This window comes from Perca flavescens, chromosome 12, assembly GCF_004354835.1.
Source record: "Perca flavescens isolate YP-PL-M2 chromosome 12, PFLA_1.0, whole genome shotgun sequence".
NCBI lineage: Eukaryota > Metazoa > Chordata > Actinopteri > Perciformes > Percidae > Perca > Perca flavescens.
In genome coordinates, this window is record NC_041342.1 from 12,614,732 (window position 1) to 12,686,820 (window position 72,089).

The 72,089-nt window shown below is 42.8% G+C and overlaps 2 protein-coding genes and 2 pseudogenes across 2 annotated transcripts; all 4 read right to left on the reverse strand.

Annotated features, from left to right (window-relative positions):
- Nucleotides 1-14,401: 14,401 nt before the first annotated feature.
- LOC114565932 (trace amine-associated receptor 13c-like) lies at nt 14,402-21,723 on the reverse strand (annotated as a pseudogene).
- Nucleotides 21,724-34,868: 13,145 nt separating this feature from the next.
- LOC114565933 (uncharacterized) lies at nt 34,869-37,759 on the reverse strand (annotated as a pseudogene).
- Nucleotides 37,760-50,187: 12,428 nt separating this feature from the next.
- Nucleotides 50,188-53,023, reverse strand: LOC114565768 (uncharacterized). Its single transcript, XM_028594002.1, has 4 exons — nt 52,825-53,023; nt 51,640-52,720; nt 51,369-51,529; nt 50,188-50,749 (listed from the first exon to the last, which is right to left on the reverse strand). The coding sequence occupies exons 2-4, from the start codon at nt 52,424-52,426 to the stop codon at nt 50,702-50,704; spliced, it is 996 nt and encodes a 331-aa protein (XP_028449803.1). The 5' UTR covers nt 52,427-52,720; nt 52,825-53,023; the 3' UTR covers nt 50,188-50,701.
- A 4,992-nt stretch (nt 53,024-58,015) lies between these two features.
- Nucleotides 58,016-59,293, reverse strand: LOC114565934 (trace amine-associated receptor 13c-like; the record flags this gene model as incomplete). Its single annotated transcript, XM_028594279.1, has 2 exons — nt 59,118-59,293; nt 58,016-58,799 (listed from the first exon to the last, which is right to left on the reverse strand). Coding segments are annotated over exons 1-2 (960 nt in total), but the record flags the coding sequence as incomplete, so codon positions are not given.
- Between the last annotated feature and the right edge of the window lie 12,796 nt (nt 59,294-72,089).

Below are 72,089 nucleotides of genomic sequence, written 5' to 3' on the forward strand. Positions count from 1 at the left end.
CAACAGAAGAATTGCTGCACTTTCTCTCTAAGACATTTAGGTATACAATGTAAAGAGGCTCCTGTAACTATCATTTAAAAGTATGTTATCACGTTTATGGCTAATATTTGTATGGGGTTGCATTGCACCTACACAGGGTCCCTGGAAGTTTTCCATTCATCAATGCTGAAGTATACGCAGAAAAGGCTTCACTTTTCATATGACGCAATGCTGGCCAGAACCCAACTTGCGGTTATGGACCACAACGCCAATGTTGGCAAGGAGCAGGCCAAAACAAAGCAAGGTAAAGACATACATCTTCTTATAAAAGCTCTGCTATTCTAAAATGATCTGAATAAGACCTGAAAGTGAAGTTGAGTGATTTTTGGAATGTCAGTTACAGAACAAAAAAAATACATACATCTGTTGTGCTTTGTGCAAATGGTTGACCATATGTACACCTACACTGTGTTATTACCTAATTTGTTATTACATTTTGTTTTATAGGACAACCGCAATTTGCATTTGCCTACTCAAAGGCCAGTCATCAGTGAATTGCTAGGCCAGTGTATGAGAGAGGTGTGCAACTATTCCGCCAAGAGCTCATGGACCACACTCTGAAGATGAGGGATGAGAGTAATCTTGAAGATTGGGCCTGTCCTCCGCCTCGCCGGAAAAGGCTTCTAAAGAAAATTGCCCCTGTGCCTAGGCCTGACAAGTCAGAGTTGTTGAAACAATCCACATCTCGGTTCAAGTCCCAGTGAAATTTTCTTGTTTGTTGTGGACGACAGTCGCTCAAAACATTGTTTTGATTTATTATTCCCGTGTTTGTATGTAGTTCTGTATATAATTATGTCAATAAACGAGTCTTTATACATCTTACCAACTACTTTTATTTATAACTTCACAATTGTCATTATCCTTCTACTATGGTACAAATTTACATAACATTATTTGCAAAATCAGAGAATTCTCAATAACTCCTCTGCTTCTTGAAAACCTCTGTAATCGCCGGTTGGGGAGGAGTACTTGGTCCCTTGCGCCCCAGACGCTCACCTTGTAATCCCCACTCCAAGACGATCCAATATGCCACCAATCTACACTGTCTAGGGGTGGAAATAAGAAAGCAAGAGCAATCAAGGGGCAGTCATATTCTAATTTTGGCGATTCACAAAAATGATTAGAGCACTGACAAAAATAAGTATTTGTGTAATTACTTTGCAGATAATTGTCCGTTGGGTCCCTCTGGAACAGGTCTTCTCTTCCAGTTGATTTTGGGTACATTAAAAAATGTCCGTACAACAGCGGGGTTTTTTAGTGCAGGATATTCATCCATTGCTGTGAGACAGCATGCCTCGGAGTTTTCGAGGCATTGGCGAAACACGTCCGACTCCCGACAACACAAACACTCTTCCTCTGTAGCCATGGGCTGACATTGTACACAGCTACACCACCAGTCGCCTGCACATCTGTTAGGTGTGTCTGGGACCTCCGTGATCTCCGCCGCCTCTTCTGCAGCTCTATTCTCCTCCATTACTTGTAGCTCCTCGTCTGTATATTCAGGCTCAAATAGGTACGGTTGACCTTCGAAATTGAGCCACTCATTGTCGCGTTCGATGCTCACCTCTGACTCTGCCATTTTCTTGATCTATTCTGCTGTTCTCTAGCTTCCTGCTTGGTAGTCTCTTCCGGCAATATATGTTGTGCTCTGTGCGGGATCTCGCGGGATCTCGCGGGATCTCGCGCAATAGCAGCCGTGAGGAGAATCTATCAGGCAAGTGTTATTTAAATATACTTCTGGTGTAGTTACAAACTTTCGAATGCCTCGTTTTATAAGTAAATAACATATTTCTACTAGTGTGGACGTTTGGTATCAATCCGCGCATTATTAGTGGGGTTATTTACGAGATACAACTCTGGATCCATTAGCGCCTGCACTAAGCTAACTAGCTGAAAACGCTAACTCGACCTACGTTGTAACAAGGGGAAAAAGCTAATGGGGCGGTGTTTGGCTCGAGGTCAAAGTGCAAAGCAGCCTGGGATGAAATTACTCCAAACCATCACTTTAAACCGCTAAAAAAAGCCACCGCTGTCCTGTCGATGAAAAGAGCCCCACGCTGTCACTCATTGTGCCCTTGAAAGCCATGATCGAACAGAGCATGACACCGGACGAGAAAGACTCCACAACTATTGCTAACATGAAGACGGCCATCCTGCAAAACCTCTCAAGCAGATTTACAGAGGAACAGGATTATCTGCTAGAGGGTACTGCCTTGGACCCCAGATTTCGGTCATTGCCCCACTTACTCCCTGAACAACGTGAAGAGGTTTTCCACCGGTTGAAGAACAAATCAAACCAGTTACAGCAGGTATGTCTGCATTACAAATTGTCTGAGAATCTGTGTATTTGCATTTGTGTGCGTTTGTCACTCCAATTGCATGTTTGTGTAACCTACTTTTATGTGTATGTAACTGAAACTGTACATACAAGTATACCATAATTATTTTTTTTAATTATATTTTAAGGCTGTCACTGTGAAGCAAACGAAGGAGGGAGGTGCCAGTGCTGGAGATCCCACTGATGCAGCAGATCAGAGAGATAAAGCACACAGAGTTGAGCCAGAACAGCCACCTAGCAAAAAGACAGCACTTGAAGAGCTCTTTGGTGCAACTTTTTCTGAACCACAAGTCACCCAGTCCAAAAGTAGGATAGAAGTAGAGATTGAAATGTACAAAAAGGACACTTCTATTCCCCTCACTAGCTGTCCACTGAAATGGCGGAAAGAAAATGCTCAAATGTACCCACTTCTTTCACCTCTTGCAAAGGCTTACCTCACAGTTCCAGCAACTTCCGTTCCTAGCGAACGTGTTTTTTCTACAGCAGGGGATATTGTAAATGCACAAAGATCCCAGCTACTGCCACAAAAAGGGAGATATACTGGTTTTCTTGCAACAAAAACCTGTAAGTAATCAAATAAAAAAAGCTCTTTGTGTTGAAATTACTTGAACAGGACACTACTTGTGTGGTGTTTTTTTTTTTGCACTTTTACTGCTTAAAGAAGTTATCTCTTGGGCTATCCTAATTCTAATTTCATGATACAATTCAGTTTTATTGGTCAGTGACACCTAGTCAATTGTTGATTTTACATGCAGAAGGTTAAACTAAATCTTGATTTTTTTGAAGTATTGTACATTCTTTAAGTTGTATGTATAACCAGACAGTTATTGAACACTGTTAATGTTAAATAAATCTGTTATTTGATTTTCAGTTGAATTCTTTTCAAAATATTGTGAAACATATCGTATTTTGAACCCAGTATCGTGATACATATCGAATCGTGAGCTGAGTGTATCGTTACACCCCTAGTTAAAAACCAATGTCCGGGATGGGCGCTGCGAGGGGCACGGGCACAAGGGGATCACTGGTGTTAATAAAACACTTAAAAACCTCCTTAAAAAACCAAGTTCAGTTATATAAAAGCTGCTTAAAAGAAAGCCAGATATTAAAAGCAGGTTAAAAGAACCACCGGACAGCAGGAGAATACAATTTTAAATAAAAGGTCACCTCCACACCTGCCCTGGCCTCTCTCCTGGAGACATTACAAAATAAATTATTAAAATCAATAAAAAAAAAAAAAAGGGTTATAATTATATTGTGACGGGTCACAATATAAAACAAATTCTATCCTAATATGAAGGAATATTATTTAAAGTTAAAATTATTAAAAAGGACTAAAAACATTTAAATAGTCTAAAATCTGAATTACTTGCCCTTGTGGTACACATACCATTATAAATTAGTAATAAGTGCTGAGGTTTAAAAGTGCTTAAAAAGTAAAATATATATAAAATAAATAAATAACCATAAATAATTTAAAATACATCATAGAATAAAACCACACTGTTAGCCAAGCATAAAACCAATGGCATGTGTATTATCATGTTAAAATCTTGAGGCAAATAATTCAATGTGTAATAATAAATGATGATGATGATGATAATAATAATAATAATAATAATAACAACAATAATAATACATTAGAATACAATTTATTTTAAAATATAGATAAAGCAAAAATTATAAAGGGCAACCAAGGCATTTTTTAAAATATTTATAAAAAAAATCCGTAAAAACATATTAGGTGGGACCCCCTCTGCAGGCGGAAATTAACCCCCGAAAAGGAAAGAATAATAAAATCTAAAAATCATGTTATAACAGATATAAATATGTAAATATTAGAACAAATACACAGTTATTATTAAACATAAATATGGATTAAAGCAATAAGAAAAGTCATATAAAAAATAAAACGAAGGAAACAAGGAAAAGAAAGGAAGGGGGGGGAGTTAAAAGATTGGTTATGATGCGCTTCAGAGGAGGTCCAGATAAAACCTGAGGTCCCTGCCTCCATCCTCCCTGGAAGTGGTCCAAAAGTTTAAGCCTCCTGTGAAAGGTTTGTAGGGCCCCCTCCCCCCGAGCTCCGGCCGGGTAGGAGGTTTGGGTGTAGGGATGAAAGTGAGGCCTTTTTCCAGTATCTCCAGCTGTGCGGGTGTAAGGGAGAAAACAGTAGAGAGATTGGTTCTGTTTGAATGGATAAGATAAGATAAGATAAGATAAGATAAGATAATACTTTATTGTCTGTAACACAGGGTTCCAGAAAATTGTCTTTGACAAGGCTCCAGTTACAAAGAGACATTCATACATACATATAAAAACAAGACATGGGGTGAATTGAGGTATCAGCTGACTGTAGTGTTCATTTTGTGGTATTCAATATGGCTATTGCAGATGGCATGAAGGATTTCTTGTAGATGTTTTTCCGGGCCAATGGTACCCTAAAACGCCTGCCTGATGGTAATAGCTGGAAGGAGTGATGGAGCCTCAGGTTGGCTTTCCTGATCACTGAGCGATTGTACAGCTCAGATAGGGGAGCATGGGATGAGCTAGTTATTTTGGCAGCGTGATTCACTATGCATGAAAGTCTTGTTTTATGTTTGATGGTGAGTTGGTTGTACCAGGAAGAGATATTGAAAGTGAGAACTGATTCGATGAGGGAGCGGTAAACCAAAGTTAGCACGTCCTTGGGGGGTTGTATTCTGACAGTTGGTCCCCGTCATTAGTTAATTACTGTTTCCAGTACTTGAACAACATCTCGGCCGTGTCCAGTGAATGTTGTCTTTGGCTGTTTGGAAAAGAAATGGGTTGATTTCTGCAAGAAAAGTATATTTGGAGGTTATTGTGTTATTGAGGGCCTGTTGCCGTCTGTTCAACCTGTTGGAGAAGTTTAGTACAGGGATGGTGCTGTTAGGAAATGTAGTGTGACCAGTTTTTACCATCTGCTGTAGCTGTTTGAGTATGTTAGTCTGTTTGTGTTCAGAGAGGCAGTTATTAAGTCCAAATGAAAGTATGATGTGTTGTGTGTCTGGTTGTGGGTGTAGTTTTTTTAAGATGGCTGTTATGTGGTGGAAGGTAGCTCCGGGGTAACTGTCAACCTGTATGTGTGGGTCTGTGAAAGACAGAATACGTGAGAGGTTGGAGTCCCCAAGAAAGAGGGTCCGCTTCCCCACCTCCAGCGACCAGTCTTGTATTTTTTGAATGTGTGTGGGTGTGTGTGTGTGGTTCCGGGCGTCCTGGGGAACCAGGCGCTGCTGCAGAGACCCTCTTTGGGATAGAGGTGGATAACTCAGATGTTTGGGGTGGAATCAGCTTTTTGATTTTCATTTGTCCCTTCATCATCGTTTTGATACCAACTTCAGTGATTGGGTTTCTTCCACAGGGCCCCGCAGCTAACAGCTCTGGCTCCCCCTGCTGTTGGTGGGATGTAATGGACTCTGTAGGTGAAAGAGATGAAATGGTGTTACTGCAAGGCAGAGCAACATTGGTTATTCCATTGCTGTGTGCAATGTGGGTTGTGTCAGATAGTGAAGGGGGTGAGGTGGAGGAGGTAGAGGGGCGGGCAAGGGACTCAGCCCGAACCAATCCAAGCCGCCGGAGTTCTTTGGCCGACAGTGGGTTCATTTCCACTCCCACCTGTCGCCTTGGGTTACGTTTAGGGAGTTGGATTGGGAGCTGAGTCACCTCGCCGGGCCCCCCGGGCGCCCCCACCTCCAACTTACAGAGGCCTGAAGGACCGGGTTGTGCATCAGAAAGAACTGGTGGAGGGGGGGAGGAAGAAGGAGGGGGAGAAGAGGGGGAGGTAAGTAGGGTGGGAAAGAGGGGGGAGGTAGGTGGGGATGGAAAGAGATGACGTAACTATGTAGGTTCACTTTTCAACAGGAGTAAATAAGGAACTAGAATTGTTGATATTCCTGCTGATGATGTATGGGTTAAAGGTTTACAATGGCCTCAATGCAGATGGATAATTTAGCAGTATTCTTTTTATTTTTACTTTATTAACAAGCAACACAGGATTGAAAGAACTGATATGTTCCCATTCTTGAACTTATTACTTATCCTGAAGAATCCATACTACAAAGTGCTCGACAACATGTGTTTCTGTGGCCTAAATGAAAATGAACGATGCCTCTTCATATGACGCAGCCAGGCGTATACCAGGAGACCAAAGTCAATGCCTGTTCTAGGCCCTGTTTACACAAGAACGCTCGCGGGTGAAGATGTAAAAATATTTGATCAGATGTGCCTTTCGCTTAGACGGCGCCGGTGTTTTTGGGGCTTAAAAACGCAAAAAAGTGAAACCACCCTCCAGAGTGGAAATCTTAAAAATGCTCCACCATCGCGTTCCCGTCTAAAAGGTAAAAACGCAAAAGTCTGCAGCCTCTATTGTTGTGGTGGCAGGCGACCCACCCCATATTTTGTTACATAAATTAAAATATAGAGTGATTACTCGCCCATGGCCACTCTGCCGTTGGGTATCCACAGCCTGCCTCTACTTGGTCCTGGATGGCTTTCAGTTTTAATGATATCTGACTTTTACAGATAGCGTCTTTCTGGTGTGGATATGGTACAGGATGCTGCTGAAGAAAGTCGCTTCATATGTCTTTATATTTTGACTGGCAGGACTCCCAGTCCACGCCTTGTTGTGCCACCTCCTCGTCTGTCCAGACAAAACTGTCAGTTTTCATGTTTTGGTTTGGCGCTACTAGGGAGAGGAGAGGGATAGAAGTAGGAGGTTCTACGCAAGTGCGAGGAATGGGTGGTGTTGTGGGGCAGTGCTTCATACTACCACCTAGCCGCCTGGTGTGCATACTACATCAAATTTCACAGACTTGTCTAAATGCGGAATAAAAAGTGATAACGCAACAGCACTTTTGCCTTTTTTTCTTCCGATTGTTTCTGTCTAAATATAGCCCTAGATGGATTTTGAATTAATGTAGTTGACGTTGATCGGGAAATTCATGTACCATTCTCCCGCTGCTCTGGCCGATCAAATTTTCAAATGTAGACATCAGAGCAAACAGAGGAAATATGACCCACAGGATCATTTTCTGCCTTCATATCTAACCTTAACTGACGCGGTTTTAAACAGTCACAGTTTGGTTAGGTAAATGCACCAAAACTACTTAGTTATGTTTAGAAAAAGATCATGTTTGTGTAATATTAGTACATTTGTACATTCTGTTCACACATGACGCAGAAGGGGACGTAGTTCTGTAAAGAAATCACTATTATTTTCAAATGGGACTCTAATCCCAGTCTTCTGGGTGACAGTCCTGTGATTGTTTGACGAATTTAAAAATACAACCGACTGCTGGATAACAAGTCATAAAAGATATTACTTTAACTTTTTCCTCTGTTTATATATGTCCAAATCACAGATAAACATAAGTGCTAACACCTCCTAAAGGTGAAAGTGTATCCTAACTATAAGGGATAAGCGAACAACCACAGTGATACACCTCATACATACAACAAGGGCCTTAAATCAACACCCTACCATGCGCCAAATACAGGTGAATTTTGCCATTGGTGGGTAAAACTGTGAGTCTACCTGCCACGTCGGCGGGTAGAACAATGCTGGTGCATTTCCTGTATTTCACCTTCATAAGGCAAAACATTGGCTGGTAAAAAGCCTGAGTGGCTGGTGGCCAAAAAAGTTAACTTCAGGCCCTGTTTACAATCATATGGTATTAAAAATAAAACCTGCATGAAAAGCAGCAAGTTAAATGAGGCAAAGTTTGTGTGTATGCTTATTAGCAGAGCTAAAACTGAAGTGCCAAAACTCATCTCCCAATAGATCAGTGTTTGGGCTAAATGACCATTTCCTTTGTTGTGTATAGTGGGCATCGTCAGACATACAAAGTCAGGTCCCGTGAGATTTAATTTGCCTCTCTATGAACAATGTTTTGCAGCCCATTAGTGGCTCCTAAAGGTGGTGTGCTGAACCCCTCTGGACAGGAAGTTTGTTCACACCTGCATGGGTTAGTCAGATGATACATCTCGACCAATGAGGTGTCCCTGCCAGCAGAGGTGTGAAGACAAACAAGCATCAGCATGAACCCATCAACATGTGATGTAATCATTACTGAACAGTGATGTTTTTTTCAGTTGATATTGTGTCTGACAATGCAATAATTTAATCAAATTGGAATTTTTTAGATTAAAAAAAGGGATTCAATTAGCATGTGTAATGAGAGAGGGGTTGCTGTCAGTCACAAATCCACAGAGAATTATCTCCTGACTCTGCAGCTCCTCTCAGCTCTACAGCTTAACTCACTGGTATTTTGGTTTTAAGGCCCAAACCTTTACTGTTATGGTTCACTTTCACAGCTCTAATGATAATAATAATAATATCCATACATTTATATAGCGCTTTATCGTAGACACTCAAAGCGCTTCGAGGGGGACCACACTCTACCACCACCAATATGCCTTACAATGCCAGATGCTCGCTTCCCATCAGAGTCCATTTCAGGACTCTAAAACCCACTGTACCAAAGAGTTTGGTGTAGCTCAGCAGCAAATAGACAGTTAGAGAGCAGCTGGTGAATAAAGTGGAGGATTTAGCAGGTAAAGAGGATTGCAGTGCTGCCGGAGTACACCAGAATGTACAGAAGGGGCCAATAGAGCAAAGCATTAAGTAAGGACACAAAATATAAGAGTGCCAAATTTCGTGTAAGAAAGCAGGTTGGGGTGGTGGATGGGTCAAACAAACACAGGACTTTCAGCTAGGAGACCAGGGACTGTGTCCTGTTTGAAAACAAAAGTAGTGGGGCGTATTTTCTTATCAACTATAGGGCGTTAATTCATATAATGCTCCTATGGGTCATATTAGAGAGTAGGAATAAGAAAACTGTATTGTCATATGGTTTGGAAGACTTCTTGGACCATTTATTATCCTACTGGTTCTACTTGGTCCTGCAGGGTGGGTGGTTAACATCCAGTAGTGTTATTTATTTAGTGCTTAACAACAAGACAACGCCAGCCAAATTCAATCAGACTGCAATGGAGAGGATAGATGGGAGGTGGGAAGGCCCGTGGCTTGCCGATTGCCGGGTTATGCTCGCAGGCCGAGAATTAGAATAGTTATAAGTCGGCAGGAAATCAAGCTGGGGGCTAGTGGGCAACCTGCTTGACTCCAGAGAGGTGCTAGAGGGCCCATGGAAGCACTGGAGGTCTGGGAACAAAGTTCGGAATATTCAGAGTAGACTGAAAAAGGCTAAAGAGAGCCAGGTTCTGGAGCAGAGCTTTCACCTGAAGAATGCCACTTATTGGGCAAACTGTGGCACCCGCTCACAGATGGCAGTGGGGAGCTTCAGGAAGCAGGGCGTCTGGTGGCAAGTCTGGAAAGTTCCTTAGAAGTGCATGGGCCTGGGGGTAGTGGCAGGAACAGAGGGCCTGACTGAGCAGAATAAAAACTACTGAGGCAGCCGTCGAGACACTGACATGGTCTACCACTATCAAATCAGACCGGCTGTTCTCATAAACCATACGTACATATACAGTAGCTATGAAAAGTAAATTACTGTAATAATTACCGTCAGGGCAGGTGTCTCCCTTGGTATCCCCCTCCACAATTATAAAAGTCAGTTTCATTTGAGAAAACCCTATGAGCCAACGAGGAAGAGGTGAAGTTACGCTGCCCGGAGGAAGCCCGGGGCCCCCATCTGGAGCCAGGCCCAGATGGGGGGCTCGTCAGCCAGCGCCTGGTGGCTGGGTTTGCCACGGAGCCCGGTCGGGCCCAGCCCGAAGAAGCAACATGGCAACTCCCTCTCCATCCCATGGGCCCACCACCTGTGGGAGGAACCGCTGGGGTCGGGTGCGCTGCTACACATGTGGCAGTGAAGGTCAGGGGCCTCGATGGACCAGACCCGGGCAGCAGACGCTGGCTCTGGGGACGTGGAACGTCACCTCTCTGTGGGGGAAGGAGCCGGAACTGGTGCGGGAGGTGGAGCGTTACCGGTTGGATCTGGTGGGGCTTACCTCTATGCACAGTCTCGGTTCTGGAACCATACTCCTGGATAGGGGTTGGACTCTTTTCTTCTCCGGAGTTGCCTAGGGTGTGAGGCGCCGGGCGGGTGTGGGGATACTCACAAGCCCCCGGTGTGGCGGTAACCACACCGGTGGTCAGGGAAGCCGTCCGAATGAAGAAGGAGTCTTTCTGGGATATGTTATCCCAGAGGACTCTGGAGGCAATTGCAGGGTACCGAAGGGCCCGAAGGGCTGCAGCCTCTGCCGTGAAAGAGGCGAAGCAGCGGGTCTGGGAGAAGTTTGGAGAAGACATGGAGAAGGACTTTCGGTCGGCACCAAGATGCTTCTGGAAAACTGTTTGCAACCTCAGGTGGGGGAAGCGGGGAACCATCCAGGCTGTGTACAGTAAGGATGGACACTGTTGACCTCAACTGAGGAGGTAATAGGGCAGTGGAAGGAGCACTTTGAGGAACTCCTGAATCCGACTAATACGCCCTCTATGTTAGAGGCAGAGCTGGAGGATGATGGGGGATCATTGTCAATTTCCAAGGCGGATGTAGTCAAACAACTCCACAGTGGCAAAGCCCCGGGGATTGATGAGATCCGTCCAGAAATGCTCAAGGCTCTGGGTGTGGAGGGGCTGTCCTGGTTGACATGACTCTTCAACATTGCGTGGAAGTCTGGAACAGTGCCAAAGGAATGGCAGACTGGGGTGGTGGTTCCCCTTTTTAAAAAGGGGGACCAGAGGGTGTGTGCCAATTACAGGGGTATCACACTTCTCAGCCTCCCTGGTAAAGTCTACTCCAAGGTGCTGGAAAGGAGGGTTCGGCCAATAGTCGAACCTCGGGTTGAGGAGGAACAATGCGGATTCCGTCCTGGTCGTGGAACAACGGACCAGCTCTTCACTCTCGCAAGGATCCTGGAGGGAGCCTGGGAGTATGTGATGTGTTTTGTGGATTTGGTGACGGCGTATGACCGGGTCCCCCGGGAGATACTGTGGGAGGTGCTGCGGGAGTATGGGGTGAGGGGGTCTCTACTCAGGGCCATCCAATCTCTGTACGACCAAAGTGAGAGCTGTGTCCGGGTTCTCGGCAGTAAGTCGGACTCGTTTCAGGTGAGGGTTGGCCTCCCCCAGGGCTGCGCTTTGTCACCAATCCTGTTTGTAATATTTATGGACAGGATATCGAGGCATAGTCGGGGTGGGGAGGGGTTGCAGTTCAGTGGGCTGGGGATCTCATCGCTGCTCTTTGCAGATGATGTGGTCCTGATGGTTCCTGTATTGGAAAAATACCATTGAATAACGTATGGGTCCCTGAGACCCAAAGGCCAGAGCCGCAGTAGCAGAGAAATAACATGGAATAACGTATAGGTCCCAGAGACCCGAAGGCCAGGGCCGTGGTAGTGGAGAAATACCATTGAACACTGGCCAGGGTACCCGAGACCCAAAGGCCAGGCACGCGGTAGCAGAGAAATACCATTGAATAATGTACGGGTCCCAGAGACCCTAAGGCCAGCGCTGCGGTAGTGGAGAAATACCATTGAACACTGGCCAGGGTCCCCGAGACCCGAAGGCCAGAGCCGCGGGAGTAGAGAAACACCATAGAATAGCATGCGGGTCACACAGACCTGTTGGCCAGAGTTGCGGCAGTAGAGAAATACCATTGAATACTTTATGGGTCCCAAAGACCCGAAGGCCAGGGCCGCGGTAGTGGAGAAATACCATGGAATAACGTATGGGTCCCAGAGACCCGAAGGCCAAAGCCGCTGTATTGGAGAAATACCATGGAATAACGTATGGGTCACAGAGACCTAAAGGCCAGAGCCGCGGTAGCAGAGAAATATCATGGAATCCTGGCCAGGGTCCCCGAGACCCGAAGGCCATAGAATAGCGTGCGGGTCACAGAGACCCGTTGGCCAGAGCTGCGGGAGTAGAGAAACACCATAGAATAGCGTGCGGCTCACAGAGACCCGTTGGCCAGAGCTGCGGCAGTAGAGAAATACCATTGAATTCCTTATGGGTCACAGAGACCCGAAAGCCCGAGCCGCGGCAGTAGAAAAATACCATTGAATACCTTATGGGTCCCAGAGACCCGAAGGCCAGGGCCGCGGTAGTGGAGAAATACCATAGAATAACATATGGGTCCCAGAGACCCGAAGGCCAGGGCCGCTGTATTGGAGAAATACCATGGAATAACGTACGGGTCTTTGTGACCCGAAGGCCAGGGCTGCTGTATTGGAGAAATAACATTGGAACGTATGGGTCTCTGTGACCCAAGGCCAGGGCCGCGGTAGTAGAGAAATACCATTGAATACTGGCCAGAGTCCCCGAGACACGAAGGCCAGGCCCGCGGTAGCAGAGAAATACCATTGAATAATGTACGGATCCCAGAGACCCAAAGGCCAGCGCTGCGGTAGTAGAGAAATACCATGGAATAACGTATTGGTCGCAGAGACCCGAAGGCCAGAGCCGCGGTATTGGAGAAATACCATAGAACAACATGCGGGTCACAGAGACCCGTTGGACAGGGCTGCGGTAGCAGAGAAATACCACTGAACACTGGCCAGGGTCCCAGATACCCGAAGGCCAGGGCCGCGGTAGTGGAGAAATACCATGGAATAACGTATGGGTCTTTTTGACCTGAAGGCCAGGGCCGCTGTATTGGAGAAATACCATCCAATAACGTATGGGTCACAGAGACCAGAAGGCCAGAGCTGCAGTAGCAGAGAAATACCAAGGAATAATGTACGGGTCCTTCAGACCCTAAGGCCATGGCCGCGGTAGCAGAGAAATACCATGGAATAACGCACGGGACACAGAGACCCGAAGGCCAGAGCTGCGGCAGTAGAGAAATACCATGGAATACCGTATGGGTCACATAGACCCGAGGGCCAGGGCCGCGGTATTGGAGAAATACCATGGAATACTGTATGGGTCACAGAGACCCGAAGGCCAGGGCCGCGGTAGCAGAGAACTACCATGGAATAATGCACGGGTCACAGAGACCCAAAGGCCAGGGCTGCGGAAGTAGAGAAATACCATTGATAAACGTATGGGTCACAGATACCCGAAAGCCAGGGCCGTGGTAGTAGAGAAATACCATCGAATAGATGGACACCGTCCAATTTCCAAAACAGTTCCTATACAACACAGGGAGCCCTTCAGCCTGAGGTCCTACGAGTACTGATAAAAGAACAGCCCGGTGGTCAAAGTTCAAAGAGAGCCGTTTTCCATGCTCCTCTGCCAATAATCAGTCAGCATATAAACCTATGATGTGGAGCCTGCTGGCGCACAAAAGCCAGTCTGAAGGTTGCAGAAAATGACCAGCTCCACGACCAAGAGACGGAAGTGGGCCAGAAATAAAACCAGCTTTCCAGTACTCAGTAAACATTAATGAGAAGGTTAAAATCCTGCTTCTGTGTGTTCACTTAAATGATGAAAAGTATCATTAGTTCCACCATGAACCAAAATACGTGGCCAAACAACCCGCGGCACAGGAGGATAAAGCTGCAGCAACCTTAGACGTCGGGCATAATCTTTGGTCTTCAATTCCTCGGAAAGCCAGCAAACCTAAATTCAGCAATCTCTTTGATGGCATTCCTGAACAATGACTTGATCTTTCTGGGTCAAGGGAAATCTTCAGGAGGTGTGAAGCAGCGTTGGTTGCAGCAGGGCTAACCCAGTCCCTCAGTAATTACTTAAAATAACTTAAAATCCAGGTGATCAATGACTAAAATCTCTAATCCGGGTAAAACATTCGGATAAAAACAACCAAGATCTAAATTCTGTAACGTAAAAATGTAGCTTAAAACTGGGCAAAAGGTTTATTTGAGACAGTGTTTCTTAGAGCGTTTTTCTGCCCTGCAATTAAAGACACATCGGCACGTAACACACTTGGCTAACACTAATCATGGTTTATATCAATTTCAAAGACTAAGACTGTAGTGCTTCAAGCTGTTGTGTATTGCATACCTCTTTCCCTGCAGCCCTTTTTGAGGGCATATAAAGCCAAAAAAGGGAATAGCCAAAGACAAGGGTGACATGGATCAGAGAGATCAGCAGGGCAGGTTGACCTGGGGGCTGGATAAGGGCGATGCAGTAGACCTCAGGTTTAACCAACGACTGAGCGTAATCAACAATGGGTGACTGTGGCACTGGGCAGCTGAGAGGTCAACGTGCTGGGCAGCCTTGGTAGCCATGGGAATCAGGCCTTCTTCTGGGGACTCCAACACAGGGATACCATCTGAAAAAGCCAAGGCGATACCCAATGAAAGATGGACGACAGCAGGGTGGCACCTCAACTGGTTCATTGAAGGCTCATTGGGATCAGGATATACTCGATCAAAGAAGGGAAGGGCTAACCGGGTCAAGGCAGACAGGCCGGAGGCTAATGATTCAGAGGCAAGCAGACTGAGGGGTGGGCTGGAATACAGACTGGATTCTTGAAGGCCCGAGGCTAGCAGACTGAGATGCAGAGGAGGCTGAAGTGATGGGTTCAGGAGACACAGGAGTTGGAGCTGAGCTTGCATAAAACTTCCACCTGAAGAATGCTACTTCATCGACAAATTTACCATCAGACCTACACTCTGGACAATCCGTCCCCTTTGGAGCCACTTCCACCACATCCACACTATGACATCTTTAAAAAGACGATTCATATTAATAATTCAGAAATAAATAAGTCTCTGCAAACCTTTTCTTAGAACACCATCAGCAGGAATATCGGCAATTCTAATGCCTTATTTACTTCAGTTGAAAAGTGAACTGACCAACCAGGTCTCATGGCAGTTCGTTATATAGTTACGTTATGTAATCTATTAAGTCGTGGACAGGACACGTAAGTGGCGTTTTTTTCGTGTGGCGATTACGAAATTGAAAGCAATGCATTTTAATGGGAAGCATATTTCGTGATCCCAGAACGCTGATGGTAGCGAGTAGTATTGATAAGGCGAAAGGCCGCGCAAGGAGGTTGGTTGGGGTGGTGGATGGGTCAGAAAACACAGGACTTTCACCCGGGAGACCGGGGATTGCATCCCGCGTGTTGCAGTTCCTTTGTCGCCGTGTCCCGCGTGTGACGGTTCCTTTCCCCGTTCTTCTTTTTCCTAACCATAACCATCCCGCTATTGTGGCGTTTTATTTCCCTGTTGTGGCGTTTCATTTCCCCGTTGTTGTGTGCCCCTGCGCCCGTTGTTGCGTCCCGCGAGTAGGCGGCCCTGTCCCGTTGTTGTGGCCGGCGTGTGGCGCCTCATTTCCCCGTTGTTGCGTCCCGCGAGTAGGCGGCCCCGTCCCGTTGTTGTGGCCGGCGTGTGGCACCTCATTTCCCCTGTTGTTGCGTCCCCCAGAGCAGGTTCGAAAAGCGTGACCTGTACACGTTCAAAAGTCGTTGCATGTACACGAAAAAAACGTCAAAATCGTAACCTGTACACAAATTGATAAATCAAAATAACGTAACTATATAACAAACTGGCGTGAGACCGGGTTGGAACTGACATAGTTACCCCTTGACCAGTTAATTCACGGAATTGGTTTGTGCAAGTATCTGTTCTTGTCATACACACATACATACAAACACCACACACACATATTAAGTTATTATGTGGTAATGTGCCAGTAAAAGTTGTACCAGGCTAGCGCTCACTAACGTCAACGTTAGGTAGCTACTAGCTAGAAGGGTTTGTCGTGACTTTGCCTGGAACACTACCAAGTCATTAGTCGTGATTTGAAGTTGTAACTCACAGGCAAAAAATTGTGTCTGAAACGCAGCATAAAATGCGAAGAAGGGAAGCTATGAGAAGGAAACGTGGATGCAATTTAACGACCTGAGATGTACCCATAGTGTGCTCATTAGTGAAAACAGGTTAGCATCATTAGCACTTTCAGCAGCGAGTGTGTGGACTCTGACAAGAGGAGGGAGGAATCTTTAAACTACTCTGAAGTAGATCAATCTTTTTTAAAGCCTGTCTGCTATTACGTATGTTTGAGTCTGGACTCAAGTCAACTTTTTCTATTGTCTCAGACTTTGTTCTCATTGATAATTGCACTCGGACTTGTCTCGAACTTAACCATTGGTCTCGCCAAATTTTGTAGTTGGTCTTGAATGAGTCCAGCACTTCAAGTTTTTTTCTGAAGTAACTTTCTCCTTCAAAACAAAACCATCGTGCTTGTTCAGAAAAGGTATTAGTCTAATTCCAAATCCATCTAGAATGGACACTGACATTGGTCAACTACACTCCTGGACCCTATTGTATTTTCATGTATTATTTCTTCTTCCTAAGAAATCCATGTTCCCATGCACAAAAAATCAAACCAAAATTTGCACATAAATCCAGTCCTATGCTAAACTTAATCAGTGCGATTTGTGTGCTGAGTGTCCTGATGGTGGCGCTACAACAGGCATCTAAAATTCTAAATTTAAAAATTCATAACAAATCAGCTGTACATGCTACAACGTCGCAACTAATGCCAAACTGTAGCCCCAATAGAGCAGAAACTATGCTCTGCAATTTTGATGTCCATCACTCTCATCTTAAACCTATCTCCTCCCACATGTTCGTTTCAATTGACACCAAATTTAGGCAACTCCATCTCCAAACTGTCCTCCACAAATGTAACTTTAGCCCATAGTGCATTAAAACATTTTACTGCATACAGTAGTATAAACTAAATATTAGAGATTAATGGAAAAAAATCACAACATTCGAAGATCATTGTACATTTGGTTTGCTAAATTTCATAATTTTATCTAAATTTTACCTTTTTTTAATTGTGTCCTCATCTACATATTGCAGTCAATGCAAAATAGAGCATCTTGAAACATCAGTTTGGCATTTATTGATCTTTTCGAAAATAAAGTACACAAATTCTATATGAAATATGAAATAAAAAATGTACAGCAGCTTTAAATTCTGTATTTTCACGCAAGCCTGCTGCTTGTCTACTAGGCGTTGCGATGCCACTTGTGACATCACCCAGATAATAGCTCCCTGAGATCAGAACCTGCCTACGGCCTCAATGGTTCTGAGTTTGAGCACCTGTTGCAAGATGATCATACATGTATCTAAGGCATTGTGCTGTGGACAACTGCCCTGCATATTTTAAATGTGTGTCTGCATTAACACACCTGATTCTGATTAACAATCAGTCCAGTTCCAGTTAAGGGAAGTCATGTTATTGAGTCAACCCAGGCTGACTCTATAAAATATAGCCAAATATCTAGAGGAGTCATCACCTGGGGCCTCATGTATAAACATTGCGTACGCACGAAAAGCTTGCGTACGCTGGTTTTCACGGACACTTTGTGATGTATGAAAAATTAACTTGATGTGAGAATGTGCGGGCCGTCACGCAAACTGTTGAGCAGTTGTGAGAATGTGCGGGCTGTCCGCAAAGTCTTTTCTGGCTCTGTAACACGGCAAATTCTAACTGAAAAGTGCAGAAAATCACTGAACATTACAAAATAAAGTCTGTGACGTTGTCTATGAAAAAACATAATTATATCCGCTGATACTCCATAAAAGTTTGATCGTATTATGTGGAAAATGTTTCACATCTTTCCCACTATCAACTGTTTAATTCGCAGGCTACTTAATCTCTGTTAAACATGAGGACGGGAAATGAATGATAAATCCACTTAAAAAATACTTTCAGTCATTCTCTGTATTTCCCATAGATGAAATAAATTACTGGCAACAAAAAGATCGGCACGGAAAATGCAATAGTGTCTGTGAGTCTTTAGTTGTTGAGGCTCAGACATCCATGGCACACAGGAGGCGGGACGCACGGAGCCATCTCCCAAGGAACAAACGCTGTGTCGGGGGGGCTAACTCATGTGATGCGTAGTTGATCCCGTGGATGATTTTTAGGCTATTAAGTGAACAAGGTATACCCGGTCCACCAAACACTGGGCCATCTTGAGTGTCTTGATTCTGCACATATTTCTGTTACTGTTGTCCTATTTACTATTTCATTATTTCATCCATGAGTGGCGCAGTGGATCTGTGCGGTACACCTCTTCCTGCTTAAAAAACCTTTTCTGTTAGTACGAGTCCATAGCTTCATTTGGCTTACCATAGTTTGACCTATTTTACTTAACTATCTTATAAGTGTTTGCTGTTTTCTTCACCTCTTTCAGCTTGATTTGTGCAAGTGAGCGACAAAAACAGGCCAGCCTGTTCAATATTGATGTTACTCTTTGATCTTGATCTTTAGTTGTCATAGTGGACGTTGGAGCGTCAGTTTGATCCATTCACACTTCTTAAAGATTATGCCATCATTATGTCTGATGCTACTATTGTGCTCTCATCCTTGTGGTGTATGTTACGCGTACCCACATTCATCTTATCACAATTTTGCTAAAGAGACTACATTTTTGGTCCTTTGATGAAGTGCAAACAAACATTGTTTCCATGGTAGCTGTATTTTCAGTGAATAACCCCATTGGAGTCTCTTGCTCTTTCACTTACTTTTGGGTGTACTATATTTCTCAGCTCTGGGATGAGTGCGGTTGGCCACATTTGATATACCTTACATACCCGAGGACATTTCCAATAAATCCCTTAATGATAATTAGGGGCCGAGTAGCAAAGCTTTTTTTTTATTTTGGCCACAGACACAAAGTCACTGAACACTTTGTACCGTGGATTCTTCAAGACAAGTGATAAGTTTCAAAAATGGGAACCTTTGTATTTTTTAGGGACACCTGTGTCTTTAGGGACACCTGTGACACCTGTCTATAGCCTCATTTGATCCTACAGTGTTGTTACACTGTACTTGCTTTTTGATCATTACAAAAAATAATGCAAAGTTATTATCTTAAAATAAGACTAGTGGTGGTCTTGGACTTGACAAAGGTTGACCTGACTACATAACTTTTCACCTTGTCATCTCAACTGCTTTACTTCATTACTATCCTGCAAAATACAAGTCAACAGCTCCATCTTCTGGCATGTCAGCAGAGCATTTCATGAATGACTGTGGCAGTTTAAGTGTTCAGATAATGTAGTTCTACACTGAACAATAATTGTTGCATGGCACAGGCTGCTATACTAAGGGTGTTTTTGCAGGCATCTGTCATCCAAGTGGACCGAAAGTGGACCACCAAAAAACGGACTCAGGCTTTAACAACTGCCTCATTTAGTTTGGTTGAATCACAGTAGGGTTGGTTTTCCCCCTTGGTGTGGTTCTTTTGGGCAGGTTTGAATGCAGCAATCCCACTCAGATGCCCAGGAGTATGAAGGCTAATAAAACACCTAGTTTAGTTTTTGTTCTGGAGTTTTCAACATGTCATTATTGTCTCTTGTCATTTCACATCAGTGTGAAAAATCGATAAAAAGACACAATATTACATTGTGAATATGTCTGTTTATTATCATATGAAACTTTACAACAAATGCTATGCTATGTAAAATTAAATAAATTACGATAATTCTGATCTCTTTGTAATAAAACTGATTTAAAATTGCTAAATTACACTTTACATAATTTTTGAAACTTTAACTTTATCTGTCCTATGATTACATGTTTCTCTGGAAATGTGACTGCAATGATCAGATTAACTGTAGTTAATCCTGTCTTTTTAAATAATCTATTTTTTAATAGGACTTCATAGTGCTTTATGTTAATATACAGAAAACATAATTCTGTCATAAAGACAAGACATTTTATACTGGGATCAAATATAAATGACACTAAACTGAAATGATTAAAACAACTTTTGTTCCTAAGCTGAAAGGGAAGATGATGTTTATGTACCGACAGTTTTAACTGAAACACAACAGTGAATTTTTATACTATTCTATATTGGAAACATACATACACATGAAAGGTTCCCTAGGAAAAAAAGACATAAGTGTCAAAAGCTTGCATATACCTAGAAACAGTATATGCTGCTTATGACTCTTTCTTTAAATGCAGCAGCATCAGAGAGAAACAGTACACAACAAGATAAAGTTGAAGCACATGACTTTCAATTGTTGTTCAGACACAATTCAGACTTAAAGACAGAAAGAATATGTTCACCTTCTGTATTTTACATTTCACTCACTTAACAGCAGGAACATGTTCATTAATTTATCCTTAGAACAAGTCTGATCTCAGTCCCTCCACAGTCTCTCTACAGCATGTTGGTCTCACAGGAGCCAGGCTGCAGTATCTGAAGAGTTACAATGAGTTTAACTGATTTTCTAAACCAGGGGTAAAACAAGGCATAGATCACAGGGTTTAGACAAGAGTTACAATAGAACACAAAGAAAAATAGGTTGCAGATGAAGCATTGACCAAGCTGTCACCTGCAAGAGAGACAGAGTAATATGGGCAGAAACATAGTAGGAACACAACTACAAGAACACCAAGAGTCCTGGCTGCTTTCAGCTCTGATTTCTTTGCCTTTGGAGTCACTGAATTATGGAGTGTGACAGCTGTAATGTGAGAGCGCATGGCACGAGCCTGAGACACAGCCACGGCAAATATTCTCAGATACAGAGCTATGATGACAGTAAAAGGAACAACAAAGCTCAAAACAAGATCAACAGCTGCTGCGACATAGTCAATGGCCAACACACATTCTCCGTAGCAGGAATTATACCTCCCAGGTTGAGTCAAGTCATCCTTTACAAAGAGAAAGCAGTAGGAAACAGAATAGAGCCAACATAAATAAACACAGAGTTTAACTCTATTCACAGTGATTCTGGTGGTGTAGTGCAGAGGGTCACAAATAGCAACGTAACGGTCAACTGATATGAGCACTATGTCACCTATTGAGGATACGGAAATGATGCTTGAAACATAATTATACAGAGTACACACAAAGTCACCAAGAAACCAGCAGGATGTTTTTCTGAGTATTTCTCCCGGCATCACCACGAGGCCCACTAGAAAGTCTGAGACAGCCAGAGAGAGGAGGAGGATGTTGGTGGGTGTGTGGAGCTGCCTGGAGGGAAAGAGAAAAGTATTATTAAACCAAGTCCTCATATCTTAATGACAAACAAACATTTTATGTTAGTTCTTTCATAGAAACAGGCCTTATTCCGAGCAGACACAGAACAGGTGTTACATTACTAATAACATCATCAATAGCTCCCTCAAGCATCCCACTAAGCCATGACATTGAGACATCAAGTCAGCATACACAATACCAGGACACTAAAACTGACACACAGTGTTCGTATATCTAAAATTTCCATTGTTGAGACAATAATCTTAACCTGAAGTGGGAGACTGAGATGATGACGAGCAGGTTGAGAGCTACAGTGAGCAGAGAGATGGAGGAAAGCAAAATGTGAATGAGCATCACTTCAAACCAAGGAGATGTCAGCTTCCTGCAGGAGGTGTTGAAGAGTTGTGGAAAGCAGAGCTCTGCTCCGTCCTGTGTCTCCGTCATCAGTGGGAGGATGAGAGAGACCTCAGCTCTCTGCTTCAAACTCTGTCATACAAATAATTTCTCTCTTTCTACTGCTGTCCCCACCCTTCATTTTCTCCCTCTCAGTCTCTGTTGGACACTGATGTCCTTCCTTTTTTCCTCTACACATCACGTCACCTCCTACACTTTCTCTGTTAGTCCACAAGCATTTCAATAATAATTTTTCTTCTCAATCCTCTGGTGTTCTGCCTTTCTGTCAATCTTCTGTCACCCCCAGATTCCAGACTTCCAGATCTCGATCCAGCTGAAAACATGCAAAAGCATGGTCTGGAGCAGGTATAAGCACTTTAATCCTTAGATAATTGGGAGGCAGGTCAGGGATTCAGTTTGTTTCAAGCTTACCGAACGCTTAAGTCTTCAACAGCTTCCTAGTAAAAGCCCCCATGCATTTTCTTTTATGGCGTCAGGTTTATGTCATATCTCCCGATAAAACATCACTCATGAAAAAATTATATAATTTCAACAATCGAGAGTTGTACAGGCAGCTGCGAGCGTGAAACAAAACAAAGGGAGAGGGAAAGAATGGCGCCTTTGCTTGTAAAACCAAGCATCACGCACACAGAGCAGCCACCATGTGCCCGTGACTGTCTGATTTGTGTGATCTTGAGGGCAGACACGCTCTCGCAGGTAAACTCTCCTATCAAAGTTGATTTCTGCTCGCTCGAATGAAACTGACTTTTGACATTGTGGAGGGGGATACCAAGGGAGAAACGGTAATAAATACCTGGTATACATACAAATTACAGTAGTTTACTATTCATAGCTATATGTAGGTATGGTTTATGAGAACATCCGGTCTGGTTTGATCTTGTTAGGCCATCTCAGTGACTCGACGGCTTCCTCAGCAGTTTATTCTGCTCAGTCAGGCCCTCTGTTCCTGCCACTACCCCCAGGCCCATGCACTTCTAAGGAACTTTCCAAAGTTGCCTCCAGATGCCCTGACACTTTCCCATCGGTCTCCCATCCACCTGTGCACTACTTCCTGAAGCTCCCCACTGCCATCTGTGAGCGGGTGCCAGAGTTTGGCCAACAAGCTGAAAGTTCTGCTCCAGAACCTGGCTCTCTTTAGCCTGTCCCCTCTTAATCTTCCAAACTCTGCTCCCAGACCTCCAGTGCCTTCATGGGCCCTCTAGCACCTCTCTGGAGTCAAGCAGGTTGACCGCTAGCCCCCTGCTTGATTTCCTGCCGACTTATAACTATTCAGATTCTCTGCCTGCGAGCATAGCCTAACAGTCAGCAAGCCTTGGGCCTTCCCATCTCCCATCTATCCTCTCTATTGCAGTCTGATTGAATTTGGCTGGCGCTGTCTTGTTGTTAAGCACTAAAAATATGCCCAGAAATACTGCCACGGACATAAGCATGGAGAGCACAATTGCTTTGTATTTGCCAAAAACTTTCTCCAGCCAACTGGTGATGGGATTTTCAGCCACACCCGAGTTTTCTGCTAGTTCATTGGCTAGAGAGGTCAACCCCTCCAAGGCTCTAGTGATGTTACCATCTGTGGCAGTATTATTGGGAATAAATGTACAACAAGCATCTCCAAACATGTGGCACACACCCCCTTTTTCTGCTAACAACATGTCTAGTGCCATACGGTTCTGAAATGCCATGAGTGAGGAGGCGGCTAATTGTTTGGACACACCCCTCAGGCCATCCCTAGTCCGGTTCAAAAACCTCTGCTGGTTGTAGTATGTATAATTTATCCAGTCCACATTCATGTTTGTAGTTATCCAGGGCAGTATAGACTCAAAACCCTTTGCTATCTGATTCTGAGCTTTGAACTCCTCTGGTACACCCCTTGGTATTCCAATTGCATCTATATACACCCTACTATCTATAGACCCGAACGGGGTGCTTGGGTCTCCCCATGTACCAAAACCCAAGTCAGTGTCTCTTTTAACTCACTTCAAGGAATGTTTGTTATAGGTAGACTGTACTGTCTCCTCTAGCTTCCCTGCGCTAATAGGGAAGCATGGTAATCGGCAATAATAGGGCCACTAAGGCGCAGGTGCCCCCCCCATTTAGCAGATAAGGATGGTCTAAGGCGGGGATGTGTCCCACACATCCACCAGACATCAGCGAGTCCCTTACTATGATTGTTAAACATTGGCTGTGTGACATTGGGAACGAACGAAGATGACATACAAAACTTCTTAGGTAGGTGTCCCACATTCATGGTGGAGCTGTTGGGTTGTGTGATGCAAGTATAGTTACCAGGGTAGGCGACCACTCCTAGAGGCGGTTGTATTGCACGCACTCTGGGATACAGGAGAGACAGGGTCCTGCAGACATCACTTTCCATGGTCACGTCACTGTAAAGACTTACAATTATAACCAATAGGGTCGTCCACCGGTGAGAGTGGAAATGGTACTGTCCCCAAATGAGGTCTTGCTTTAGCACAGATAACACAGTCAGACATTTTATGTGTTCTAACAGTATATTTCATCATTTTGAGCCACGTGTTACCTGAGGGTGTGAAACCAGTTTCCATCTCCAACCTTTCCTCAATGGTAAAGTCCTCTAGGTTCAAATATTTTACTAATGGCCCTTTAAAATCTTTCAGGACACCCATACCTGTGTTCATTGCGTCAACCTGGACAGTAATGGATGTGGACAGTGTTCTATTACTCCATGGGTCTGTGACTCGAATGATGAACTAACGGATCTTTCCCTTCAGCATACAATCCCATAACATAAGTCCCTGCATCCTCTGGTTTTGGATCCTTCAACGTCACATATATAGGATTACATTTCTGTTCCTGGCATCGTCCTTCCTGCTTTCTACCTACACTCAGTCTGGATTTCAGGTCCCTTATGTGTTATCGTAAGGTGCATTGTATCATATGGTTTACATCCCACATTTCCCCAATCTGAGCCTGTGTTAGCTATGGCACACCACACCACTTGTCTGAGTTGGTCGTGACGCATATGTATATGACTTCCTCTCTTCTGTCTTTGGTGTTGCATGGCACTATGTCGCATAGGTCTAATAGGGGTGTGCTTGTGTGTCCCCTAATAAATGACAATGGGATCAGTCCCTTTGTTCTAGTCACCTCAACCTCCCTTCTTCCTCTGTCATATTTGGTATCTATGAACCAAAATAACAACATAATGAGTATGCCTGTAGACATTAGCATACCTACCCAGACCTTCCACATGCATCCATAGTAGTATTTTGGTCTGGGTTCACTCCCTTGGCCTGATTGCCCAAGTTTGAACGGGAGTGGCATTGTTGATCAAATCAGCTCTAACTTTCCTCAAATCATGGGAAGGTGTAGGTGCTGGGGCACAATGTGTCAGGTGGTGCCAAGCAGCTCCTGCCTTGCCTTTTACTTGGACAGAGTGTCAGGTAACCTCCCTCACTACGTACGGTCCAAGCCACCTGGGCTTGGTCCACTTTCTCTTGTGGACTTTCACTCGCACCCAGTCACATACCTTGACACTGCTCCGGGGCTCCTCTTCTCCCGGGGTCTGTGCTCTGCCGACCTGTTCAGATAAAACTAAAGTAAGACTTTCTAGTCTTACTAATCAATGGCCGTCAAAGGCTGCAGACGTATGCCATACTCGATGATGGCTCAGAAAGAACAATCATTTTGACAGGCAGCGTCTCAGCTACAACTTAAAGGACCAAAAGAGATCCTCAATCTCAGAACCGTGCGGCATGAGGTAATCCCCATGAGTGGTGAGACCATCTCCTGTCATATCTCCCCTGTGAATCAAAAGAAGATTAGGTTCCCTATAGCCAATGCCTTTACTTCCCCAATCCTCAACTTGGCTGGCATTCTTGTCGTGCCTCTGACCTGCAGAGGGAATATTCCCACTTGCGAGGCTTACCCTTACCGGACTTTGTCCACGCTCGGCCATTAATCCTGATAGGCTCAGATCATTCCCATTTGTTGGTGCCCAAAGAGCCTGTCCACATTGGACCTTATGGGGGACCCATCGCCGTTCATACTGCCCTGGGATGGGCTGTCCAAGGCCCATCCAATGCCTTACCTCGATCTCCTCCTTCGGATGCCCAAGCCTTGTTCACTCTTTGTGATCGTGTATCCTGCCCAGCTACTGCGGAGTTGATGGAGAATGTGGAGAGACTGTGGAGACTGGATTCCTTCCCACATCATAAGGAGAAGGAAGTAACCCGATCTAAACAAGATCATTATTGCCTGGAACTGCTTGAGACTAAGACTGCCATCAAAGAAGCAGGGGAGGTCTTGCGGTGTGCTACCCCACTGCTCAGAGCACCCAACAGTCCCAAGTTATTCTCCTCGGTCCATACGATGTTGCCATGGCTCCGTGGAACCGAGCGCAGACTGAAGAAGGACCAAGAGTTGATTGAGATCTACAACCAGGAGATCCAGAAGCTGGTCGATATGGAGTACGTGAAGGAGGTGGAGCCCAAAGATGACCAGCCGGAGTCAGAAACCTGGCTAGTTCCGCATCATGTTATCAAACAAGCCAGTGGGAAACATTGACTGGTGTTCAACTGCTCTTTTCAACTGCATGGTCTTAATTTGAATCGTAGTCTACTCCCTTGTTCAACTCTCGGTCCCTCTCTTCTTGGTGTGCTCCTCCGTTTCCGTGAGCACAGTGTGGCCATCAATGGTGACATAAAATCTATGTTCCACCAAGTTCACCTACTCCCTGCTTGTAGTCCTTGTTGTGCCATTTACGCCCTGCAGCGTCATGCGAAGGAGCACCCAAAGAGTGACCATGAAGTGTTGAACTCAGTGCTCAGCTTTTTCTATGTTGACAATTGCCTGCAAAGCTTCAACACATCAGCCAAAGCCAAAGCCCTGCTGGACAAACTTCGTGCCACACTGTCCCAAGGGGGATTTGAAATCCGTCAGTGGGCGAGTAATGACTCCAGTGTGGGGGAACACCTCCCACCTGAGGCAAGATCTGTGAGCACTGACTTGTGGCTCTCTCAAGCGGGTGTTGATCCTCAAGAATCCACCTTAGGCTTGCGTTGGAGCTGCCTTCCCGATAGCCTCGGATACAAACACCGGGTGTCGCCCATTAGGATTCCCACACTCCGTCTCATCTATCACACTCTTGCCAGTCAATATGACCCATTACGGTACATCTTACCTTATACCACCTGGGCCAAAGTGCTGGTACAGGACTTATGGAAAACCAAACAAGGCTGGGATGACCCCATCACTCCGTCCGAACTGGCTGATCAGTGGCTGAAATGGGAACATGAACTGTCTGACCTCCCCAGCATCAGACTGCCCCGCTGTTATGTGCCCCCTTGTGCGGACCAGTCGGGGGTGTACCGAGAGCTTCATGTCTTCTGTGATGCTGTGGAACAGGCCTACGGCACTGTGGCTTATTTGCGAGTCCATGACAAACAAAAGCACATTCATATGGCCTTCATCATGGCTCGTTCCAGGGTGTCACCAAAGAGACAGTTGTCAATACCCCGACTTGAACTGAGTGCTGCCTTATTAGGGGCGCAATTAGCCACCACCTTGAGGTCTGAACTTACCTTGTCAGTGGCACAAACCATCCTTTGGAGTGACTCCACTACAGTGCTGACCTGATTGAAATTTGAGTCGTGCCACTACAAGGTCTTTGTCGGCACCCGGATCGCAGAAATCCAGGAACTCACGGACATTGATGACTGAAAATTGCTGGCCTGTTTCCCCTGATGTTGCCCGCCCATCACCACTCGCAGACTGCACTGAATTGAAGAAAGCTGCTCTGTGTCTGAATGTTTCTGCTGCTACCATTACATTGCCAGATGTATCCCAGCATCAAAACTGGAGCGACATCGCCGCCACTGAGCAGGCACAAACTCAGTCCGACAAAGTCTCCACAGGGGCAGCAACCGAAACCTTAATCCTACAGCAAGCCCAGGCGTCATGTTTCCCTGAAGAACTTGACGCTCTTCAGAAAGGGAAACTACTACATAGGCAAAGTCGTCTCCTCTCATTATCTCCTGAACTGGATCCAGATGTGGGGCTGATGAGAGTAGGAGGAAGACAACGTCGATCCCAGGACCTGGAACCCAACATCATTCACCCAATCATTCTAGACCCAAAGCATCCTACTACGCAGCTCATCATTAAGGACTATGATGAGTCCCTGCTTATCCGGACCCGGAGAGGGTTTTTTGAGAATTGAGACGCAAGTATTGGATTGTAGGAGGAAGACCAGCCATCCGTAAACATCAGCACAGCTGCAGGGAGTGTCAGAGATGGAAATCCTCTCCTAAAATGCCGAAGATGGCGAATCTGCCCCCGGCGAGGCTGCGTCTTTTTAAACCACCATTTTGGTCCACCAGTGTAGATTGCTTTGGACCCTTTGTCATCCATCAAGGCCGTAGAACCGAAAAGCGATGGGGAATCATCTTTAAGTGTTTAACCACTCGCTGCTTACATCTTGACTTGCTCGGAAGTTTGGATGTCGATGCCTTTCTCCTGGCCCTCCGTCGCTTCATATCCCATAAGCCCTTGGAGATCTGGGCAGACAGAGGAACAAACTTCTGTGCTGGGGACAGAGAGCTGAGTAAATGCTTCCAGGCGATGGAACCCGAGCTCCAGGAACGCTTGGCCAATCAGCAGATTTCATTCAACTTCAATCCACCAGGGGCTCCACACTTCGGTGGGGTCTGGGAGCGTGAAATCAGATCAGTTAAGAATGCCCTGCGATTGATTCTTGGGAAGCAGACCACCTCCAAAGTTGTCCTTCAAACTGTCCTGATTGAGGTAGAAGGCATCATGAATTCAAGGTTGAATTCAAAATTTAGGTTATCTTTCCTCCGCCTGACTTCCTGTTTCTTGTTGCAGACGACAACGGCAGACGCTTAACGCTTAACGTCTTGCGATTTAAAGTCCTCCACAACGAAATACAGTCACTAATTACACCGTTTAGCTGTATTTTAACCGGACTTGTCTGGCCGCAGTTTCTCCGTTGTTTGCAAAACTTTCCTCCGCTCCGTTAGCTAACGTCTAGGTATTTGTTGTGCTAATGGCTAGTTAGCCTGCCTGCTAGCGGGAGTTAAAGCTAACCACTCAGGATTTTGCCTCCTGGGAAATCTATTCTATATTTTGGTAGCAGTAACGGGCTATCCACAGCTTGCTAACACAAGCAGGAGCACTTGCATTGTATTTCGACTTGTGAAGGTTTTTAGGTTTTAGGAGAAGGCCTCCATCAACGTTGCTACTAGCTAAACTAGCAAGCTACATGATGCCCCCCCTCAGCTGTTCACCTGGCTGTGACTCGTGCCTCCTGTTCAGCCAGAAGATAGTGGAACTTGAAGCCAGAATATTGTCTCTCCACCAGATCAAGGCAAGTGAAGAGTTCCTCGACTCCATTATCATTGGAAGTTCCCCCCACACACACACTGACGGATGTTTTGATTCCCCGTGCCCTGCAATACTCTCACCCCACTAATACAACCTCTGTCCCTGTTGTCTCTCCTCGGCTTCTGCCGAGGACCCAGCCAGCTCTGCTGACCAGCTCCACTCCACACCAGCCTGAGCCATGGCGTGTAAGCAAGCACCAGAGCAGGCGGTCAGGACAACGCTCAACCCCAGCCCAACCCCTACAACTAGAAAACCGCTACAGCATTCTGACAAACGACGAGGAGTTCCCTTCTCTGCCACACCCCCACGCAGCTCATCCTGGTCCATCCACACAGTCGACGCGCCCATTGAGGGCGGACTCTCCCCCCTCGGACTCATCAACCTCCACGCTGGTCATCGGAAGCTCCATGGTAAGGGACCTCCACATTCCCCCTTTACCTAGCGGTCCCTCCAAGGTCTACTGCTTCCCCGGTGCCAAGGTCCGTGACATCCAGCACAAACTTCCCGGCATCCTCGCCCGCCACGCCAAGGTCGACAACATCATCGTGCATGTGGGCACAAACGACATCAGAGAGAGACGGTCGATAGCACTCCAGGAAGACTTCACCACTCTCATCACCATCCTGATGGGCACATGTAAGCGGATTGTCATCTCTGGGCCTCTACCTACCTACAGGAAGGGTGCGGAGAGATGGTCCAGACTGTTCTGGCTCCACACCTGGCTGGAACCACTCTGCACTTCCCTGGGCATTCCCTATGTCGACAACTTCAACTTGTTCTGGGAGATGCCCAACCTGCTGAAGCGTGATGGTCTCCACCCAAACCGACACGGAGCCAGGATGCTATCTGACAACATAACGACCACACTGAAGGCAAGTATTGACATTATGTTGAAAATATCACAGATTCATGTCCCCCAGGTATTGATCCTGATAGCACTATACAAGTGGATAAATCTGAAAATGTTTTCTGTAGGATAACATGTAGTACTAGTATTATTCCAGTAACGTGTAGTACTAGTACTATTCCAGTAACATGTAGTACTAGTACTATTCCAATTATAATCAACAACAGACCACACAAAGTGGTGAATAGAGGGGCAATACTTAACAACCTAATTGGAATTAAAACTACCACTGCAATGATAGAAAATCATAGGAAAATTAGATGTGGATTACTAAATATAAGATCTTTGTCTTCTAAAGCAGTACTAGTAAATGAATTGATATCTGATAATCAAATTTATCTATTCTGTCTTACTGAAACCTGGCTGGGCCATGAAGAATATGTTAGTCTAAATGAAGCCACCCCTCCCAGTCATATTAACACTCAAATTCCTAGAGGCTCAGGCGGAGGAGGGGGAGTTGCAGACGGTTTCAGTCAGAGTGTGCACAAGGCGACGCACTGTTTTAACCACACCCTCGACCTTGTGCTGGCATATGGTATTGAAATTGAGGATTTAATAATATTTCCGCAGAATCTGGTATTATCAGATCATTTTTTAATTACTTTTGAATTCTTGCTACCTGACCATACTAAACCAGATAGCAGCTTCTACACTAGATGCCTATCTGACAGTGCTATAGCTAAATTTAAGGAAACTATTCCTACAGCATTCCAGTCTATGTCATGCCTTAACATAACAGAGGACCTCTATGTTAACCTCAGTCCCTCTCAAACTGATACATTTGTAGACGGTGCTACGACTTGCCTACGGACGACCTTAGACTCTGTCGCTCCTCTCACAAAGAAAACGATAAAGCAAAGGAAAATAGCTCCTTGGTATAACTCCCAAACTCGCAAATTAAAACAAATCTCACGAAACCTCGAAAGTAAGTGGCGCTCCACCAAAGTGGAAGAATCCCGTTTGGAATGGCAAGAAAGTCTCAAAACCTATAGGAAGGCCCTAAGAAAAGCCAGATCACACTATTACTCATCATTAATAGAAGAAAACAAGAACAACCCAAGGTTTCTTTTCAGCACTGTAGCCAGGCTGACAGATAGTCACAGCTCAACTGAGCCATCTATTCCTCTAGCTCTGAGTAGTGATGACTTCATGAGCTTCTTTAATGATAAAATTATAACAATTAGAGATAAAATTCATCATCTTTTGCCCTTAACTTCTAACAGTTCATCTTTAAATGCAGGACCGCTAGAAAGAACGATGAGTCCCGACATATACTTAGACTGCTTTTATCCTATAGACCTTCAACAATTAATGTTAAAGATATCCTCAGCTAAGCCATCTACCTGTCTCTTAGACCCCATCCCAACGAGGCTACTCAAAGAAGCGTTACCCGTGGTAAACACTTCATTACTAGATATGATCAATATGTCCTTACTAACAGGTTATGTACCGCAGTCATTTAAAATTGCTGTGATAAAACCTCTTCTGAAAAAACCCACCCTAGATCCTGAGGTCTTAGCAAACTATAGACCTATATCTAACCTTCCCTTTCTATCCACGATCCTTGAGAAGGTGGTTGCTAATCAGTTATGTGATTTTCTACATAGCAACAGTCTATTTGATGATTTTCAATCAGGATTTAGAAAGAATCATAGCACAGAGATGGCACTGGTGAAAATTACTAAGGACCTTCTAACTGCTGCAGACAAAGGATTTGTCTCCATTCTTGTTTTACTAGATCTTAGTGCTGCATTTGACACTATTGACCATACCATCCTGTCACAGAGACTGGAACACTTAGTTGGCATTAAAGGAATCGCACTAAGCTGGTTTAAGTCCTATTTCTCTGAACGATCCCAATTTGTTAATGTTAATGATAAACCCTCCAAGCACGCTAAAGTTAGCCATGGCGTTCCTCAAGGCTCAGTGCTTGGACCAATTCTATTTTCCTTATATATGCTTCCTCTAGGTAATATTATTAGGAAACACTCAATTAACTATCACTGTTACGCAGACAATACCCAATTATATCTGTCAATTAAGCCAGATGAAAGTGGTCAGTTAGCAAGACTTCAAACGTGTATTGAGGATATAAAATCCTGGATGACCCACAATTTCCTGATGTTAAACTCAGACAAAACTGCCGTTATTGTGATAGGACCAACGCACCGCCGAACTTCGTTTTCGAAAGATAAAGTTACTCTGGATGGTATTACCCTGGCCTCCAGCACTGCTGTCAGAAATCTAGGAGTTATTTTTGATCAGGATATATCCTTCAACGCCCACTTAAAACAAACCTCAAGAATAGCCTTTTTCCATCTTCGTAACATTGCCAAAATTAGGAATATCCTGTCTCAAAACGATACTGAAAAACTAGTCCATGCATTCGTTACTTCTAGACTAGATTACTGCAATTCCTTATTACCAGGTTGCCCAAATACAGTGGGGGAAATAAGTATTTGACCCCTTGCTGATTTTGCAGGTTTGCCCACTTACAAAGAATGCAAAAATCTACAATTGTAATCATATGTACATTCTAACAGTGAAAGACAGAATCCCAAAGAAAATTCCAGAAAATCACATCATATGAATTTATTAAAATTGATAACCATCTGATGAGGAAAAACAAGTATTTGACCCCCTGGACAAACAGCAAGTATTCTGGCTCCTACAAGCCAGTTAGTCTTTCTTTAAGACACAGCCCCAATCCGAACCAATTATCTACATCAAATACACCTGCCTCACCTCGTTACCTGTATAAAAGACACCTGTCAACACCCAAACAACCAGCATCCAACATCACCACCATGGGCAAGACCAAAGAGCTTTCTACGGACATCAGGGACAAGATTGTTGATCTGCACAAGGCTGGGATGGGCTACAAGAGAATCGGAAAGCAACTTGGAGAGAAAAGATCAACTGTCGGTGCAGTTATCAGGAAATGGAAGAAGCACCACACCACCGCCAACCTCCCTCGGTCTGGGCCTCCACACAAGATCTTGCCTCGTGGGGTGTCCCTGATCATGCGAACGGTGAGGAATCATCCCAAAACCACAAGGGGGGAACTGATGAATCAACTGAAGGCAGCTGGGACCACAGTTACAAAAGAAACGGTTGGTAACACACTACGCCGTCATGGATTGAAATCCTGCAGCGCACGCAAGGTCCCCCTGCTCAAGAAGAAACATGTACAGGCCCGCATGAAGTTCGCCATTCACCACGTGGACGACTCAGAAGAGGCCTGGAAGAAGGTGATGTGGTCAGATGAGACCAAAATAGAACTTTTTGGCCTCAACTCCACTCGTCGTGTTTGGAGGGCAAAGAACACCGAGTACAACCCAAAGAACACCATCCCCACCGTCAAGCATGGTGGTGGCAACATCATGCTTTGGGGGTGCTTTTCAGCCAAGGGGAAGGGACAACTCCATCGTATTGAGGGGAGGATGGACGGGGCCATGTATCGTGGAATTCTGGACCGACATCTCCTTCCCTCAGTGAGAGAGCTGAAGATGGGTCGAGGATGGGTGTTTCAGCACGACAACGACCCTAAGCACACCGCCAAAGCAACAAAAGAGTGGCTGAAGAAGAAGCACATCAAGGTTCTGGAGTGGCCTAGCCAGTCTCCAGACCTGAATCCGATTGAAAATCTTTGGAGGGAGCTTAAAATTCGAGTTGCCAGGCGACAACCTCGGAACCTGAATGATTTGGAGGCTGTCTGCAGGGAGGAGTGGGCCAACATCCCTGCCGAAATGTGCACAAACCTTGTCACCAACTATAAAACCCGTTTGACATCTGTGCTGGCCAATAATGGCTTTTCTACAAAATATTAACATGCTGTTTGTCCAGGGGGTCAAATACTTGTTTTTCCTCATCAGATGGTTATCAATTTTAATAAATTCATATGATGTAATTTTCTGGAATTTTCCTTGGGATTCTGTCTTTCACTGTTAGAATGTACATATGATTAAAATTGTAGATTTTTGCATTCTTTGTAAGTGGGCAAACCTGCAAAATCAGCAAGGGGTCAAATACTTATTTCCCCCACTGTAAGTCCCTTAAGACTCTCAGCTGATCCAGAATGCTGCAGCACGTGTTCTGACAAGAACTAAGAGAAGAGATCATATTTCTCCTGTATTAGCTTCTCTGCATTGGCTTCCAGTGAAATCTAGGATCGAATTTAAAATCCTTCTCCTGACTTACAAAGCTCTAAATGGTCAAGCACCATCATACTTAGAAGAGCTCATAGTACCTTATTGTCCCACTAGAGCACTGCGCTCCCGGAGTGACCAGTGTCACGTTTGATGGTGCTTCCTGAGCTGGCAAAAGAGTGAGTCTTTTTCCCAGAAGGAATTGATCACAATTTCGGGGCGGCTATGAAAAGACTCTTGCCATCCCAGTCCCTTTCGACTCCATTTTACTGTTTCAAGTATACCTTTGCTCACTCTGCCGGCACTCCAATGTAACCTGTGTGAGTCTTCATGAGTTAACGTGAGTCAAGTTATCATTTGTCTGTGTTTTATGCCATGAGTTATATTTGCTATGCTAACATGTGCATTGCTAACTGAATTCCCTTGTTTGCCAGCCATGTGCCATAAGCAATGTGGATATATTGTTTGTTGTACTATCTGGAAAGCCTATGCATTTGTTTGTTTGCAGTATGTGTTAATTGACCACTTTCATTAATTGTATTATGTTTTTGTTATCCCTTTCTGCAGCACAAAGACAATGCAATGAATTCAAGGCACTCTGAATGATACAATAAAATACCACTGGTGCTGCATCAAACCCTACCTTCTCCCTGCTTCATTCCTCACTCCATTTCACCTGATGTCTTCTGACCGAGCCTATGTTTGCTCACCACACCTTCACTCCACCTGAACCATTCCCATCACCTTACAGTTCCTCCATTGGTCAATGCCTTCATGTAGTCATCATATTCTTGTTTACACACATCCAGGGATGGCATATGACCTCCATCCCTGGGTGGCCCTGGCATTTTTCTTCCAGTCAGTAACTCATGAGGAGATAAGTGTGTGTCGGATCCTGGGGAACTGCGCATAGACTTAAGAGCTAACGGCAGTGCTTCTACCCATGTTAGTTTTGTACCTTCACACGCTTTGGCGATTTTTCTTTTCAGTGTCTAGTTGGACCTCTCCACTAATCCCTGATTGTGGATGATAAACTGACCCATATCTGTGTATGATCCCTAATGCCTCCTCTACTTTCTGTAGATGTTTGTTAGCAAAATGAGATCCATTGTCTGATCTGATTGTGCGTGGTACGCCATATCTGGGTACTAGTTCATTTTTCAGCCATTTTACAACTGTCTGTGCTGTTTCATCTTTACTTGGTATTGCTTCATCCCATTTTGTGAATCTGTCTACCATTACAAGAAGATATATTTTTTCCCCCTACTCTGTTCTCTGGCCCCATATCTGTGAAATCTATGGTTATGTCTTGAAAGGGGGCTGTAGGCACAGGGAATTTTCCTGCTGGTGCCTTGAATGGTTTCTAGTTATTGTGTTTGTTGCATGTGTCACATTCTTCCACACAGTTGGTGATGTCTGACATCCATGGGTTCCACCATAGTTCTTTCATGTTTGTCAGGGTTCTTCTGGTTCCCTCACGGGTGGGGCCGTGCATGGTTCGGAACAATAGTCGACATAGCTTTGCCGGAGCCACTATGTGTCCAGTGTGTGACCTCATATCATATGGTCCGGCCTCTTCTTGGATGTCTTTTAGGTTTTCTGTGGTTAGTTCTGTTGGTCCTCCCTCTGGTTGCAGTGTCATTTGTCTGGGAGTGTACCCTCCAAGTCTGCTGCTTCATTTCCTTTTGCCACCCTTGTGTCTGCTTTGTCATGTCCTTTGCACTTCATTATTGCCACTGCTGCTGGCGCTTTTACTGCTTCCAGTAGGGTTACCAGTTGATCCTTGTGCTTGATAGGAGTCTTGCTGGTGGTCAGGAAATTCCTCTTCTGCCATTGTGGTCCAGCTATATGCACCGCTCCATGTGCGTATGCTGAGTCTGTGTAGATATTGACCCTTTTCCCTTTTGACCACTACAGTGCTTTTGTGAGTGCCAATATTTCAGCCATTTGTGCCGATGCAGGTTGTGGTATTATTACTGAGTCCACTTTGTAGCAGCATCCATCTGTGTATAGCCAATGTTGTGCATCTGGCAGAGTTTTGTTTTTCAGGTCTGACCTGAGTTTCAGTTCTTGTGCTGCCACTTCTTCACAGCTGTGGGGTTTTCCGTGTCCCATTTTGTCTGCCAAATTGATGGCTGAGGTTACAAAAATGATGTGGGGTTGTCTCAGCTCCTTCTGTATTTTCAGTTTTCGTTCAGTACTGAACGTGAATGCATTGCTTTGCAGGAATGCGTTCACTCCGTGGTCCGTGTGGATCTGCAATGGGGGATGTATGACCAGGTGGGTAGTTTTTTGGACAGCTTTCGATCCAGATGTTGAGCACAGGATGTTTGTCCTTGTTCAATAGTGTCCAATTTTGAGCTGTGGTAGGTTAGCACTAACCTGTCTCCCCCTTTTTTCTGGAAAAAGAGTGGCATGAACATGTCCGTTCTTGACAGAAACATCAAGATGAAATGGAATGGTGTAGTCAGGTGCAGCCAATATGGTGGCCTGGGAGAGTGCTTCCTTAGTAAGGGAGAAGGCAGTTTCAGCTTCAGGAGACCATTGGAGTAGAGCATTTTGTTTCGGTTTCCAGCTTCAGCCATGAGGTCTCTGAGTGGTTGGATGAGGAGGGTGTAATCATGGTTTGGTTATAGTTTCTGCTGTACCCCGTCAAACCCAGGAAAGACATGTCCTGTACCGTTTCTGGACGAGGATACTGGGGAATGGATTCTCGATGTTGGCTGGATAGGGTTTGACCTGTGGCAGAGACTTCTCTTCCCAGGAAGGCAACCTTCCCCCTGCAACACTGGACTTTTCCCTTCTTGACCTTATAACCTTTGGATGCAAGAAATTACAGGATGGTTCCTGTAGCTTGCAGGCAGAGCTCAGCAGAGGGTGCAAAAAAGGAGACTGTCATCCACATATTGGAGCAGGATGACATTTTCTGGCAGAGAGGGTTGGGTTAGGTGTTCTGAGTAAGTCATTGAAAATGCCAGGAGAGTCTCTGTAGCCTTGGGGCATTCTGGTGTAGGTGTATTGGGTGCCACAGAAGGTGAAAGAAAATGTGAGTTGAGTCATGGTGGAGTGGGATGCAGAAGAAGGCATTGGCCAGGTCAATGACAGTGAAAAAACTGAGAATGATGTATGTTCTGTAGAGCCAAGTATGGGTCTGAAGCAGGCCGAACATCTGGCACCATGGCTTGGTTGATGAGTCTGATGTCCTGCACCATTCTCCATCCTTTTCCAGGTCCTTCTGTCACAGGAAACAGAGGTGTGTTCCAGTCACTACAGGTGGGGACTAGAACTCCAGAGTCAAAGAGCCCAGTGATAGTAGGAGAGATGCCATCAGTTTGCTTTTGGGAGAGTCTGTATTGTGGTTTCCAGATGACCTCACTGGGTTCTTTCAATGTGATAAGAATGGGCGAGGTATCTACCAGCCCCACACATGCGGACCACTTGTCCATAGGGCAACAGGAACAGTGGCCAGTAGTCTGTCTATGTCAGTCAGGTCAGCTGTGCATTTCACCAGATTGGCCAGGTCGTTGTGTTGGGGGATGTCCAGATCCAGAACTACTACTTCCTTTTTCTTTCTGTCTGCCACTCGTGCCTGACTCTCTGCTCTGATATTCAAAGTTCTCAATACACTCATCTCTCCCTAGGTCTGCAAACAGTCCTTCCTTTTTCCACTTACAGAGTATCTTTTTCCCTGTCTCAACCCATTGTTTCTGCTGCCCCCCCGGTGCTTTAATCCCCAGTTTCACCAACTAAAAAGAAGATTTATTTATATTAGGACAATGCACATTAATCAACATTTCTATAAATGCGCCAGTGTTAGCCAGTCAGCTAATTTTCAACTGTAGTACTAGTTGCATGCATGTCTTTATGGTGGGAAGAAACCGGAGCACCCGGAGGAAACCCACGCAAGCACGGGGAGAACATGAGAAGTGCTAACCACTGAGCCACCGTGCTGCCTTCAGTTCTTCCATTTCAGTATGCACAATCTTTCACTTCTTTATGCTATGATACAGTCCCCAACAGCGCTCTGGTAATTTTATTCTCTTCACAATATACTTAAGAATCTGCCTCTGTATCGAAATGTAAAACCTTTTCTGTCATTGCATTGAATTCACAACCATTGGCTTTTTACAGTATCTACCAACCGACTGCAATTAATCTAATTAAGTCAAATTAAACCAACTCTTCGATTTTTCTAACAAAGAGCTTTTTACGGTTTTATTTCATCCAATGTACTCAACTTTCCGTTGATCAAAAGCTTTTTACAAGTCTCTTATTAGCCAATTTATAGGTCTCGTTGAACCTTCAAAGGTTTACCTCTTTGATTTTAGCTTTGCCCAACTCTCCGGTCTCAACGAACCAAGAGCTTTTTACAGGTCTAATTTAGATTTAATTTTTGTTGCCCAATTCCCCAGTCACGGCAGACCAGGAGCTTTTAACAAGCTAATTTAGATCTAATTTTGTTACCCGACTCCCCGGTCACAGTGGACCAGGATCTTTTTACAGGCTTTCTTTTCACTCTGTTAACAGTTCTTATTTTGCAATTTTGTTTTACTGTTTAGTTTTCTTTTATACTCTTAAGATTTCATTCAATTTACCAACAGCCAGAGATGGGTAGTAACGAGTTACATTTACTCGGTTACATTTACTTGAGTAAGTTTTTGAAAAAATTATACTTCTAGGAGTAGTTTTAAATCTCTATACTTTTTACTTTTTGCAACACCAAAAATGGCGGTAGGCAACGCAGGCGTGTTGGTTGCTCTGCTACTTTACACACTTTTTGTAAAGTCCACACTGCCGGTAGAAAATTTTTATAGGCCTACTAAGGAGACAACTTGTAAGGACACAACTTGTAATAACATCTTAAACAACTGGCTTGACAAGGAGGCGTATTGGCAAGTGCAAACAAATAAGATCAAAGGCGTTTTTGGGTATGGAGAGTACACCTTGGCTGTTACGCTTGCAATTTCAAATCACTACCATCAAAGAAGAAAACGCAAAGAAACTCCTTGTAAAAAATCAACAAAGAATGCCATGATAATATGCCTCTGCCTACTTTTGTCGGGCGACATCCACCAGTGCCCTGGTCCAGCTGGCCAAACAACAGACAGAGCAAACCTTCCTGATGCGCCTACCTGTGGCGCCGGTGCATCTCTGGCGGTGGTGCTCTCGGGCAGTGTCCGCAGGAATCCGGCGGTGGATCGGGTGAATCCCTGCGTCGAGCTGAGATGGACCAGTGGGGTTGGCTCTTGCGCGGATGGCGGGCTGGATCTTCGGCGTGGCTCGTCGGCGGGACGGCGGCTCGCGTCCGCGGGGAGTGTGTCAGCGGCTGCCGCTGTCGGCCCTGGGCTTGGTGGTGCTTCTGTGCGGCGCTTGGGTCTGGACGGTCCGAGGCTTCGCCGTGGTTCGCCGGGTGGACGTCCTGCGGTGTCGGGAGCAGCACCCGCGGATGTGGGTGGCCCAGGCGGTGGCGGTGTTCGCGGAGCCGAGCCAAGTCCTGGACCAATGCCTTTGGACATTTGCCAAACAACTAATCCTGACATCGTTAGACCGGCGAAGTGTGCTGCTTTTACCGGCGTAGGAACTCGAGGTAATATTCCTCCAATTCCCACACAAACTACATCAAGCCTCAAACAGCAGCAGATGAAACTGTTTCAGACTGTAAATCATGCAAGCGTGTTGTGGGACGCAAAAACGAAGCCAAAAGGTATTTTTGGTGGACACCTGAATATACGTAGCATTATCTCAAAGACTGAACAACTTGAACATTTACTGACTGATTCAAACATCGATTACTTATGCCTCACAGAGACTTGGTTAACCCAAACAACCCCTTTATCTGTTTTTAAAATCCCAGGGTATAATGTTTACAGACGGGACAGAAGGAAAGGGAAAGGGGGTGGAGTCCTGATATATGTGAAAAACAGCATTCAAAGTCAGCAAATAGTCCTTCCAGAAAATAACTTGGAATGCGTGGGGGTAAACCTTACACTATCTCCCCAAATGAATTTTGCTGTCTTTGCAGTCTACCGCCCCCCTACTGCCACAAATGAGTTTTATGATTGTCTAAATGTTATACTTAAACAACATGGAAAAATGGAAGTTATTCTTATGGGTGATTTCAACTTAAACTGGCAAGACAAAACACGTAGGAAAAAGCTTAAAGATATTGCCAAAACTTGTCAGATGACGCAGATAATCCATAAACCCACAAGAATAACAAAGTCTTCCCAAACGCTTTTAGACTTAATTTTTACAAATAAACCAGATAGAATTATAAAGATTTATAACCTCATTACTGGGTTATCAGATCATAATCTTACTCTGGCTTCCAGAAAATTGTCAAAAACTCGCTTTAACAATCAGAACTCAATGAAGGGGAAATCCATGCCTTTTATCGCTCCAAAGGACATGGCCTTCATTGAAAATGAAATAAAGCAAGTAAATTGGCATAACACCATTGGTAGCATGCCCTGTGAGCCAGCCTGTGCTGATTTAATGTCAACTGTTAAAGACATTATATTAAAATACACCAAAAAAAGGGGCAGGAAAACAAATAAAAAATATAATCTACCCTGGTTCAACACAAAACTCTGGGAATTAATGAAAAAAAGGGATGCTTCTTTGAAAAAGTTTTTAAAATCAAAATTAAATACTGATCATCTGATTTTTAAAAGTTTAAGAAACATTGTCACACAACAACTTAGAAAGGCTAGAGCAAATTTCTTCCTTAATGTTATTAATGAGGCAAAAGGAAACCCCAAAAAGTTATGGAAGAGCATTGACAAGATACTTGGACGGGAAAAATCAGCAAATAAACATTTAAAACTTATGGTGGATGGCTGTATCCAGGGTGATGACCAGATTATTGGGGAATGTTTTAATGAGTATTTCATAAATTCAGTACAAAAATTGAGTTTAAGTTTTCCTAAAACTCAACTCACACAAGCTTTTACCTATGATGATTCTGCTTTCAAGTTTTCCCTTATTAACACAGAGAAAGTGGAAAATGTAATCTCATTTTTAAATAACAGCAAAGCTAAAGATGTATATGGTTGTGATACTGCTTTTTTAAAACAACACAAGACATCTATTACGATACCTCTAGCCATGATTATAAATAAGTCTTTTAATGAAAACGTCTTTCCTAGTGTGCTCAAGCCTGCCATTGTAACCCCTGTGCATAAATCTGGAGATACTCAAGTGGTCTCTAATTATCGACCCATCAGTATTCTCCCAGCTGCATCAAAGGTTATTGAAAAAGTTGTGGCAGAACAACTAATAGCACATCTGGACTCAAAGTCCTTTTTTCATCCTATGCAATTTGGTTTCAGAAAAAAAACATTCCACTGAAACTGCATGCTGCTACTTCCTTGAAGAAATTAAAACTAGCTTAGATCAAGGAGGAGTGGTGGGAGCAGTCTTCTTAGATTTTATAAAGCCTTTGATACAGTTAACCATGAGGTACTGATACACAAACTGGCCAAATATGATATCTCCATAAATGTCCAAAATTGGATAAAATCATACTTGATAAATCGAAAACAATGTGTGCAAGTAAATGGAACATTGTCTACATTTCTTGCATCCACTGTGGGAGTTCCACAGGGGTCAATTTTAGGGCCACTGCTCTTTTGTTTATATATTAATGACCTGCCTTTGGTTTGCAAGGGCATAAATATTGTTATGTATGCTGATGACACCGTTTTATATACCCATGGGAGAAGTGCAATAGACGTAGCAAAGAAATTATCAAGCGTCATGAGCAAGGTTAGTGACTGGTTACATCATTCGTGTCTTACATTAAATGTTGAAAAAACTGTAACCATGTTCTTCACAAATCGATCTAAACTTAAAACTTATCCTGAAATTTTAGTAAACGGCCAATATATAAAACACGTGGAGAGATTTAAATACCTAGGGGTAACTCTAGATTCAACACTCAGTTTTAAAGGTCATGTTAAAAATTTGTGCAACAAACTGAAATTCAATTTAGTTAATTTTAGATACATAAGAAACTCTCTCACCACTGAAGCATCAAGTACATACTTAAATGCAATGATCATTCCCCACTTTTTATACTGCATTACATCCTGGTCTCAGGCCTGTAAAACAGTCATAAAACCCTTGGAATCTTTGTATAAAAACTGCCTCAAGATTCATGACAAAAAAAACTCGTCAGTATCATCATTGTCATATACTTGTCAAATATGATCTACTTAGTTTTGATAATTTAATAAAACACTCAAATGTGTCTTTATTACATAAAATCATATACAGTGCTACTGCTCCCCCTCTGAAAAGGTTTGTAACACTCTGCTCCGAAATAACAGTGCGAACAACTCGAAGCGTTACAAGGGGGGAGTGTAGCATCCCACAACGTAAAACCCAATTTGGGAGTTCCTCTTTCTCTTGTGTTGCAATGAGGCAGTGGAATGACCTCCCCACGCAACATATTTTATGTACAAATTCTCACACCTTCTCATGCCTAACAAAGAGTTGGTTGTTGAGTAAACAAGTTTGTTCACATATATAGGATACTGTATTTATGTGGGTGTGTGTGTGTATGTGAGTGTGAATGTGAATGTGCGTGTGTGTGTGTGTGTGTGTGTGTATCCTTGTATGAATGAATATCTGGAGTAGAATGTACTCTAATGTGCCTAAGCTGCTCCAGAAGTTTTTACAGTGTGCGTGCTGGGAGGGGAGAGAAAGAGAGAGTGAGTGGGCTGATGGCGCCCCTGTTTCTACTGAACAGTTTGTTCTTAATTACTATGCACATCATGTCATTTATATATAGTTTTGTAATATTTCTATTTAAAATTGTAAATTGTTTTGTTTTAAAATTTGTCATACCTGCCCAGGGACTACAGGTGGAAATTAGCAATTGTTGCTATAACCTGGCCCAAGACATATTCTCTTGTTTAACAAGTTTAATGTTTATTTGTGCATTGTCCCTGTTTCAAATAAATCAATTTCCATTTCCATTTCCATTTCCACTTTTACTTGAGTAGATTTGTGAAGAAGAAACTGTACTCTTACTCCACTACATTAGGCTACAATGAGCTCGTTACTTTTCTTTTTACCTCTTTGGTATTCTACGCGTCATTGTTTTTATCCCCCTCGTACGCCTCATTTTAATGTTTTATGTTGACAGAGAGAGAGAGAGACTTCCGCTAAAGGCTCTACCACGTGACTGTTTCACCAATCAAACGTAGTTGTGCAGTCTCGTCTCGTCACCATACTCAAACTCAGCGGAGGGATGGGTTAGCTTACAGTCGCAGCAAAACAAAAATGGCAATGTCAGAATCAGCTGTCGGCAATGCAGACACAGATGAGGAGGAACACGCCAGAGGCCAGATCAACATGCCCTGGATTTCTTTCAGTTACCCGGCTTCACCTAACCTAACCACCGCGGTCCCGCATAAACTGTGTCATGACGGTGATTAACTACTTCAATCAACCCAGGGTTTCCCAATCCAGCGGCGCGAGTTCACATAAAAGAGGTGATGTTTGCACAAAATGACCAATAGCCACATATTTTACATAAGAAGAGCAAAATATAATTCTACATAAATACGAAGAACACAGACACAGTTTTACAGGCAAAACGCAATACAGTCGCTGCTTCCTAAAACAGGAGGACAGCTGGCAAAAAAAAATAGCCGACGCTGTAGATGCGCACAACTCTTGGCTATCAATATCACTTCCCCATCAGTCAGGCACAAGATCTGACCATAATTACACTTATGGTCAGATTAATACACTTCAAACCGCTGTGCGCATTACACACGGCAAATATACCCATCAGGGAATGTTAACGGGGCTGTCGGTCACTAAATGTTTTTTGTATGAGCACACCCCTCTTTTTCTATCTCCCCCTCTCTCTCTCCGCGCACCAGGCTCCCCCTGATCTTCTACGAACGGTGAAGCCGTTATCAGTGGAGTATTGATTGATCAGTAGGCGTGCTTTTACACCAGTTGATCTCTGATCTCCAACTTAACCTGCTCCCGACCAGGTTAGGCGTCCAGCATAAGTTACCACGGCGATTGAACCCAATAAGTGATCCACCTTTGTGATTGAAAGCATGTTTACCTTAGTAAAAGTGCCAAACAGCAGCTACATTACCTTGTTCTAGTTCTGCCTGCAGAGCCTGGTAAAAAAAAGTTTAAAGGTTTGGAAATTTGTGTTACTTGTGCTTATTTTGATTTGGTTATTAAAAGTTGGAGGAGTACCGTGGTTTAGACTTGGCGTCCCCTGGTCGGTGCACAGACTGGTCCCAGTCTTTTGGCACACGCCCTCTTTATCAGTTGTTGGGCAGACTTTAACTATGCTGATGGTCAGAGAGAACAATGCACCACTGTTGTCCGTCACCGATTGAGAAGTAACTTACTTTCATGGTCAAACTGCTATCAAACTGATATTAACTTCGTTGCTGCACTCTTGTTGCTTTCACCGTCATACAGTGCAGCTTTTTTGCACGTACAACAGTATCCTTTTCTCATTTTGCATGACTAAGCTGTCACAGTGCTCTTCCACTAAAAACACTAAACAAACAATACTATTCAACTATAATTTGTATCCTTATAAAGCATAGCCAGCTTGACTGATTATTTTTATTTCTTACAACACCTAACCCTAATCCCCAGTTACCTTTTTAGCACTGACTTAATATAGGGCTCTATGGAATCTGTTTTATAGCGTTTTTAAATTCTCAATTTCGCAAATCAGTCTGTCTCGTTATCACAAACTATTGGGCTGGTCATTAAAGCTGCAGTCTGTGTCTGTCCCCAGCTGGGCCATTACTGGAAAAAAAAAGCACTAGCCACCGTGCTAAATAACCTTTCTAGGGGGGAACCCTGTCCTTTACTTTAACAGTAACAACAATGTGTCAGTGCTTACCTGGACAGCGCTAACATGTGTCACTCTGAAAAGGAAAGATGTCTCTTTCTCTGCAGAACTTACAGATAAAACCTCTGGCCAGACACAACTGTGTGAAAAAAGTCGGAAGGATGGTTCAGATCAGAGAGGTTTGATTCTTGAAAACTTGCGGAAGTAGCTCCTACTACTGGCTGTAGTCCAATGGACTACAGCCAGTAGTAGGAGCTGTAGTCCATTGGACTACAGCCAGTAGTAGGAGCTACTTCCGCATGTTTTCAACCAGCCTATAGGGGGTTGGACTGTTGTCTTTCTCCGAAGATTCCCGAACCAAAACAAGTGTCAGCCATCTTGAATCTTCGCTACAGGCTTCTCAGCAGAAAACTGATAGATAGATAGATAGATAGATAGATAGATAGATAGATAGATAGATTCATTCATTCATTCATTCATTCATCCCGAAGAAAATTTTAGAACAATTATGTGCATTCAAACTACCGCGAACGTGGTACAGATCGGAGAATATGCAGGACACTTTATTACAGACGGAACACTCGACACAGCTTCTCCCGCCTGCTATGGAGACCAGCGGTTTTGCTCGATGCCTCTGGCCGGTAAAGGGACATCATCAGCATGGAACGTTGAACAAGTGTGCCGGTGAAAAGCTAACGCTAGCCGGCCACCTGATCCATCAATCCTGCTTGCAACAAAGTGGACTACAATCCAACTTCAACAAAACTCCCAATGCAAGTTCAGAGACTGCTGTGTTTTTTTGTTGTTGAACAAAGGGCGTACCCGACTATCCAGCTACCAGGCCTGCTGCTCTGTCGCCGGGTAAGACTAGTGGAGGTGAGCTGTGTTAAGACGGACTGGTGCAGAGATGGGGTGCTTGTATCCAACTAACTGCTGGTGGAGTTTGACTGTTAAATGCCGACCATTCTACATTCCACGCAAATTTACGGCTGTGTTTATACTCTGTGTTTACAGCCCACCAAGCGCTAATGCTAGTAGCTATGTGTTAGCTGAACTTTAGGAGCCTATAATGTGTGTGCGCTAAATGTAGCCTGTTTTGTACATCGTTTTTATGTAATGTTATTTTTATATATTTTAATTGTGTAATAACTTGAGCCACGGTGAAATGTTTCATGTATATGGTTGAAATGACAATAAAACCCACTTGAGTTGAGTTGACTGTCTCACTGTCTGTCTGTAAACTCCTAAGCCACGCCTGGCTTAGGAGTAGATGCTAAAGCAGCGAAGCAAGTGCATTCTGGGATTTGAGGTCTTTCATCCACATGAGCCAAAAACACATTTTCTGGCTTTTCTCTGCCTTTCTCTTTTTTTTTTTTTTTTTTTTTTATAAAATTTTCAAATATGACAGAAACAAACAACCTACATACAACACAAACATACATTTGGCTCACACATACATTTAAATTTGAATTCATAAAGCAAGAGGAGTCCTCTTATACCAATAAAATAAACAAGTAAAATAAACCAGGTGTACATTGCCGAGCATAATACATTCATATAGTCAAAGACAGGTACACAGAGATAAAAACATGTTAATTAAATGCTGGGACATTATTTCCAAGGCAGAGCGTTCTCAGCTATGATACAAACCCTCTTGCAAGAATTGTAAAGATATTTAAACCAACATATGACAAAAAGGGTTCCCATGTTTTCCGAAGCATATCATCTTTGCTGTGTAGTTTACACGTCAGGTAGTCCAAAGCAACATATTCAAGAGTCACCCTTTGCCACTGAACCTTGGATGGAACTTTATCCTTTATCCAATTTAAGAGAATACACTTCCTGGCACAGAAAACAAATGTTTGATGAAGTTTTCTTCTAAATTTATAAGTAATGGACAAATCAGATATGCCAAGTAACAGACATAAGTGATTATTATTTCTATTAGTAGATAGAATGTTATTGATTTCCTGCCCAATGACCTGCCAGAACCGCTGCACTTTTCGACAATACCACAGACAATGTGTAAGACTGCCAGTTTCTATTTTACACTTGGGGCACAGTGGAGATGAGTTAGAGTTGAATTTATGGCGTTGAGAGGGAGATTTATGGCTGGTTTTTGCACTCTTGCAAGCATCACTCCAGTCATCATCTGTTATATTAACATTAAGTTCTTTTTCCCATAAGCCCTTCAGAAAATAAGTGTTTGTGGTGTTATATCCTTTAAGGATATTATAGAATAAACTGCAGGGTTTAAAATCTCCGGCGTGCGGCCGTGAGGAGAAAAAAAACCAACTTGCATGCAAATATTATTTTTGAGTCAATTCATTTCATACGTGTGTGCACGTTCATAGAGGAACATGATTCAAACGTGTTTGCGATTACGCCATTCTGACGCTTCTACTGCCTCTGGAGCACTGCCGGTGGTCCGCCGACTCATTGCTATCTGGGTAAAAGCTATCTGAAGCCCAAACTGCCTTGACAAAGCGGTCTGTTTGGAGTCAGCATGGCAGTTATTTAAACATAATGGCCTTGTCCCAGAGTTTAGACATCTAGCTATATGAAAAGATAAACAATGCAACGTTTTTAATAAATGTAGCCTAAATAAAGCAGCTAATATCAACATGGACAAAATCATGAATGTACTAATTTGCTTTTTTGATAATGACCTGGCCAAAGTAGTAAAGTTTAGTTTTCATAATGATTCATTGAAGGATTATATTATTGCAATATGTAAATCCACATTGACTTTTAATTTGACATATGGTTGGAAGAAGTAAAAATTATGATTTTTATTATTGTGTAATGTCAGAAGGACTTTTTGCCAGTCAAATTAACTTGATGAGTGCATATTGAAATATTACACTGTTGGCAAAAAATGCATCTCAAAATGCATCAGATTGATGCTTTAAAATATGAAATATTTAAAATTTTCTTCTGGGGGAGCATGCCCTCGGACTCCCCTTGAGGGGTAATATCCTTCTCACCTTTTTCACCCCTGACCCGTTTTCATGCCTGAGTTATCTAAACATAACAGCCTTGTCCTGGAGTTTATGAAAAGCTAAACAATGCAAAGTTCTTATTGTGATGTGTTATGTAAGGACTTTACCCCCCCCCCAGCTCTTTGTAGAGAGAAAGAGCTGTCTCTCTACATGTGTAATATTTTGACACTGAGGGATAGTAGTATCCTTTGTAGCCACCAATTTCTAAAAACTTCGATGTTTCAGAGCATCAACACATCTGTCTGAAATGATCAGCTCATTTAGTTTGTGTCCTAGGTTAACATGCCACTGTGTACTCTGGCATTATGCTTATGTGGGGATTGGAGACACAAAATCAAAGATGTTTTAATTTAGAAGATTTAAATAATTAACAGTTTGTATGTTTATAGGCCACGTATTTATAATGTTACACCTCTTCTTGCTTAAAAAACTTAGCATAGTTTAACCTATTTTACTTTACTATCTTATAAGTGTTTGCTGTTTTCTTCACCTCTTTTAGCTTGATTTGTTCAAGTGAGCTACAAAACAGGCCAGCCTGTTCAATATTGATGTTACTCTTTCATCTTGATCTTTAGTTGTCATAGTGGATTTTGGATTGTCAGTTTGATCCACACTTCTTAAAGATTATGTCATCATTATGTCTGATGCTACTATTGTGCTCTCATCCTTGTTATGTATGTTACGTGTACCCACATACATCTTATTACAATTTTGCTAAATAGACTACATTTTTGGTCCTTTGATGAAGTGCATAAAACCATTGTTTCCATGGTAGCTGTTTTTTTCAGTGAATAACTCCATTGGAGTGTCTTGCTCTTTCACTTACTTTTGGGTGTACTTTATTTCTCAGCTCTGGGATGAGTGCGGTTGGCCACATTTGATATACCTTACATACCCGAGGACATTTCTAATAAATCCCTTGATGATAATTAGGGGCCGAGCAGCGAAGCTTTCTTTGATTTTGGCCACAGACACAATGTCACTGAGCACTTTGTACCGTGGATTCTTCAAGACATGTGATAAGTTTCAAAAATGGGAACCTTTGTATTTTTTAGGGACGCCTGTGTTTTTAGTGACACCTATAACACCTGTCTATAGCCTCGTTTGATCCTACTGTGTTGTTACACTGTACTTGCATTTGGATCATTACAAAAAATAATGCAAAATGATTATCTTAAAATAAAAGATATAGTATCTCTTACATCACATACATTATGAACAAGTATCTAAGTGGTCTTGAAGAGGATTCTATTTTTCTGTTACTCATTTTGACTCGGCCTTGACTAGTGCTGGTCTTGGACTTGACAAAGGTTGACTTGACTACACCACTATTCACCTTTTCATCTCAACATCTTTAGTTAATTTCTATCCTGGAAAATACAAGTCAACAGCTCCATCTTCTGGTAAGTCAGCAGAGCATTTCATGAATAACTGTAGCAGTTTAAGTGTTCAGATAATGTAGCTCTACACTGAACAATAATTGTTGCATGACACAGGCTGCTATACTAAGGGTGTTTTTGCAGGCATCTGTCATCCAAGTGGACCGAAAAGTGGACCACCAAAAACGGACTCAGGCTTTAACACCTGGCTCATTTATTTGGTTGAATCACACTAGGGTTGGTTTCGCACCTTGGTGCGGTTCTTTTGGGCAGCAATCCCACTCAGATGCCCAGGAGTATGAAGGCTAATAAAACACCTACACTGTAAAAAAAAAACAGTTGTTTTTACAGGAAAACGCTGGCAGCTGTGGTTACCAGGGAATTCCTGTAAAAAATACAGCAGCACAGTAGATAACTTTAATGACGAAATATGTAAATTGATTTACAGTGAACGAAATTACGGCTGAATCACATTAAAAAACTGTAAAGTCTACAAAAAAAAAGTGTTCATTTCACCTAACTGTTGTATTTAAATAAACCATTTCCTGTATTTTTTACATGTAATAATTGCTTATTGTGCATCAATAAATGATCAAATTAACAAGAAAAGATCATACAAAAAACTAATTTAAACTGGTACAACAGTAAAACTTTGCATTTTAAATGGAGCCGTTCTGTATATTATACATAAAATCTATTCACAATATGCTGTATTTCTACGTTTTAATTATCAAGTTATAATGTATAATTTACTTATAAACCTCCAAAATGATTACTAAGCCTACACCAAGACATGCGAAAATACATCTTGAGAAAAGACAAGAGGAAAACATCACTTTTGGGAACATTTATTTAACAGCAATCGTCAATAGTTGGACAACTGGATGCATTTTTTTCGTCAACGTATACAAGAAACAAAGAAGTTAAATGTAATTGTTCTTTTAATTATGACTGAAATACCAAATTGAGATTACCCTCTTTAAATCTGGACATTTTTCGGTTATAAACTTTACAGTCCTTCCAGAAAAACAAAAATATTTTGATTGTTGAGGGCAAAAATCCTTTATTATGCGGCACGTTTTCTTAAATTCGATGGAATATGCAGGTTATTTATGCAATTTTATGCGATGAAATTACAAAAATTGCAAAAATTACATATTGTGCCTTAATTACTATAACACACATTGTGGATTTAACAGAGTGAAAACTAACAGTACCTCTTCTCAAACAAACAGTCAGAGTCCACAGAAAGAGTCCATATTTAGGCTTAACGCCACTCGTGATCGGAGAGTTCCTGTATCAGGGTGAGGACTCGAGGGTTCACGTTGAGACGACGCTTGGAGTTTTTATTCTCTACTTTGGTTCCTTTTTCTGGGTTTATCGAGAAAAAACACCTGTAGAATAAAACCATATTAATTGATCAGTTAAAACACACACACACACACAACCCCACACACACACACAACCCCACACACACACACAACCCCACACACACACACACACACAACCCCACACACACACACAACCCCCACACACACACAACCCCCACACACACACACACACACACACAACCACACACACACACAACCACACACACACACACACAACCACACACAACCACACACACACAACCACACACACACAACCACACACAACCACCCACACACAACCACACACAACCACAAACACACACAAACACACACACTTTGAGTCCGGCTCTGACTCTGGTTGCAAAACTATGACTCCCACTATGGCCATGCCAAGACCCGCCCTACGAAGCACCTCGATTGGTTGGGGTTAGGCATTTCACCTTGAGTGGTTAAGGTTAGGGGATTGGTCAGGGGATAAGACCTGTACATGTAAGCATGGACGCCTGGCCAATAGTAGTATGTGAATGCTATTGAAGGGCGGGTCTTGGCGTGGCCATAGTGGGATAACAAATATTGCCTCCAGGTCCTAGAGTCCCAGGTCTGACAAATGAGTAAGCCATTTTTAGATTTTAAGTTTACTCACCTTTGAAGAAGTTGAAGCCAGCTCAGATGGATAATGGATGTTGAAACAGTAGTAGCTCCCGAACATAAGGCACAATGCAGAAATGAAGGAGGAGATGTTTGTGTTGGTAAGGTTCCGATCCAGACTCAGCATGTACCTTGTTGAGGAATAGCAGGACTGTCCTATAAACAAATTTAACAGGTTAAATTAATAAGCACTGCACTCACATGACAAATTCTATAAACAGGGCAAAAAAAAAAAAAAAAAAAAGAGAGATATGAAACAGACTTACCACAGACAATAACAGTGGGTGTCAGAGGCACTTGCTCCAGTTGGACCTCTTCTGCCAGACATGTATCTTCTACATGGAAGAACATGGACTCCTCCTTCTCATCAAAGTAGCTGAGCAGAAGCAGGAGCATCTCTATCACATCATCTGAGCAGCCACTCTGCGGTCCTCGCATCCTCTGAAGCCTTGCATAATTCTGAAGGAACTTCTTGCTCTTGTTGACACAAACTGTGGTCATGTAGTCGAGAAGCCTTTTTCCCTTCAAATCCAAATTTCGTGTGAATGTCTCTTTGAGGTCAATCCCAGTGAGTTCCTTGAAGTGTACGGACATGCCAAGATCATGAAACCAAAACGGCCACTCCTCTCTAAGGCATTTGATACTTTTGCCCTGGTTGACATGTTGACGCTGTGTGTAGAAAGTGGACTTCATTAGACATTTGACCTCCTCTGGATTAGCATCAGAGTGTTGGAACATCACCTTGAGTTTTCCCATCTTTTGCTGCTGGCTCTCTTGAGTTTCTTCAAGGGGCAGACATTTTACATTCCATTTAATGCATCCATAAGTGTCCTGCATTGCTGCTCTCTCTTCTAATGGGATCTCATCTGTGTGGTCTGAGACATCAGTCTGATGTTTTCTTTTTCTTATTTTGGGTGTTGAAGTGCGTCTCACATTTTCAATTCTGTTATGCAACTGTTTGACAAGGGAATAGTAGCCTGTTCCAACAATATCACCCTCTATTACATCTTGCAGAGAATTGGGGTATTTTGCCACCATTTTTTTTTGCAACATCAGTTGAATGCTTTTTACCTACATGAGGGCATTTTTCCATCATCTCAGTCACAACAATCCGGACCATTTCCCTCCTTAGTTTTGGGCCTGGCCTTTTTCCCCTCTCCAAAGAATGCATCACTTCCTCAGGAAATTTACTCCATGGAATTTCAAAGTTGTCGTCCCACTGTGTGTCAAGTCCTGGGCTGCTGGAGGAGGTTGATGATGAACTTCGGGGTGAAACAGAGAGCGATGAGAGCGATTGGGTAGCTGAGGTTTCCACAGACGATAGTGAGCTGTTCTCTGGAGTTTGGTCTTTAAATGACAAAAAAATAAGATTATGATTCACACTGTACAATATTACACAATGTCCATGTGTGCTTTTTAATAGTTGTGTGTTGTATGTTGTTTTTACTTACATTTCTGTTTCCAAACAGAAAGAAGCTTTCTGGCTTGTACAGGTCTTAATGCGGTCATCAAATCAGCCTCTGTTACAAAGCGTAGATCATCATACGTCTCGACTCCAATGGATTGCAAGTGCTCTTCCAGGATGTTTTTGTGTACTGCTGGAAGTTCTGGTAGGACTTCCATGATGGCGACATCTAGGAAGGTTCGCTCTGAGTCACTCATATTAGCACTGAAGAAGAAATGCCACCTTCAAAACAGAACAGAAAAAAAAGTATACAGTATATACACTTAACAGAGCAGGGACATGCATCAGGTAACACTTATATTAATGTAAAACCATTTACAGTGAGAACTAAGTGAGCTTTAATTGGATTTTATTTTGCCACAATACTGTGTTTTAGTGGAATGACTTGGTATCCATCAAGAATGTATGATTCCAAAGGATAGAAATCAGGCAGGTCATTAATGTTGATACACTGTAACCCAAGACTGTCCTTTGTCACAGAATACAGATGGTATTCTGAGAGCAAGATGCCTTTGTGGATATCCATCAAAACATACACAGATGTTTCATTCTTAATCAAGATGAGTAGAAGTTCACCAAACTCCATATACTCATCATTTCTGTACACAAGAAACTGTCCTTTTTTATATGCAGTGCCCTTGTACTGAATGTCTGTGGTAACTGTGGTATTGCTTTCTGAAAAGGCTAACTCCCTGACTGCATGTTTAATAGTGTTACTGTAGAGGTTGGGATAAAACGCACAGCTGTCCTTTACTGCATTCTTGCCCTGCTAAAAGATATGCCTGATACATCTGATGACGCTCTGACAAAGTTTGACAAATGTTTTTGAAGTTTTTCAAGTGTCTGGCACATCTTTTAAAATAACTGTGTTTACTTTCAAACCTAAGCGTCCATAACCTAATCAATGGACCAAATTTCAAGAACAGTGCTGAATAATGGCGCAAATAGTGGTGCTTGGGTTTTAGTTGAATTTCAGGAAACAACATCTTTCTCAACTCCAAATATTCTTGGATCAATATGTCAAGATATGCTATTTGGGACAAGGAAATGTTCTGAGCACAAATAAGATCCACAATGTCTTTTAGCTGGAGAGCTAACTGCCATACTTCATCGTCCTTGTTTTGCACTTTGTCACCAATCAAAACTGGTAGCAATCTCAAAAGGTTCCAGTTTTGAATGGCTTGCCCTGATAACTTGGCTCCGTCAGGATTAACAGCACATGGCTTTGTGAGTGCTTCCGATCCTTTATACTTAAAGTGTTTGATGCGCCTGTTTAAGAGTGAGTATGAGAACCATTTTTTTTTTTTTATAATGTTCTTCAGGTATAGTGCTAGATCATATGACAAGACTCCTTCAAAGAGGTCATGACCTAAACAAGGTGGGAGACCAGGCTGGGATACGTGAAAAGACTCGAGGGTATTAAAGATAGAGTTTACCTTTATTCCTCTGACGCCTTGGATGTTTTCAGCCTGGAGATCAGCAACAGCCGCATCATACGTCTCTGGGGTGCGTTGAGGACCACAGGCATTCGGATCAGCCTCAAACTCACTTCTTGTGATTTCACAGTACCTGCAAAAATATTGAGAGCGGCTGAAGTTCTCTGTAAACCCACCTATGCAATGAGAACCCAAGTTGTCCCCAGCAATACAGTAAAGACCCCCTTTTACGGTTTCTCCATCTACATTTATTCCATCTGTCTCCAAGGATTTCAGATCTGCCAATAACTCTGAGAAAACTTTGGCTATTCCAAAACGCTTAAGGTCATTCTCAACACACAACAAGACTAAAAACATATTATCAGTATTTGAACGCAAATTAATGGGTAAATTTGCTAATGAAAGATAGACTGCAAGAACTTTGTGCGTCTTTTAGCAGAACCCAGGGATTCACAATTTCAAATGAATCTTGGTACAAAATCAGTTTGAGGCTTTCAGGGTTTTCATTAAAGAACTGGTGACATTTGAAATTTTGTCCATCATATAAATCGGTAAAAACCTCTACATCAGGATCTCCAAACTGTTGTGACTGTCTATTCCTCCCTAAATGTGACTGTAAAAAGCTCTTCAGAGTTTCTGCCACTGGTATGTAGTAAGCACATTTTTTTGTGTCATGTTTTCATCCATTCCCAATGACACTTTTTGGGGTTCTGTGTATTTAAACATTTTTGTGAATGTCTGATTTCTGGAGTATGTTGTTCTCAATTGTCCCTGATGACAGGCAGAGAACAAATCTGACTCTTTAATGCAGTCACAGATTTTAGTGACTGCCTCATCCGATAGGCTCATATCATTTTTTAATAAAGAACTTACTTTAGTTATTGTGTAGGCTTGACCTAACTCGTGCACATTTTGCATTTCCTCAACAATAGTCTGTATAGTAGAGGCAGGAATAAGCAGCTGTCCTTGCAGTTTAAGGTAAAAGAGACACATGTTTCTGAGATAAGACTGACTATCATTCTCTGGCATATCACAGGCTGCACTAGTTGTTGGCATGGCTTCATGTGTGTTTTCTGAATCATCTGTACTGGCAATGACATCTGGGGGCTGAGGGGGAGTTTCCTTGTACATGTCATCAATACCATCAGGGGAGCATGCTTTATGCTTCCTACACATGTGAGAAGTAAATGATGACTTTTTTTGTGAACATGTGCTTACAACCACTTACTGGACATGACACAGACCGGCCCTCTCCAATATGTTCATTTAAATGAGACACTAGCTCTTTCACCGTGTGAAAATGGCAGGCACATAATGAAACTGCGCATTTTAAATTCGCAACAACAGCTATAGGAGCAGCTTGCGATGCAGTTGCATTGTGCACACGATAAAAATGGCCCTTGAAAGCAGAGTAAGTGGTAAATGTTTGACTACAGTTGGCGCCAACACATTTGAATAGACAACGGGGCTCATTCCTATGCACTCTGCAATGTAGTACATAGCCTCTTAATGTATCCAATGTCTTTTTACAAAAGACGCAGGTGATCATTTTTGGCATTTTAAGTGTCTGCCTGTGCTTTTCAGCTGAACTAAGTTATCCTGCATTGACCTAGCTAGCTAGCTACTGGTCTTAAATATCAATTGGTGCTAGCTTACACCATGTGCTTTTAGCACACATTTTCGTTTGGTCTTGGAAAAAACAGTAGGCTAAATGTGAAACTTACCGTGCAAACTTTCAATTTTCCGATTGAACAGCAGCAGACGTTTCAAAAATACTTGTGTTAAAATCGTAGATTTGTCCTAAAAACTTTTAAAATGACAAAATGGTCCAAAGGTTTCTGCTCCGCTCATGTGTTCTCTGCAGCAAGTGCCGTTCTGGTTCGCTCGTTAATTACGTCAGCCGCAGCCGTGAACGAGGAGCTTCTTCTCCCGCTCCTCCGCCCTCACGTCATTATCCAATCAGAGACAAGCTTCAGCTGCCCACTATGAAATTCAAAATTAGGCGGACTCGGTGCACAATGAGCATACAAGTCTGTGGTTACTGTTAGGTTGTTTAGCCTGTGATACAATGCTGAAATTATTATATATTTTTAGAAATATAAATAGAAAAGCAGTAGGCTAAGTATTACATTAAAATGTAAAGACTAAAAGAAACATAAAGCATACAAGGATTATGGTTAATAATTTTAATTCCTTATACACACACTCTATAAATACAATAAACTACAAATAAATCATGCAATGTAAGTGAATGCACTGTTTGATTATTTAGCCTGTGATAATGACACAATGCTCATATTATTAATATTATTTTATTAATAGGCATATGTAGAAAATCAGTAGGCTAAGTATTACATTAAAATTTAAAGAGTAAAAAAAACACAAGGCATACAAGGATTAGGACTGAACAGAAGTATTACTTTGCATATATCAATTTTAATTTCTTATACACACATCTACAATATGCTGCAAATAGTCTAAATATAAAAACAATATTATAATTGTAGCCTATATTTTTATATATAAATAGATAGGCAACCTATCAGATTCACAATGAAATTTTTTGTGAAAACATTTTTATTACCTCAATTTGCATTGTTTCATCAATCATGTTAAAAGTACAGCATAAACTTGTAAAGTGACTTACATATATTTTTTGTATTATTAAAAACAACTGACTAAAACTATAGTTTTTACAATATTTGCAAGTCAAATTAACAAATTTGTTATGTCATGAGTATTACAGTATTTCTCTGTTTTTTATAGTAATATTTGTAGTTTTAACAGATACATTTGATTATAATCACATATAGTTGTTGTAAATATAACAAAAACATTCTGTTTAATAGTTTACAAAAGTTCACTGTGATTTAAACAAACAATATATGTTTTTAGGTTTACAATACTTTTCTGTAGGGATTTTACATAGTTTTTATGTAAATTTCACAGTCTTTTTTTACAGTGTAGTTTTGTTCTAGAGTTTTCAACATGTCATTATTGTCTCTTGTCATTTCACATCAGTGTTAAAAATCGATAAAAAGACACAATATTACATTGTGAATATGTCTGTGTATTATCATATGTCACTTTACAACACATCAATATGCTATGTAACATGTAATAATTTTAATCATTTTTTTAATGAAACTGATTTAAAATTGCATCCCATTACCCTTTACATAATTTGTGTAACTTTAACTTTCTCTGTCCTATGATTACATGTTTCTCTGGAAATGTGACTGCAATGATCTGATGAACTGTAGATAATCCTGTCTTTTCAAATAATTTATATGTTTTCCTTCTTGCAACAGGACTTCATAGTGCTTTAAATAATTCTTTCAAAAAGACAATATATGTTATACAGGGATCAAATATGAATGACACTAAACTGAAACGAGTAAAACAACTTTGTAAAAGGGCCAAGTGTCATACATGTGTGAATTTAAAGCTTGCATTAAACTGGGTGATTAATAGTATATGGTGCTTGTGACTCTTTCTTTGAATGCAGCAGCATCAGAGAGACAAAATACACAACAAGATAAAGCTGAAGCACAGGCCTTTCATCTGTTGTTCATACACAATTTAGACTTTTAGACAGGAAAGCATATCTTCACTTTCTGTATTTGATAATTCACTCACTGAACAACAGGAACATATTCATCCCTTTATCCTTAGACCAAGTCTGATCTCAGTCCCTCCAGAGCCTCTCTACAGCATGTTGGTATCAGAGGAGCCAGGCTGCAGTATCTGAAGAGTTACAATGAGTTTAACTGCTTTTCTAAACCAGGGGTAAAACAAGGCATAGATCACAGGGTTTAGACAAGAGTTACAATAGAACACAAAGAGAACATAGGATGCAGATGAAGCATTGACCAAGATGTCATCTGTGAGAAAGACTGAGTATAATGGGAAGAAACACATTAGAAAAACAACTACAAGAACACCAAGAGTCCTGGCTGCTTTCAGCTCTGATTTCTTTGCCTTTGGAGTCACAGAAAGCTGGAGTGTGACAGCTGTAATGTGAGAGCGCATGGCACGAGCCTGAGACACAGCCACGGCAAATATTCTCAGATACAGAGCTATGATGACTGTAACTGGAACAATAAAGGAGAAAACAACATCTACAGCTTCTAAGACATTGTCAACGACCAACAGACATTCTCCGTAGCAGGAATCATACCTCCCTGGTTGAGTCAGGTCATCCTTCACAAAGAGAAAGCAGTAGGAAACAGAATAGAGCCAACACAGACAAACACAGAGTTTAACTCTGTTGACAGTGATTCTGGTGTTGTAATGCAGAGGGTCACAAATAGCCACATAACGGTCAACTGATATGAGCACTATGTCACCTATTGAGGATGCGGGAATGATGGCTGAAAGATAATTATAAAGAAAACACACAAAGTCACCAAAATACCAGCAGGATGTTCTTCGGAGGATTTCTCCCGGCATCACCACAAGGCCCACTAGAAAGTCTGAGACAGCCAGAGAGAGGAGGAGGATGTTGGTGGGTGTGTGGAGCTGCCTGGAGGGAAAGAGAAAAGCACCATTTAACGAACAAGTCTGCATAACTAAATGACAAACAAACATTATATGTTAGTTCTTTCAGAAACAATGGAAACATTCCAAAAAAAACAGGCCTTATTCTGAGCAGTCAGTTTGATTATCACAGTATGAGAAGAAAAGATGTTACATTATAATAACATCATCAATAGCTCCTTCAAATATCCCTCTAAGCCATGACATTGAGACATCAAGCCAGCATACATAATACCAGGACCTTGAAACTGACACACAATGTTCATATATCAATATCTTCAATTGTTGAGACAATAATCTTAACCTGAAGTGGGAGACTGAGATGATGACGAGCAGGTTGAGAGCTACAGTGAGCAGAGAGATGGAGTAGAGCAAAATGTGAATGAGCATCACTTCAAACCAAGGAGATGTCAGCTTCCTGCAGGAGGTGTTGAAGAGTTGTGGAAAGCAGAGCTCTGCTCCGTCCTGTGTCTCCGTCATCAGTGGGAGGATGAGAGAGGCCTCAGCTCTCTGCTTCAAACTCTGTCGTACAAATGATTTCTCTCTTTCTACCCTTGTCTCCACCCCTCTCTTTCGCCCTCTCAATCTCTGTTGGACACTGATGTCCTTTTTTTGCTCTACACATCACAATGTCACCTTCTAAACTTTCTCTGTTACTCCACAAGCCTTTCAATAATATTTTTTCTTTACAATCCTCCGGTGTTCTGCCTTTCTGTCAATCTTCTGTCACCCCCAGATTCCAGACTTTCAGATCTCGACCCAGCTGAACACATGCAACCACATGCCCTAGACCTTTGGACGCCCTATGCAAAATTTGGTTGGAGGCCCCTTTGACCATTTTAAGTAAGGCCTAAAGAAAAGCAATGACTACCTAATAACTATACGGTACATATTATTATTATATCTACTATGTTTGATGTCTAACAGAAAAAATTATACCACTGAGCTGAGTGGCAGTGCAAGACTGAACACACACTGATGAACTTGCTGAATAAAAACACAGATAAAGTGATTTTCACTGACCAAATATAAATTAAGATTATTATTATTATAAAAAGAAGCACAAGCATATATATAATTTCAAATTGAATAGAGCAAATAGAATAACATTTAAATAAAATAATAAATAGAACTTTCAAATTTTAGAATATTTCAAATAAACAAAACAATAACATCTAAAACAGTGGTTCCCAACCTTTTTTCCTTGATGCCCCCCCTACTCATGTCTAAGAAAGCTGACCCCCCCTCCCCCCCAAAGTTATAGTTGAGGTAACTCTCGAGATAGAGCCTTACTTTCTTTTTTGATACAGAGCATTTATCAGCACTGTTACGTTTCTCCGCCATGTTTCATTCATAAAATAGTGATGCCGTGGCAGCAGGCAAAACAAGGATACAACAAAATATATAGTTTTCATACAGACTTTTGTATACATTGTATTTTCTAGTGTATTATCATAATTTGTTTAACATGTGCAAATATTTTTTTATTACCTCAACCTCAAACCAGATAAAGACTTGCGCCCCCCCTGTGATCTTTGCCACCCCACCCTGGGGGTGCCCGGACCCCAGGTTGGGAACCACTGATCTAAAACACCACAAACAAGATAAATAGTAACAATAATAATATATAACTGGCAGTTGTGACAGCCTCAGCTTTTGAGATCCTGTGTATTACAGTTTCTCTCATTGAATTGACCATCACATCTGTGCTCTGAAGCCACAACTCCATAACAGAAGGCATGGCAGAGGCACCTTCATTGAAGGTGGAGATGGCCATACTTGCTGCTGCTTCAAGCTTACTTTCCCCACAAAACAATCCCCTCAGTCAGCCGATGGTGGAGAAAGCAAACAAAGTAGACTAAATTGTTATTTGACCACCAACTAGGTCAGACAGAGAAGCATTTCCTCCTCCACTGGGAAAAACTATCTTCACTAAGAGAATTACACCTTGGAAAAATAGCCAAAAAAATCACGTGATGATTCTAAGCGAATCACGTTGTCAGAAATTGGCATCAGCCATTGAGATTGCGCATTTTGACAGCATTGTAGAGGAGAGAGAGAGCTTTCCAACAGTATATGTCATGACAGGGGGCCGACCAGGGGCAGACAGCGATTGCGGAGCAGCGGGATGATTTAGAACGCCAACTAGCTAGCAGAGACTCTAGGGGGCCCTCTGCTGGCCACGGGGCCCTTTGCAATTGCAAAGGTCCCTTAGTGGCTGGGCCAGCTCTGCATGCAACAGCATGGTCTGGAGCAGGTATAAGCACTTTAATCCTTAGATAATTGGGCGGCAGTCCAGTGATTCAGTTAGTTTTAAGCTTACCAAACCCTTAAGTCTTCAACAGCTTCCTAGTAATAGCCCCATGTGCTTGAGGGCAGACACGCTCTCGCCAGTCCCGGCGCCAGACACAAATTCACGGACGGGCATGCCATTATTTTTGGGGGGGCACAAATTAAATAAATTATCTTCATTATCTTCCAAATGAGCACTGAATGAATTCATACAGGTCTACACGTATAACAGATTTTATTTGGTATTGAAACAGCATAACAGCAGATTAAGTTAGTGTTAGCGTTAGTATTAACGCTATGTTTCTATCCCCACGTTTTTATCCAAATTAAGTGATATCGAATGAAAAATGTCTTATGGAAACAGTAAAATTCGATAGAATTTCATGAATATCAACTCAAAGGAACTACGTTCGGTCTCATCGGATTTTCTCTTGATCGATATATGGCTCATGCAATAAACGCTGATGGAAACGTTATTTTCCAAATAAATTAATGAATTGCGATTAAGTTTTAGGTCATTTTATGGTTGCAACCCGCCACAAAACAAAGAAGAAGAAGTTTTAGTTCATTTCTTCCCAGTATTTCCGCTCTGTTTGCACATGTGACAGATGTCAACAAAGACAGATGTACGTGGACGAACGAGGAGACGAGATACTTTTTGAATTTAATTTACGAGCAAAATATAACGGCTATTTTAGATAGCAAAAATCTAAGAAATGCCATAATTTATCAGGAACTCACGAAGGAAATGACCAACAAAGGTTACGACAAGCTGTGGGACGTCCTGCGGAGTAAATGGAAGGCGCTCAAACAGCGATACAGGTCTCAAAAAAGAGAGTAGCTTCCTTGGCTTCTAATATTAACAACAACTACTTTTGTCTAGCAAAACTTTGTTCGCAAAAGTTTGCTTGAATGTTGTGAATTCAGTGCAAAAATGAATGGAAACACCTTAAAATGTCTCAAATCAATTCGATATACCATTTTAATGGCAAAACAGCATTTGACGTCATTACGCACAGGTTTTTATTCGCTTTAAAGCTGTTGGATGGTAAACACACTTTCACCAGCTTTATTCGCATGAGTTTTTTTTCCCGAACTTCAGATAATTCGATTGACAAGTGGATGGAAACTTAGCTACTGTCTCTCAGCCTCTAACATGGTCTACGGGGAGCCAGCATAAAATACAAGCTCACCGTTAGTAGAGCGGCTGGCAACGCTTTACTGCAGAGTGAAATCTTCTCAAAAGGCTGTCCTTCCACTCCTCCCTGAACTTCAGAACTAACGTTACTCCCTGTCCACTTTCGCCGTCTTTGTCACTTTCTTCCACCAATCTTGGTGTTGGTCATTGAGTAACATTAAGGAAACGCCGTATATCCATAGCCTAAATTCTCTCTTTAGTTTACATTAAGCTACCTATTCTCCACCAAATTCCTGCAGGCTACATGACAATTTCCGTTTTAACCGCATTAGTTTTGACAAACCAATCAAATCCATTTACAATTATTTTAATAAAATTAAGAACAAACATAATTTTATTTTTTATTCATGATTTATGTATAATTCAAAACGATAAAAAAAATCGTACAAAACAAAAGGTGGGATTGGTGACACGCTTGTCAGACGTCAGTTTAAATAAAAGGCTTGTCCGTCCAGGGCGGGCACAGCTGACCCGGCGCCCTAAAGCCCACCCATAACGCCGGGACTGGCTCTCGCAGGTAAACTCTCCTCTCAAAGTTGATTTCTACTCGCTCAAATGAAACTGACTTTTAAATTTGTGGAGGCAGATACCAACGGAGGCACTGGCCCTGACGGTAATAAATACCTGGTATACATACGAATTACAGTAGTTTACTTTTCATAGCTATATGTAGGTATGGTTTATGAGAACAGCCGGTCTGGTTTGATCTTGTTAGGCCATCTCAGTGTCTCGACGGCTGCCTCAGCAGTTTATTCTGCTCAGTCAGGCCCTCTGTTCCTGCCACTTCCACCAGGCCCATGCACTTCTAAGGAACTTTCCAGACTTGCCACCAGATGCCCTCGCACTTTACCATCGGTCTCCCATCCACCTGCGCACTGCTTCCTGATACTCACTGCCATCTGTGAGCGGGTGCCAGAGTTTGCTCCAGAATCTGGCTCTCTTTAGCCTGTTCCAGTATGGGATTAGTTTTGTGACTTTAATTCCAAGCAAAACTTCTAAAGTATCAAACAATAAACACTAACTCAAGCAAAAAAATTGTCACCTCAAAGGTAAAACTTAAAACTATTAGTCTTTTATTTGTTTGATATTATGTCCTCTTATTTACAGTTCCCTCTGCTTCTTTCTCAATGATCAGTCTTTTGCTCTTTCCATCACATTTGCAGTGATGCTCCCAGCTTTCTCCTTTGCGCTCCCTGAGTTTTTGCTTGCGATTCTGACACAAACATCTCGCGTGGGCGGGTCTTACTCCGGCCGCACATCACCCCTAACCCTAACCCTCTTAACCCGCTAAATCCTCCACTTTATTCACCAAACAGACTCTAATTGTCTATTTGCTACTGAGCTGCACCAAAGTCTTCCGTTTAGTAGGATTTTAGAGAGTCCTGCAATTATATGTGGTGAGCGTCTGGCGTCTGCCCCCCCCAAAGGCGCTTCAAGTGTCTATGATGAAGCACGGTATATAAGTATTGAATTATTATTATTATTATTATTATTATTATTATTATTAGAGCTGTGACAGTGACAACAAAACACAGTTTTGGGACTTAAAACCCATAAAAACAGTGAGTTAAAATCACTGTAGAGCTGAGAGGAGCTGCACAGTCGGGAGATAATTCTCTGTGGATTTGTGACTGGCAGCAACCCCTACTTACCCTTACACATGCTAATTGAATCTCTTTTTATTATTAAAAATCTAAAACATTCCGATTGATTCAATTATTGTACTCTTGTCAGACACAATATCATCTGAAAACGCATCACTGTTCAGTAATGATTACATCATATGTTAATGAGTTCATGCTGATGCTTGTTTGTCTTCACACCTCTGCTGGCAGGGACACCTCATTGGTCGAGATGTCATCATCTGACTAACCCATGCAGGTGTGAACAAACTTCCTGTCCAGAGGGGTTCAGCACACCGCCTTTAGGAGCCACTAATGGGCTGCAAAACATTGTTCATAGAGAGACAAATTAAATCTCACAGGACCTGACTGTTTGTGTGTCTGACGATGCCCACTATACACAACAAAGTAAATGGTCATTTAGCCCATCAAACACTGATCTATTGAGAGATGAGTTTTGGCACTTCAGTTTTATTAAGACACCATACTATAACATTCACAAACTTTGCCTCATTTAACTTTCTGAAGACTACTTTGTTTTAATGCAGTTTTTCTTTTTAGAACTTAATTGGCCACCAAGCCAATGTCGTGCCTGAAAAAGATGAAATACAGGAAATGCACGAGCGTTGTTCTTGAACTTGTTAAGGATACACATTTAAGTAATGTGAAGTTTTTAACGATTAACTGCTTTCGTAAATCAAAAAAGGAAATACCAAGGAAAAAATAAAAACTGGCCAATGTCCCCATGGTATTTCTGTTTTTCTTTTCTTTAAATCATCCTTCATCTTGTTGGCTGCTTGTTTCAGTCACCGCCACATTTTAGAGCTCAAATTCAAAGAAAGTGGCACATTTGGTTCATAAAACATTATAAACAAGTCATAAACGTTTATGACATAACGCTTCTTTTAGTAAGTGTCATTCAGTTTTGTTATGGTTAGGGTTAGGGTTCACGACAGTGTCATGTCACTGTTATGTAGTATGTATGTATGTAAAGTGTTAGAGAATAATTTTTGTAATCCCTTCTTTCCGTTCGTTCTGAGATGACACCGCTGAGGGGGGCAGCCTGTTGCAGCAGCTCTTGCTTTTTCTTTTCACTTTCTTTAACTTTGTCAACTTTTTGTAAGTGTACTTTTACTATGTACATGTCTGTTAATCATGGACACTGCCCCCCCTCTGATAATGCTGACTCAGCTTGTGATGTCCTGCACTGTGCTACAAACAGGCTACAGACACAACATCCACAGGCCCTCTTTCTCATCTCTGGGGACTTCAACCATGCCTCTCCATCCTCCACTCTCCCTCCACTCACCCAGTATGTGACATGCCCCAACAGACAATAAAACACTGGATTTATTTTTTGACACAACTATGTGGGATCTACTCTGTGTCGCTCATGGGGAGGACATTGACAGTCTCACTCATTGTATAACGGACTACATCAATTTCTGTGTGGAAAATGTGGTACCAACCAGGACTGTATGCTGTTTTCCTGTATTCCTGATATGAAGACTCTTCTTAAGGAAAAAAGGAGGGTTTTTGGGTCAGGAAATAAAGAGGAACTCAAGATGATACAGAGGGGACTGAGAGGGAAGATCAGAGAGGGAAAAAAACAAAAAAAGACCCAGCATCCTACGGATCTCAACAGCTACAGGCCCGTGGCACTGACATCCCACCTGAAAGGAAAGGCTGGTCCTGGTCCATCTCCGGCCACTGGTGAGACCATCCATGGACCCACTTCAATGATGAAGTGATGATGATGCCATCTTAGGGCGCTGACACACCAGGCCGATTATCGGCCGTGGGACAGTCTGGCGAGGTCAGTGACTCAAATCTGTTCGGTGTGTCCAGTGCCGTCGTCCGTCTGGGCTGCTGTCGCCGTTCATTTTGGCCGACCTGACATGTTCGGTCGCCGGCAGGGCAGTCGGGACTCACCCGGAAATGACGAGCGGAATGAGGTGACTAGAGTCTCTCAAAATCTGATGGAAATCTTTTAAACTGACCTTTGTCGATCTGAAACGAAGACAGATTCAGCTCAGCAACTGCATGACCTATTTCTCGCTTAAAATGTTTTCAGAAACACGTTTCAGTGAACTATTTTAGTAGAATATGAGATCATATTCTGAAAGGTCGCCATGACAGTCTGGCTTTGAATTTCCGTAGAAAAAAAATCCACGTGACTCGTTCGTCCCATCAGCTGCTGGTTTTTATTTCTTGGGCAACAACACAGAGTAGCGCCCATTGGTTGCGCCGCATACTTCACTAGCGAACCAGTGCACGAGAAAACCGGAAGTGACGGGATGTTCCGTCACCGGCTGCTGTAAATTCCCAAAGAAGAAGAAGAAGATGTTGCGCAATTTCCGGTTTTCATTTCTTGGGCGACAATACAGAGTATTGCTGTTATCAAGACGTATTACGTTTCTCAAGATGGTGTCGGGTGAGTGTATCCCGCTGCAGTTTTTTGGACCTCGGGACGTGACTGATCATATCGACAAGGTTTTCTGTCAACGGTCAGCCATCGGCTAAATGTGTTTACACCTTTATACCTTATCCAAAAATCTCTCTCTCACCTGGAAAAGGCTAGAAGCACTGTAAGAATCATGTTCTATGATTTCTCCAGCGCTTTCAACACCATCGAGCCAACGCTTCTGGAGCGAAAAAGTGGACAACCAAAGAAATTACTCAGGCTTTAACCCCTGCCTCATTTAGTTTGGTTGAATCACACTAGGGTTGGTGTGGTTCATTTGGGCAGGTTTGAATGCAGCAATCACACTCAGATGCCCAGGAGTATGAAGGCTGATAAAACACCTAAACAATCAAATAATTGTCCATCATATTTAACCCTAGCCCTAGCCGTAGTTTCTCTCTGACTTTCATTAATCCCTCCTTTCCTGCCCTATTTACAGACGCGACACCTTACTAGATGACGTCACATTACCTACCAGCAAAAGTTGTACCACCGCTCTTTTTTATTTAACAAAGCCCTACTGCCTCAATAGAGTCGCCCTATTTAAATCAATGAAAGGCCTGTGTTTTTTCACACAATGCTAAATGCAGCTTCATAGCTCTGAAATGCACTTAGTGAGAATAAGGGACGATTGGAAAACGACCAGTAAGAGTATCTGGTTCTGTCGGTTTCAAGTGATTAATGCCCTGTGTAAGAAATAAAAATAATCAGTCAAGCTGGCTGTGCTGTATGAGGATACAAATTATAGTTGAATAGTATTGTGTGTTTAGTGGAAGAGCACTGTGACAGCTTAGTCAGGCAAAATAAGAAAAGGATACTGTTGTCAGAAAGCAGCACTGTATGACGGTGGTCAGAAAGCAACAAGAGTGCAGCAACAAAGTTAATATCAGTTTCATATCAGTTTGACCATGAAAGTAAGTTACTTCTCAATCTGTGACGGACAACAGTGGCGCATTGTTCTCTCTGACCATCAGCATAGTTAAAGTCTGCCTAACAACTGATGAAGAGGGCGTGTGCCAAAAGACTTGGACCAGTCTGTGCACCAACCAGGGGACACCGAGTCTAAACCACGGTACTCCCCCAACTTTTAATAAACAAATCAAAATGCTCTTAGAGACTGATACATGAATTCATGTATAAGCCAGAAAATTCAATCTGATGAGAGAAGCCTGTGTGCCTGCTCAACTCGGACCCGTGTACACGTTTATGCTCTTGTGATTTTACTTAAATAAATACTTGTTAAACTTTTAGTGGATTTTGAAACACAACACCTGCAGGCTTGCAACCCCTGGTGACCCGTGTTCTTTTGGCACTTTTCCATTACATGGTACCTGCTCTACTCACCTCGACTCTACTCGCCTTTTTTGGTTTTCCATTACAAAAATAAGTACCTGGTACCTGCTAACAGGTAATTTTTTTTAGTACCACCTCAGTCGAGGTTCCAAGCAAGCTGAGGCGATACCAAAAGGTGACGTGAAAGCGACAGAAGGGGGTGTCCTGAACAAACCCACCATTTTTAAATAGTTTAGCCAGCTGTGTTTTTTTTTTGCTGCCTTCAGCGGACGCACAGTGTGTCGAGGCGAGTAGAGTCGAGGCGAGTCGAGCAGGTACCATGTAATGGAAAAACGCCATTAGAGACACGGTAAACAGATTCTCTCAACCCCCACCCACCCCTCTGTATCTTTTACTGTGACTGTTGTTTTATTTTTTATAAAAAATCACCACATCATTATTGTCTCTTGTCGTTTTTCTTGACCAGTCCAGGACATGGAGTTATTATATTTCACACCCCCCCTCCCCACCGACCACACGCACTGCTAACCGTGACAACGTCAGATCTCTCCAGCCTGCCCCCATCCCATCCCACCACCCTCTCACCATGCCAACTTTGTCCTCCTCAACACCCAATCACTCAACAATAAAGCCCCTGCCCTCCATGAACTAATCCTCGACAACACTCTGGACTTCCTTCTGCTCACCGAAACCTGGCAACAACCCGATAACTTCTTCTCCCTCAACCAAGCATCCCCCCCTGGCTACAACTACATCTGCAACCCCGTCCGTCCCGCCGTGGAGGTGGCCTCACCGTTATTTTCAATCAGAACTTCCGGATCACAGAACTCACCCTCCCCTCAGTATCATCGTTTGAATTTCTCGCCTCCAAAGCTCTTTCCTCCATGACAGTCATTCTCATTTACCAGACACCTAAACCAAATCCCTCCTTCCTCTCTGATTTTACTGAACTCCTCACACTAGCCTCATCTCTCTCTCCACGTCTGCTGCTACTCGGTGACTTAAACATCTACATGGAAATGAAACAAACTGACCAACTTGTACGTCTGACAAAAAAAATCAGCTCTCACAGTCCACCATGAAGCCTATAAACTCCACCTCACTGCCTACATAGATGCCCTCATTGCTGCCAAATCTGCCTACCTCTCCACCATCCTCACCAACCCCTGTCAAAACCCCAGAACCCTCTTCTCCACAGTGAACAACCTCATCAAGCCTGGGACCAACACCCTCCCTACCTCTACTCCGGATCTCTGCAACTCATTCCTCCACTTTTTCGCTGACAAAATCAACATTGTTTACCAATCTCTATCCACTGTATCTGACCCCCCAATATCTAATCCAGCACCTATCACTGGCCCTCTTTTCCCCATCCCTCCTGACCTCCCGACCCCTCCTCCACACTATCTCCTCTCCCAGTTTGACTCCGTCACCCCTCCTGAAATCTCTAAACTCATCAACTCTTCCAAACCCACTACCTGCTGTCTTGACTCCCTCCCTACTCCACTCCTGAAGTCCTGCCTCCCCGTCCTATGCCCCTACCTCACTAACCTCTTCAACTCCTCACTGTCCCTTTGAACTGTCCCCTCTGCCTTCAAAACTGTCACCCCAATCCTTAAAAAAACCTGGTCTAGATCCCTCGTCCCTCAACAACTACTGCCCAATATCCAACCTCCCCTTTCTGTCTAAAACCCTGGAACGCATAGTCGCTTCACAACTACAAACCCATCTTCATGCCAATAACCAATTTGAACTTCTCCAATCTGGTTTTCGCCCCCTCCATAGCACAGAAACTGCTCTCCTCAAAGTCCTCAATGACCTCCTTACCTCTGCTGACACTGGTTCCCTCAACATCCTTATCCTCCTCGACCTGAGTTCAGCCTTCAATACCGTGAGCCATAACATCCTGCTCACCAGATTCAAAGACTTCGGTATTGAAGGTACTGCACTCAGCTTGCTCTGCTCCTACCTTTCCAACAGATCCCACTTCATCTCTCTCCATAACCACACCTCTGCCACAGCCACAGTCAATGAAGGTGTTCCCCAAGGCTCCGTACTCAGCCCCCTCCTCTTCATCATCTACATCGTCTCCCTTGGTCAGATACTCCGCCACTTCAACCTGGACTTCCATTGTTACGCCGATGACACCCAGATCTACCTCAGCACCAAATCCCCCCACAATCCTCCCATTTGCCACATCAACTCCTGTCTGTCAGCTATTAAAACCTGGATGCAACACAACTTTGTCAAACTCAACAGCAATAAAACAGAATTCTTCCTTATAGGCTCCAAATCCACACTCAGCAAAATCAATAACCCCACTCTCACCATCAACGGCACCATTGTCTCCCCAGCTCTCCAGGCCCGCAACCTTGGCGTGATCTTTGATTCCACCCTCTCCCTTGAACCCCACATCCGTCATGTCATTAAAACCTCCTTCTTTCACCTCTGCAACATTGCCAAAATCAGACCCTCTCTGACTGGACTACTGCAACTCACTTCTCCTTGGCATCAACTCTACCAACATCAACCGACTCCAACTGGTCCAGAACGCAGCCGCCCACCTCATCACCCGCTCCAAATCCTGGCACCACATCACTCCAGTCCTAAAACAACTCCACTGGCTTCCTATCTCTCACCTACAAAACTCCTCTCCCTGTACCAACCCTCACGGTCCCTCAGATCCACCTCAGCCGGTCTCCTCTGCATCCACAAGTCCAACCTCCGCAGTTTTGGGGACAGAGCCTTCTCCAGGGAAGCTCCCAGGCTCTGGAACTCCATCCCCCAAGAGATCTGCACCTCTGAGTCCCTCACCATCTTCCAGTCCCGCCTCAAGACCCTTCTCTTCACCTTTGCCTATCCCTAGCCCCAAGCTCCCTTCATTTTCATCTGTGCCTGGATCTTGTTTTGCTTTGTTTTGTTTTGTTGTGCATTGTTTTTATTATCTACCTGCCCTGTAAAGCGAATTTGAGTTCGTGAAAAGCGCTATATAAATTCAATTTATTATTATCAACTTGACAAAAAAAATCACAATGCTATGTACAGTTGAATGAATGACATTAAATGTGATAATTTTTCGAATAAAAATTATTTTAAATGGCAACCCATCGCAGTCACATAATTTGTCTAACATAAGTTAAATGTAACTAATATTATCTGATGAACTTTAAATAATCCTGTCTTTTAAAAGTACCTGGGGTCTCATTTATAAACGTGGCGTACGCACAAAACGGGGCTGAAAATGTGCGTATGCCACTTCCCAAGCAAAGGTTGTGATTTATAAAAAACTAACTTGACGGGAGAATGTGCGGTCCTCCAGGTAAACTCTGACCCATGCATACGCACATTTAGGAGACAAAATAGGAATTGGCGACACAGATGGTGAGGTGGTGAACTGAAGTCAGACTGCAGAGAGTAAATGGGAATAACGATTACTTGTAATATTTTCATGTATTGATGCCTCATGCACATTTTTTTTTAATCCATATCATCCACATTACCATGAAGATTAAATCCAGCAGTGTTATTTGCGCTTGTACTGAGTGATAACTGTTCCATAAACCCCTCCAACTCAAATCTTAAATACAAATTTGCTCTTAATGTTTAATCAGCGCTGTCTCGCCATCACATTGTCCGCTATGGAGCACAGGAGGATGATATGGCCCAACTGCATGGAATACAGGATAGCATCACATACCCTAGCGTTAGATAACTGCAGAACACAGTGTAAATAACTAAATATCTGTCTTTAAAACTGTGCATATATCATCAAATGTCAAAGTCTGAAAATACAGCCGTTAAGCTCTCGCGCAATCGTTACCCTTAATGTCTTTGTTATCAGTTCAAACTTTAATACTGTTTGTGACAAAACCTGCATGAAGAAAGAAATGTGCCTATTACACTTTTTTTCGTCTTTCGTCTTCGTGGTGGGGGATACCACTAGTTGATGCTGTGATTTTGGCAAGGTGTTAACAATCACAAATTGTTGTAAACATAAATACTGCGGTGACCCCCGTGCGTAATGCAGCATGATGGCACTGCTGGCCCTGCAGGAGGACTACAGAAATGGAAGAATCAGCAGAAAAAGAGACTTCAGGGACCATGACGATGACTGATTAATATGCCGATTTAGATTCCCTAAAGCTAAGCTCTTGGATCTATGTACTGAATTGGGTCCAGTAGAGAGAATCTTCAACTTAAAGGAACACGCCGACTTATTGGGAATTTAGCTTATTCACCATAACCCCCAGAGTTAGACAAGTCGATACATATCATTCTCATCTCCGTGCGTGCTGTAACGCTGTCTGACGGCTCCAGCAGCATCAGGCCAGCACAGAACATGCAGGTGAATGGTTCCAGTAATCCTACTGCTCCGAATAAGTGACAAAATAACGGCAACACGTTCTT

Coding starts and splice junctions, on each gene's coding strand:
- LOC114565768 (XM_028594002.1), bottom strand. CDS start 52,426: ATGTTGCAAAAAAAAATGGTGGCAAAATACCCCAATTCTCTGCAAGAT. Junction 51,530..51,639: donor ACCCACTGTTATTGTCTGTG/GTAAGTCTGTTT, acceptor ATTTGTTTATAG/GACAGTCCTGCTATTCCTCA. Junction 50,750..51,368: donor TGGCTTCAACTTCTTCAAAG/GTGAGTAAACTT, acceptor TTTATTCTACAG/GTGTTTTTTCTCGATAAACC.